Here is a 72,089-nt window from a genome sequence, read left to right on the forward strand (position 1 = left end):
GATTTTAGCCTAATTAACAGGAACAAACCCAACTTGGGGATATGGAAACTAGACCATAATTTACTTACCATGGGGAGCATCTCAGAGAAAGAGCCAAGCTTTTCTTCCAAAAAGTTTCCACAGTCCTGCATACCACAGCACTATGTGGAACCATATCCATTTTCTAATCCAAAAACCAAGTCTTGTTCTTCATTCTTAAACATTCTTTATATGCTTGTACAAACAACAGGGACAAGAAGCTATTATGTATCATGCTTTTAATACAAACTTAAAAAAATCTGGAACAATATAAACTGTACAGATTTGATCAACCTTTGTTGTTTTTAACTAAATCTTTAGACATGCCAATGTTCTGTTCCAAAATATTGCACAACATTCTGAATACAAAACGCTGATTGTATTCCTCCTTTGCTAAAGAAAAAAAGAAAAGAGAATCCCACCCCCTCTGAATCCCTACTCAGTGGCCCTCTGCCTGTAAAAAACAAAACAAAAACAAGAAAACCAAAGAGACGAACAAGAACAGCATGGACCTCTGCATTAAAAAACATACATAATTCTGTCCTCTTTGTGTTCATCCATCCACTTTAGATCACATGTTGTTGATTCACTCTTCAAAAAGGGTCAGGAAGGAGGGAAGCGAGGGGAGAAAGGAGCTTTCACTGCTGCTTTTTTAAAATTTTCCTGAAAAAATATTTTTCTCTCCTCTAAGAAAAAATTTTGAAAAGAAAAGTTTCATTTTTTACGTTAGAAATATACATATATTATATATACCTCTTACATTTTACAAATGTAGCAAATTATTCAATATAAACAGACAACAAAAAAATTAACACAAACCCATAAAAATAAAAGTTAAAAAAAATTCTTTTTCCTTCCTAAGAAACCAGGTAAATTAGTGCAGGTCTTAAAAATAAAATTGAAGCCAAACATCTAACTCTTGAGACAAGAAGACCAAAAAAGAGGCCGTGAGTTTCACTGTTGTCAGCACTGGAAATGCTTCTGAAGCACAGTTATGTGTTCATTATGTGTTCCTTTAGGAAATAGAGGTTGGTCCCTCCCCCTTTCCTCCTTGTGCATGTAGACTTTTCAAAGAGCAACGAGTAGAATGAAGCAGTGTCAAACATTGCAAATCGCAAGTGCTAGTGAGGCTTCCTCCCTCCTATTATTCTAAACCTTAGAAGGGTATGTAATCCCTAAAGATGGGGCTTGTGGCATCTTTCTCTGCTACAGGAATAAACGAAGGAGATTATGCTAGGTGGACAGTCTCTCCCAGGAAGGAAGATGTGGTTCAAGTCCAGTGTAATAGCTAGGTAGTCTGCAATACACTCCACAGGGGTAAGTGGGTGGCAGTGGTACATTTAGGGGAAAGCATGAACAAGCTGTAAACCTAACAGTTTGTAATTCTCTTGTTCAGGTTTTTAAGTTTCAGCTGCATGCAGTTTCACCCTTTCATATTACTGTGCACTTTCCCTCTTCAACCACTGAGTACATCAGAAAACAGGCAGAGTGCTGGATATACTTTTAGTGTCCTCTTTCCTCATCCTATGAAAGGGGACGGAGCAAAGAAAGGACTCAATTTAGGGGCACGTTAAGGTATCTTACACATCAATCCCCATCAATCCCACACTGTACCTAAGCAGGAAACATTTCCCATAACTACACCCATGATATCCAACACATTAAAAATAGTTACCCTTCTCTGGAGGATAGGTGCATCTGGAAGTTAAGGCTGATAGACAGTCTAGCAAGGAATCCTTAATTTAGGTTGAAGGAGGACGGGGACTTAAAAGGTCAAGCTCTAGAAGAACATATTTTAGCTTATCTATTTGACAAGACTTTGCCAGAGAATTTGCAGAAGCAAGATTTAATACAATCCAAACTGAGCTGTAGAAGAGAGCATAGAGTGGAGGATGTAAAGTCTGCCCAAACAGAATATGCAATCAGTTTTCCCTCTTTCTAACTTCACTGCTCACTCAGTTAACTCCTTAAAAGATTGCTCAGTTATTACTATAGCTAGATAAACTCTGGGACTCCATAAGGCATAGATGGGGAAGGTTTCCTATCTAAGGCAAATTTTGTCAATTGGTTTGCAAAAAATATCAACATTAGAAGGCCACTATTGTCTATTTCTTCCTGGCTATCCTCTCCTGCTGAAAAAGGGAGAAACATAGAATACAATTGGGATTCCTAGCTCACCAGCAATAAGGAGAGACTCTACATTTGTATCAGTGAACACTTTCTACACATTCAAATCACATGGATATTCGATAGCAAGCCCACTTCATCCCCCATGCAGAGCCTTGAGATGGAACAACTTCAAGCTGGAACAGGTATGCGAGGTGCTCTTCCATACAAGAATACCTGATTCCTTTCAAACGAAGAATCGTAACATTTTTGGTCAAAAGTCCTAGAAGACATGAAATTCAAAGTGCAAACCCTCTTACCATCCATTCAGAGAGTAGCTTACACAATAACTCCTTCATCCCTGTCAAAAGTAGTGCTATATAATATTTGAAAGCAGGAAAACCATCTTTTCCATGAGAACTAGTAACCAAATGGTCAGCTATCAGAAGAGCTCAAAACCTGGCAAAACCCCCAAGCTGATTAATCCAGAGGAACATCAACAGATGCTGCTCAGGCACAAAACACTAGAAAGCCAACATTCACCCTTACTCTTGAATGAGTGCAATATACGTGGATCATTCTTTTTCACAGGTCAGAAGAGTTTTCATATAGAGTTCTGTCATTATCAGCAACTGGGACTGAGCTTCCCCAAGACTCCATCACAGTCCAGGCTTTTAAGAGGACTGGGGGAGAAGAAAAAAGGCTTGTAGGAAGCACGAGGCAAAAAACTGTCCCAGATGTTACATTATCCTCTAGCACTCTTCTGAAACTAGAGGAACTTCCAGGGAAATAATATTTTCACTGCAAGACCCTGTCATCACCAGTTAGCACAAAGACAAACTTTGTTTCCTGTTCTGCTACAGGAATACAAAATCTGAGAGTTCTAAGAAATGTAATTTATCCCACCATCTATGCCACTCATATATAGGAAAACAAACCACAAGTCTCCCCTAGGAAGTGCTTGAGATATTACACAACCAGAGGTATTTAATCATTTCCCATCCCTACCCTAGGCCACCTGAAAAGCTGAGAAAATTCAAGACATCTGGGTACGAAGAACATGACAGCACCTGAACAAGGCCATCCTTACAGCAAGCATATTTGAGGACCAGTTCCAATGAGCAGCATGGGAGATTAAATAAAGTGACTCTGGTTCCAACCACTGCTGGGCTAAGGATAGCCTCTTTCATTAAACATACAACAATGGGTAGGAAAGAGCACAGGATACAAGTTTTAAAAAGAATCAGTGCTTCAGCAGCGCTCCCTGGCATGACACAACAAGTTAGGGTTCATCTCTTTCCAAGAAGTTATATTTATAAGATTTCAAATATTTCTTAATTATTTTTCTCTCAGGTTTTTTTTTTTTTTTTGGAAGTGATTTTCCCCAGAATACTCATATGGTGGTCAGTTGGCCAAAACCACTGGCTGGAACGACTGGCTGGGATACTGCATGGCATTCAGGTTGTAGCTGAGTCCTTCCACAAATGGTGTCTTCTCCAGAAAAAGGTTGTTGGTGCTTCCACCAAAAACCTGAGCCATGTCAAAGCTGCTGCCACCACTGGCACTGAACTGTGATGCAGGAGGGATGCCACCAGCCTGGTTTTCAGTGGCTACACCATCAAAGAAGAGGCTGCTGGCTCCTGGTGATCCACCATTGTAAACAAACTCCTTGGCATTGGGGGAGAGTTGAGACTGAGGCGCTGGGCTGCCCCCAATGAAGTTCAGAGAATGCATAGACAGGGAGAGGCCTTTGTGCTTCAGCAAGCTATTGGTGGGTGAACGGACCAAACGTTGCTGCTGCTGTGGAACCCCTGTACTACTGGTGCTTGCTCCAGCTCCTCCACCTTTCTTCATCTTAGTTGAGCCAAACTTTGTGGCAGCGAATGTGGCAGTGGTAAAAGTAATTGGCTGAGCAGATCGTGGGATGAATGTAGGGCTAGGTGACTGACCAAAAGATGGAGATGGAGAATTAGACAAGGAATTGTCCTGGCTTCCAATAGGTACAAACACCTGTGCATCAGGATTGAAACTGCTCTTGATCTCCTTGTCCAACTCAGCTGCGCTGCAGCCCTCACTGTCATCCAGATAGAGGACCTTGACTGAACCTTTCTCACCAATTTGGTAAGAGACCTCAAATGGATCAATCCAAACACTCAGTTCTTCAGGGACATTGGCTCGCACATCCTCTACAGCCAGTCCACTCCGCTTGGCTGCCATTTCCACTACAGGGTCCACAGTTTCTCCAATGTGAACACAACGGTAGCCAGAACCTTTCAGAGGCTTCTCTGGGTACCAGTGGCCTTCATACTTCTTTTTAAGCAGCCTCTCTAACTCTTCACCAAACAGGTCAGCTCGCCTCCGTGGAAGCTTGTTGTACAGATATGAGATGATGAAGTTCAGAGCAACTTTGATCTCTAGATGCATACTCCCTTAACAGCAAGCAAATTAGGGCAGTATATTAAAAATAGACAAAGGATACAACCATAGACGGATTTTGGCTTCAAACAATCCTGGAAAAAAGAGAAAATGAAGAGGAGGAGTGAGTATGGTATATTTAATATTGTTGCACAACAATAGTTGTGTTTTAATTAGCTAAAGCAATTGCCACGTATTAAGTGGTATGTAATTCCAGAGTGATTGTTATGGTGGACAAAATCAAATTCTTATATGGGTTGTATCACCAATAAGGTATTAAACAATTTCACTATTTTTCAATCAAATGTACAGCCTGTTTTAAATAAATTTTACAGATTTTTTGATCTGGGACAAAAAGTGATTTAGAAACCAGAAAGTAAGTACAAGTATCCTGAGTGTAATCATTGGCACTACAATTTCTTTCTTCTACAGGGCTATCTCCAAAGTCAAGCTGTTAAAAAGATTTAAGTCATACTTTCTCATGTGCCAAGTATTATTTATCTGACATTTTGAAACCAGGGCATCTGTAAAAGAATAAAATGTGTTGATTATAATATAGAATACTACCATATCCTCTATTAAAATTTTAACATGTGTGTGCACAGCATGCATAGTAAAGTTCTAGGGTGCTTGCATTTTATGTACATGCAAGTGTATATATTCACATATGCACATGTGAATATATAAAATTACTGTACTGAAGAGAGTCTTTTAAGTGATCTAGCTCAAATCCATGATCCACAGAATAATTGTTGTCCTCTTTTGTTTGTGGAATGTTGCTTTCCCATTGTCCCCTTATACTGGCTAAGCATCCTTCAACATTTTAATGACTTGTTTTCTACAACATTAATTGTATTGTTTCGCCTCATCTGAAAACATTCCAGTTTGTCTTTGTACTTCTTAAAATGCAGCTTCAAGAAGTGAATACAAGTCTTCCAGGTAAGAGCTGACTTGGACAGAAAAGATTCGAAGTTCTACTTCTCATAATCTGAAAACTATAGCTCTAGCTTCCAAGAAATAGGTACCTTAGCCTGTATCAATTTTGTCTGCATTTATTTAAAAACTGGTTTTGCATTTGTCTTAATTTCATTTTGTTAAGTTTTTACCCAATTTCTCATACTACTTTCTTCAAAATATCAAAGAAGCATCCTTTTTCAGTTTTATATAATAATAACAACAGCAGCAACATATTAAACTTGTATGCCACCTGTCACTCTATGACTGGGCTGATCCATCTGTGTCTGTCTGTCTGTCTGGTTATATGGTGCCTTCAGACATACATGGCATTTAACATTGGAGCAGTCTGTTCTGTACACATACAAATGATATAAATAAGCACATTTACTACAACCATCCGATTTATGGTATGTTGATGTAGTGAAATTACTTGTCTACTCATAATGATAGACCTGCCTTCTGGATTTCAGATACTAGCAAACAGTCATAGTACATTTAAATTTCATTTTAAGCTACTAGAGAATAGCAGTTCAATACATTCTGAAAGAGATAAACTGAGAATAAATGTTGCAATTGTGATGACTTCCATCCTTGATGTTATAATACCAAACAATAAAAGATTTGAAACAGTTTTTCCTTAACATCATTTCATATAAACAGAAAACAGTATTTTTTTCTTCCTGGTGAGGAATTAACAAGTACCTACTGGTCCCAAGAATGTTCAATCAAGTGGTCATTTTTAAAGATGCAGATAATTGTGCTTTTAATCTGTGTTTCTGTGTGGCATCCAGACCATTTTAAAGACTTTTCTTAATCCTTCTCTTCCATTTTGGGGGTTAGACTGCAAAATAATTTGCTGTGTCTTTCAATAGTACTTCAATCCACACTGTTTCACTCTACCCAATAATATTCTAAGTGCCTAGAAATGGTACAGAAGCTTATTTAAATTGAAGGTTGTATTATCACCAATTTACTTGCAATGCAACAGTTCCAGTTTTTAATTGGCACCTTAGTCAATAGACTCCTTTGAGTCCACTATAACATATATACAAAATATTCCAAAAATGAATACTAGAGTTGAATTTAATGATGCGCTACAAGATTTCTTCTGATATACTATTTGGTGCTCAGAAGCTAAGTGTCCTCTGGAAACCTGGGACTAGAACAGCATTAGAGTGAGGAACAGGAAGAAAAACTACCATCTTGTTCAGCCATAATCTCATTTTTGGAAACCTGCACCAGCATTTCTGCCAATTCTAGTTGCAACTGCATTTGTGTACCAATACCTGAAAGCATATTAAATGGTGTGGAAAAAGCACATAATACAAGGTGACGTATTTAATAAATCACCATCTCTTACGGTAAGCACACTATGAAATTTCCCACAGAATAGTAGTCTGAAACAGCACCCTTCAAAGTCAGTTCAATTCTGAGAAAAATGGGTAAGGATGCATGCTCTAGTGCCATCCCTTCCAACCTGACCTCCTAATATTTATGGAAAAAATATGCATGGGAACTGTACCTGTGATAAGCTAACCTATGTTGTATTATTTAACATCATAGGGAATGTTGCGTAATCAGGTGTATTGTTGTTTGTTGGACAGAGATAGACTGATTGGCAATATATCCTCATCTTCCAGTAATTAAAAGATTTAACACCTAGAGACTGCTAAAGGGATTAAATAAATCTATGGAGAATAAAATGATAAATGGCTATTAAATTGAGAATGTTATTTGCTATCTCCAGGTTAACATGAAGCATACCTCTGATTATCAGCTGCTGTGAACCAATGAGAAGAGGGCCGCCCTCATGTCCTGTTTGTGGACTTTCCATAGGTATCTAGTTAAGTCATTGTGGGAAATTAAGATATTAGAGAAGACAGGTCTTTGTTTCAACCCAGCAAATCTCTTACAATTAAAATATAAAGCAGAGCTTGGCATCAAAATGTAAATGGGAACATATCTACAGGATTCTAAAAATTGTATACTTCAAGTGTTACTGCAATTAATACAGAAGCTTGTTCTAAATAATTCCATCTGAATGGGGATAACCATGAAATGATTTCTGACAGCAGAGCCCAATACCTCAGAGTTTGTATTTCAGGAGCGACTAGACTATGATAAGCTATATCAAAGCTATCTGAATATGCCTGTTTAACCTGGGAGGCAAGACCAACTAACACTCCAGCTCAACAAAATGGTTGTTTCTGTGTGCTGTGAAATTATTGTTTTGAGAAACTAGAACAGGGAAGTAACTTATGATTGTAAAAGATCTTTCATTTTTAGGCCACAAGTCTATGATTTAGAACATGCATACCATAATTTATGATTAAAGAGTTATGCTGCCAATCATCCTAAAGAAGTGTACAAAAAGAAAAAATGTTACTCAGAAAATACTGTTCTGGTTTGCCAGTTTCTCAAGGACAGAAAGCAAATCACCTTGCAGCTCACTTCTGAGTAATTACGGTTAAGTCCCTCCAGATTCAAAAGGGCTTACTGCCAAGTAAATGTAATGAGAACAGCAACATTTGGATCTAAATAATCAATTTCTCTTCTAATTTAGACATGTGCCTTTTTAAAAAAATTATGTATTCTTTTAAAAACTGTAAACCACCCAGTCTTTTTACAGTCTGGTGGTCTTGAAAACCAAGAAATAAAAATTAATAAACTACACAATGATCTATTAACAGTATTAGAGCAAGTAACAGGAAGGCAGCAAGTCAGATCAGCACAAGTCACTTGGCATTATGTTTCCAGCCACAGATTCAACGGTTTTATTTTGCTTTGACTTTTTTTGAATAGAATGTTGGCTTCTCATCAGACTAAAAGTACCAAGAAATATGGTTTTTTTAAGGAACCCCCTCACAACATGATACATTTTAGAATATTCAATTATAGAATCAAAAATTTACTAAATATCAAAGAACTAAATATCTAACTAAATATCAAAGAAGATTGTGTGAAAAATAATGCCACTGCTTTATTAGCAAAGTAAGCTTTACATTCATTAGAATCTTTTAATCCTTAAGATTGTTAATTTGGTAACACATACGACAACTACAAGGACTAACACAGAATGAAATCTTTGGTTTTCTCTACAGAGCTTCATTAATAAGATCCAAATTATTTCAGAATTGCCAATTATCTTGAGAACATAAAAGGTAAGTTGCAATTTATTCTGCATGTGGCAATTATATCCATAAGACAACTAATTAAATAACAATCTCCATGACATTACCCAATGATTTTGCATATAAACACTGTTAAGCTATACTTAATTTCATTTAAGAGGAGTGTACAGTTGACCAGTCATATTGAGTAAATACTTTAAACAAAAAATATTAGACTTTTGTTTTTTTTTAATATACAGCAATTATTAAGAGTAGCTGTTAGGCTGATGATCAGGAGTACTTGAAATAAAACCTACACTGACCAATTAAAAAATATGAATTCCTGATCAATTTGTTATATATATGCTTGCAGGCGACACTCTAACAGAACAGGGGCCTTTGGTTCAAGCCACCCATCACATAAATCCGCTATTTCCAGAAACTCTGTATCTGCTTTAATGGCTACGAAGAATGGAGGGGCGAATCCTTGAAACGTTCACGACTGCACGACCTAGGGCCTCTTCTGTCAAAATCCCTTGCCCCCGTAGGCGTTGTCTGAACAAATCACCTCGTTCCCAGGCCTCCACACGCGTGCAAAGTTGATACTGTTTTCTTCGGAGGGACCTACCTTCACGATCGGTCTCCGCTGGCCTGCCCGCCCCTCCCCCTACCTAAGCGCGGTTGCCAAGATTCGCTTATAAAGCCTCCCTAATGACCCTACCTCTGCAAACATTTTCTTGGTCTCCTCCCAATTCGGGTGTCCACGAAGTTGTACTACCCCATGAGCAAAGCTTCTGTTGCAAAATGGAACGCCCGAGCAAGTGACCCACTTTGCCTTTTAACTACCCTTCTCAATTTGCTTTGCGCCAAAGCTGGCCCGGACAAGCGCCTGCTCACCGAAGCCGTGTAAAATTTTCCATGGCGCATGCGCCCTTTGCGCTCTATTGCTCAACTCCCCCCCCCTGCCATTTCGTATTTCATCTAAAATAACCGATTTCTTCTCGCCCTTTCTCCCCTGTGCGGAAAAGCATACGGGCAGGAGAAGGGCGACTGAGGAAATCTCAGGCATTTGGCAAATCACAGCAGCTCCCACACCCCCGACTCTAATCTTTCATCCCTCCTTTGCTAGAGGCCCGTAGGAAGAGGTCTGCCCAACACCCAGCGCAATCCTGTTTACCTGGAAGTAAGCCCCAGGACGAATCCTTTCCCTAACAAACCCCTCTAGGCTTTTAAACGCGGAGGCAGGGCAGAAGGACTCGAGATGTAGCCTTCCCAATGCCTTCCTTGGGGGAATAAAAGCCACTTGCCACAGAGCAAGAGAGCTTCTTCGCCGGCCCTCTCACGGAGGCTTCCGTTTCGCCCACGAAAACGTCGAGGTACGCTTGTGCCCTAAGCCCCCTCGTGCTGATTAAGGGGAGCAGTACAAGCACGCCTTTTCAAAGCCCACCGGAGGCCAAAAAAGGGTCTAACAGAGAATGTGACCGAGTGAAGGTTATTGGGACCTGACCTTTACCGCCTGGAAGAAACTGGGGACAACCCAGCTCCCCTAGGAAGGTTGGCCGAGCTTTCTTTAAAAGCCAGCCTGCTTAACCGATTACCCCCAACTCCCTTCGGGGCTTAAAGGGACGCCCCGCCTCCCTTTTTCGGGGAAAAACAGTTAAACAACCCAGGGCAGCGCGGCGTCCAAGGCGCTGCTTAGGCCCCGGGATCTCTTTGTGGCCCAAAGGGAAGTCCCGAGTCTAATTTACCTCACGAGCTGAGAATCGATGGAAGCCTGAAAGTGCACTTTTGACATCGAGAAAGTACTGTTGCAGGAACGACTACAGCTATTTCATTTCACTGACATTCCCCCTGCACCCAATTCTTAAATCACCGAGGAGAGAACAAGTTTACCCCACTTAAGCCTTCGGGCGGGGGTGGGGAACCCGCATCTTATTTTTTTTCCCTAGGTTTGTGTTTGTGACACATGAAACCATAAGGAGGCGGCGGGGAGAGAAAGCTCGAGTATAAAAGGGATGGAACCATTTTTTAGACAAAGGTGCGCTGGCTACTGAGCCGGATTAAGCTAAATAGAACGAAATAAATTCCCTTACTCGACCCCCCATTTTCCATTGTACCCCTTCGCCCCACCCCCTCCATTATTTGGCATTCACTACCATTTACATATCCTTAAAAGAAAAAGCGAAGGATACAGGTTCGTCCGCGGTATTTCTCTTTAAACTGAAAGTCTGTTTTATAGGGATTTCTTTTAATAGTCCGATCACGACTCCAATAAAATGAAAGACAAAATGGTGAACTGGAGTCTTTTCAATCGTTCAAGCCAAATGGCTTTCAGCCTTCCTCCTCTAAACCAGTAATATCAGCAATGTTGCTGGGTCTAAGAGAAACAATATTACTAGAAGGGAAGGTTTTCTTGTAAAGGCAGAGCCGTTCTCCCCTAGGGAGCCATGGAGGGGGGAGCGGGCGGAGAAGGAACCCCCGAAAGGACTTCTCAGAACCCGACTTGGAAGATCGGCGGCTTCTGAAAGACGCTCCGATTAAATCGCCCTTTAAAGGAGTCGTGGGGAGAAGCAAGCCTGAATAGGAAAGGGGGTCGGGAAAGCAACCTCGGTCAAAAGAAGCATTCTTCAAACAGAAATGTAAATAGTATGCCTATGGAGAACACTCGATTATATCCACCCTCTCCCTGTTCTAGCCATAAGCGTTCACTTACTTTTTTTCCTTTTTCCTTTTTTTTTTTTTCAGCACCAGGAAAGGTGGTTTGGTGGCTTCTTTTTCTTTCCAGGTATTTCTTGGGAGTTTCTTTTTCACAAAGCGCTGATGTGGTATATATTCGATATATATTTTTAAACTGTACGGATGCTATTTCGATAACTTCTCCCCCCTCTACAGGCCAAATCAGAAGTGGGGTGAGAGGATATTGATTGGGGAGCCCCCTTCTTCCTTCCTTTCCTCCCTCCGCAGGGAACCTGAAGCCACCCTCTCCCTGGCCCAAAGTGAGCAAAGTAAATGAAAAGTTTCACCCTTAGCAACCCTGCGCAAGGATACTCTCTTCCACACCCAGGGTGACGCGTCTTGCAAAGGACAAGGAAGGGGAGGAGAGGGAGGGCGGGCCGGAACTACTTCCCCAACGTCGGTTTCTACTTAACCCGCGACGTGCCGTGGGCTTCGCTCTTGTTGCAAATGTTTGAAAGCCGATGAAAGAGGAAAACTGATCAGTCGCTGCAGCGATTGTTTTTGTACTGTGTTATTGAATTAATCCCCTTCATTATGTAATTCTAGTGACTCATATTTTTGGCATTAATTTGTAGGTAATAAGAACAAATCAAACATTTGAAGTAGATTAGATCCCAGTAACTTGGTAGTATAATTGGGCCACCTGTAAGAGGTCTCAACCTTTTACCTTTGTTCTAAGTTACTTCATCAGAAGTAACCACCAATTGCTGGTTCTGTATAACAGTCCCAAATGAAGACTAAGACTTTACCATTCCCCTTTAATGATGACACATTTGCATCACAGAAACGTTCCTAATTTTCCACTTTAACAAGTGGACAGTTGGTAACTTAAAATTTAGTGAATGTGAGTACAGTACAGAATAGTGGTGGTAGTTCAGTCCTGGTGGGGTAGAGTTAATTTATACAGAACAACCCTACATTTGATAGGTAAATACTGTAAATGGGCCTTTGGCAGCTTCCCAATGCCTTGCATATAAAATGCAGAATCTTATGCAGGCTGATCTTATCTATACAAGTGCATTTGAATGAAAACTTATGGTTTGGTGGAGCCTGCCTCATTAATAAATTGCAGTCTTAAATCTCTTACATACAAAACAGATGCTCTATCAGCTACTCTTGTTATCCATTCAAATTTAGATCCTTGTTATTGTTAGCTCCACACCAAACTCAGGGAGTACCTGAGTTTCAAGGCAACAAAATGATGTCTCAGAAATCTAAGCACTAATATAACATCTTACAAAATGGCATGCTAGTGCTCTAAATATATTCAAGATGGAGTGGAAATTACAATGATAATGCTCATACTAGAATTAAAATTGCAAATAGAATTACTATTTGCAATTTATTCAACAACTTCTTAAAACAGGTTATTCCTAAATGCAACTTACTCATGCTAATTTCCAAAAATAGAAGGATGTTTTTCCTCCCATTTCTATAATTAGTATTGAAGAGATTATTTTAAACAGTAAAGTAAGGACTACACAGACATAAGCAAGTGGCTTAATTCAGTCATAATGGTCAGGTTGTTCTCATCTTTTCCTTTAGGTCCCAGCGCCTATTTCAATTACATTTACCCATCCAAAGGAAAACTACCTACATGTATTATTTTGAAACAGTCCAATGTTGCATTATTTATTGCCTGGGTGTTATTTCTCCAAACAACCCCCACATACACAGAGGCCATCCTGAGGTAAAACTAGCCAATGGTGATTTAAAAAAAAACACAGGAATCGCAGCTCAAGAAAGCTTATGCCTTTTAATAAAATTGTTACTCAGATTTTTTTAATTACCATAAACTACATGACTCTCTATGACGTAGCCAATAGTGAGTAGAAGACTTTCAAACTTTTCCAAAACCTTCCTCAGTTCCTCTCCGACATCTGCATGTGGCAAACATCTGTCAACGAACCCTACTTTCACCCCATTTCTGAAGAAGTTCTGCAAAAAAGGACATCTCTTTGAACAATATATATGCACCCCTAGGAGAGAAAAGAAGGACTGCTGTTCTACCCCTGCCCAAAGTCAGTCCCAACAGACCTTGCTAAATCTGCCCATTGTTAATTTCCCAAAGAGAAGGGGCACAACCCCAGTGTCCACTGGCTGTTATTTGAGAGTTTGATGGTACCACGTCCTTGAAGTCTACTATTTCGTGGAGATCTGAACTTTCTTAAGACAGACCGTAAGGCTTCCGATGTACGAAGCGGACTTTGAACCTTCCCTCAGCAGGGGTTGGGGAGGGCGTTCAGTGATAATGAAGGCGAACTGGCGGCTCCGCGGTGCTTCTTTTGCCCCCTACACGGCTGGAGGGACATCTCGCCTGGCCCTGAAAGCGGGACTGACCCTAGCTTTCTCGATGACCCATGTCCTCCAAACGGTATCGTCTCCGAAAACTGGTTACGTTTACGGAATCGGGGTGTGTGTGTGTTTCGCCTCTCGACCAGTTTAATTTTAAGCCAGTTAGTTAATCTTCATTTCTATGATCCCTCAACTTCGTCGATTGCGCTCGACTCGCTCGTGGAGCTCTCCAAAACAGTACATTGTCATAGCATAAAGGTTGCGCGTAGGCCTTCAGATCTTCTCACTTACTCCTCCGCTTAAAACACGCAGCCTGCATTTTTAACCCCAGTGCACATATTTTACTGCTTATTTTCATCTCTAAAATGCTGGAGGATATGCAAATCACCTCACATCCCCTAAACAAAACCTCACAAGACACGGCTGTCAGATGGCATTTTAACTATTCATGGAGTACATTTCCCATCGCTGAACTGTGAGTGCGAGTCCGCATGATTAGGGACTATTTCCTCATCAGTGCGCCGGCGCATCGTCCTTGTCAACGTAACTTCAGACGCAAGCAGCGAGCTCGAGAGAACAGCCTGCAAGGCGTAGAAGCGCACGCAGTTCTAAAAATAACAACAGTATGATAGCAACAGCCTTCCGATTGGCCAGAGACGTGAAGCCTTCTGCAGATTGGTCTCTTGGTTTAACCAGTGGCTAAAAGATTTTCCTATGTGTGCACGAAGAATTGGGACGGCTTGAAGGAGGTTCATGGGAAGTGTAGTTTTTGTTAAAAGGAGGCCTGTCAAATAAACAGTTAAAAGCAATACTGGACAAAAAGGTGAAGCTGCGCTGTTCAAAATGAAGGCTACACAGTATTTTATCTCTTTCTACTGACCGACGTCTATATTTTTCTTCAAAGATGTTTCCATATTAGAGCATTTTGTGAGCTGGATGTAAGAGAGACTTAATTAACTTATTTTCCAGTGCTAAAGAACATGGAGCTCACCTGGTTAATCCTATTCGTTGGCATGTTTCACAGATTAAGGCAGTTTAGTCCAACAACCTGACTGTTATGCTTGGGAGAAAACTCTTCTCAGTTATGTTGTACTACTATTTCTTTTGTGGTACTTATGAGCATGGAATGAATGACCCAGATATCCCATCTAGTATTTAATGCAAAGCTAGTTTTTTTCAACATAGGCCTAAATCAAGGAAAAAAGATATTTTTGAACATTATTTACTTTTAAATAAAACTTCAAATACTGAAAAGTAATTTCCACTGAAAAGACCCATAAGTGTACAAAAGCCCTTAATAGTTTTCCCAACTGCATTAAGAGGTGAATCTTAACTATCCTTCCTTGGAAGCCCAAATCAAAAACAGGCTAGTACAGTACTTAATTGTAAAGTGGTAATTCTAAACATAGATAGCTGAAAGTAAGTCCCAGATTAACTAGGCTGAGCTCCATGCTCTTTTGCATTGGAAAATAAGTGAGTATGTCTCTTTTGCATCCAACTTAACAAAATGCTCTAATATGGAACTATACATTGCTGTATACTGGATTATAGGTTAATTAAAATGAATTGATACATCACAACTATCTATATAGATATGGGATAGTCCTCTGTATTATTAAAATGACATTTTTAAATTTAAAACTTTAATGCAACTGGTCACTAAAAGGTATAACTTGAAGTAATGTGTGTTTTCCTGTGCTCAGCAGCTCAACTTGATGAATGGTGAAGCTCAACATTAAACAACAAGGAATTTATTCAATGAGAGATAAGAATATTTGCTTTTCTAGACATAGAGTATGCAATTTATAATTACGATCTATAGTCATAATTACAACCCATAATTTATAATTAAATAATTTATAATAACAATCCATAGTTACTCTCCTAAATTGAGACTAGATTGCATCCCATATCGTTAAAGACACATCCAAGTCCCATTTTTCAAATCTAGTTGTCATGGTATTTAAGGGTAAAATTAATTATTTATGTTTATGTGAAAAAAGCCATATATTCTCATTCCAAGGAACATAAGAATGCAGACCAAGAAGGCTTTCTTTTTTCCGAGTATATAATGCATCATTCCACCATACTTATTTATATTTATAATGGAACTAGGTAAGGATAATTAGGAAGACAGATCATAGTGGTAAATATTTTCAATTCATAAATAGTATATTAACAAATCCAGTAATTCCTTGCTTTATTGGAAGTAAACTGCTTTACATAGATAGGTAAAATTCCAATGTAATTAGCTCTGAAATTTCCAGATATTTTAGTATGTTTCTAAATAGTATGAAACAATGGGAATTACTCATAAACAAACATGTAAATCCAGACGTTAATATAGTTACTAGTATTTACCAGTAATACGGTAATACATTTTTTTTCTTAAAAATTCCAACATAAAATGGAAGTCTGATATAATTGAAAAAGCAGTTTTGAAAATTCAGTAAACATCACATCAAATGGCACCTACTGAACAATTAGAAGAAAAGGAGTAAGAAAAACAACAAACACCCTTCTATCATAGTAGTTTTAACTCCAGGAAAGATTAGTCAGTCTATAATCGGCTGTAATTAGCACTTGTTCATCATCCTTCACGTCATGTCAGCTGACATTTAAACCCAAAGGAAATGAGTTTTTTCCTGCCTGTCAAATGAAAGGTGCCAAGCAGCACTTATTAAATCACTTTGAAGTGCAAAACACAACTTATATCACAGAGGTATGGTTATTAATTGCAGGGGCTCCTGCAGTTTAGACATTTGTAGTCCTATGGCCAATTGTAACAGAAGCAGCACAAGTTGTTCTCACTGGATCAAGAAATAATTCCAATCAGTACATTAGTTTTATGTTCACCTTGTTCAGGTGATTTAGTGCTTCATGACTCACTTGCCCGTTCTCTTGTTAGAAAGATTTAATTGGTTACAGACAATTGCTCTCCTGAAATGCTTGATAGGGCAAAATTTGAGAAACAAATGAGAGACAAGGCATCTGAATTTAAGCTAACCACATAACCATTGCATATACTATTCAGAAAGATGATTAGGTGCATGTTTAAGTGATTCAGATAATCACTAATAGGCCCTTTCATGTCTGCTCTCATGATCCAGCCTCAGCTTAATAGTAATGACTCCATCCTGATCTGGACAAATACTGCAGTTTTCAGCCAGTTGTGCACACCCTTTTTATGTAGAACTACTATTTGTGCAAGGCATATATTGACAAGGGAACCCAATGTATACAAAACATATCTTGCATATTCCCATTGCAATGAATGAGAACTGTAGAAATCACTGTTTTGCAAAACATCCATTAGTTACAGTAGACACCTGACAAGATTGTCTTCAGATCACTTGTTTATTTTACCACATATTTTACCACATTCCACTTGGTAGTTCCCTTCTAGTTATGACTGAAGTCCTATGAAGAAACTCATTACCCCTTAACATGTGAAGTGCTTTATAATACCTATGTGATCTCATTGCACTAAATTCTAGCTGTCCAAAACCTGCTGCAGAATTTTCCAGTATTAGTTCATGGTGAAATCGCAACAGTTTCTGTATACCTCTACTTTAAAAAGACCATCTTTTGCCATCTGCCTGATCTAAAGCCCAAAGAAAGTAGGGGCATTTCTAAAGATAGTCCAGCTGCATAAATCAAATGATGAATGAGGTTTCCAAATTCTTTATACAGTGTGAAAACCAATGCTTCTGTTTAGTATTTTTATGTATTTCTACTTACTGCATGATCACAAAATACATGCAAGAGAAATAATAATTAAAAAATCCAGCATAGATCATCTATTTCAGAGCTGATCCCTAAAATTGTTATATTCCAATGTGACCATAAAAAGGAACCTAGGTAAACCAATATACCTGGAAGGGAAGTGGGGAGGAAAGAGAGTTAGCGGGTACAAATGGGCTTAAGTTAACATGGTTCAGGTTGTGAGGGGCAAAAATGAATTTGGCTTCCTTCATGGTGTATTCCTGCTTTCTATATTTATGTTCTACCAGAGATTACTGATGATTATTCACTCATTTGGACTGAAGTAAAACAGTCCACTAGGGAATATTGTAATAATGATAAAATCTGTCCTCTGCAAGGGAGATATACCCCTCGAGAGATTCTTGCAGTGTATGTGTTCCTCCACTTACATCCCCCATGAATAAAATGACATCCCATTATCATGTCAAACCTCTTCATAGAATTAAATAATAGTGTTAAAAATACCAGACTGGTTGCAATTTGCATATTCATTTTAAGAACCAAGAGATGATTAGGGAAAAAAAAGTATTAATGAACAGCTCCCCAATACACTCTTTACTATTTGCCATACAACTACCTTAAAATGTTTATTTTGTTTTCAGAAGGAAGCTGAAAAACAGTGAACTGATTCACTGTTACATTATGGCATAATGTGGTCTAAAACGGTAATATCTGCATTACTGAACCTAATGAAAGAAGATATGTATTATTTTGAGTGTAGGTATACACCCTTCATTCCAACACTGAAAGTAGTAGCAGATTAGATTATCTCCAACATTAGCTCAGTCACAGCTTCTTTGCGATAATTAATTAATAAAAACATGCTTTTTTAAAGTTTAGGAATACTGGACAACCAGATCAAAAAGTAACATCTTGAAACAAGTACAGAACATTCCAAAACACCATTTGAGTAACAAGTCTGCAGTATGAGTTAATATGCTTTGCTTAAGTCATTCAACACATTGGAAGTGAATAAAATCATTTGAAAATTATGTCTTTCTAAAAAGAAATGCTTGAGAACAGGATTAGGAGGATGTGAGAAGTTTGTTATTTCCTTTTCTAAAGCTGTTCTTTGGATAGGTTTTATTACCTTTGTGCTAAAAATCTCTATAGTTGCCATATCCATTTTTTTCACCTGAATTATTTTTCTACATGGATTACAACATATACAGAATCTGGCTGTAATTTGGTAGCTGGTAATCACAGATCATGATATACATGAGCCTTGTGTGGCGCAGAGTGGTAGGTGGCAGTATTGCAACCAAAAACTTTCCCCTTCTCTTTGATCCCAGCGGAAGCTGGATTCTCGGGTAGCCGGCTCAGGTCGACTCAGTCTTCCATCCTTCCGAGGTCAGTAAATGAGTACCCAGCTTGCTGGGGAAGGTGACAACTGGGGAAGGCAATGGCAAACCACCCCGCTATAGTCTGCCAAGAAAATGTTGCGAAAGTGGCGTCCCCCAAAGGGTCAGACATGACTCGGTGCTCGCACAGGGGACCTTTCACCTTTCAATCACAGATCACATTTTGGATCTGTGGATGATTTTGGAAATAGGATGATTATTGTACTATAAAAAGATGCACACCCATCTTTTTATAGCCTGTTTCTCATGGTTCACACCAGGAATTTCAGGTAATGTATTATTTCCCCATTGCTGAACTTGTTCTAGACAATAACCAAGTAAACAATCTGAGTAAGTCTTTCTCAGCAAACATTAGGGACTGTTTTATGATATAACCATATTGTACTGATGCGAGAAGCACAAGTTAGGGCAATACCAAATGCTGCTCTTATTTGTTTATTCCACTTGTATGCTGCCTCAATCACTGAGCAACTCTAAGTGACTCTCTATAGCCTTGTATTGCTATGGAAGTCAAGCTGCCACTAGCATTAATTTACGCCTGAATTTATTTCCCTGATAACTAATTAACTAATAACTAACGGCAAAACAACAATAACAACAACCAAGATCAAGAAGTGCAGAGATGAGACTTTCTATTAGAAGACTACTATAAAACTTTATTGGGGCATAATCCACCATAACATTGAAAGAACAGCTAGTCAAATTTTTGAGAAAGCCTTGGATTTGTCCTTACAGTGAAACAACTTGCTCAGAAAAAAGTTCTATGTCTATCAAGATCCATGGTTTGAATTTCTAATTTACTTACTTTCTGTGAGGCACATAAAAAATATTTAACTTCCTCAGTAACATTAGTTATCATTGAAAAATGACAAGAATAATTTTCAGTAAGCAGTATTTTTTCCATCAAATTATAAGAACTGAAACAAAATACATTTAATTGCTTTCCTATAAAACTGAAGTCCAAAAATATTTTGGGAGTACTTCCACAGAGGGGATGGGATCATCTTTTCTTGAAGCCGTATTTCTTTCGCTCATAAAAGAGATCTGTTTTTGAACTCCCCAGATTGACAATCTTGGGACAACCATCTCTCTGGAATGGTGCAAAAGACAAACAGTCATAACAAGGCTAAGCCTAATGGATTCCAAAAGGAATAATCACAGCATCTCTATATCACAATTCAAATAGGGAAATAATATGTGTGAGTGTGTGTATGTGTGAGAAAGAGATTTTCTATCCTATAGTAACCCACAAACTGCCTATGGATAATTATGATGTTCCATTATCAAATATGGGACAAATATCAATATCAAATTTAGTAGGAGATAGTACTCTACATCCATGCAATCTCATACAAGCACTTACTTGAAAGCAACCTCCCACTGAACTTGGTTGAGAGTAGCATAGAAGTATAAAAGTGCAGGCTTTGTTTCAATGCAATTTCTCCATCAAATTCTATAATTGTAATTGCAGAAAGCTGCATTATTTGAATAACATTACCCTGAATCTCAGGAATTCAGAATTTGAAACAACAACAAGCAAATAAAAATAATGAAAAAAGCATAGATTAGACAACAAAAAGGAACAAGAATCCAATGAGGCTATATGTGAATGGATATAATACCATCATACAGAGTACATCTTTTTTTTAAAAATTAGACCTAGTATGTGGTAGATGTACTAACTTTTTAAAAATCCCAATTATAATGCTTGTGGGATAATACTGTGCCTTATAAAATGCTTTGTTTCTTTGGTTTATCTGAATGATTTTGAGGAGTTTTTAAGGCAACAGGCTAGAAACCAGGAGACTGAGAGTTCTAGTCCCACTTTAGGCATGAAAGCCTGCTGGGTGACCTTGGGCCAGTCACTCTCTCTCAGCCCAACTCACCTCACAAAGTTGTTGTTGTTGGGAAAACAGGAGGAGGAAGTAGTATTAGGTATGTCCGCCACCTTCAATTATTTATAAAAATAATGAAGGCAGGATAGAAAATAAAATAAAATAAATTGAGAAAGACGTTTTGTAGATTTGTTTTCTTATCTTTCCAACTACATTTGTTCAATTCAAATCTAATTACAGTGCTACCCTAATGATCAACTATAATACTGAAAGTTTCTTTAAACAATTAGTTCTAATCTCCTATAATCTAAATCATAAATAATCTTAGCTATATGACTATGGCAAAAAATTAATTTGGGGGAATCTGAATGAGAAGCATTCTCGCTTCAAGGTAGTTTTGAATGAAAAAAGGCATATATTAATAAAAAATGAAAGGTACAGATATTTGAATTCAACTTCCCAAAGTGTACATAGTTCATTAAGCAACAGTAATTTAAGAATACATAATTAGTACATATAGTATATATTTAAAAGGATAAAAATAGGAAAATGCTTTCTAAAAAACTTACATCTTTTTCCTGAATAGTACATTCTTTACAGTAATAAGCATCAGAGACTCCAGGACCCCCACATATCACACAGCGCCCTTGATAAGAGCCATAGTTGCACTCGTCACATATGCGCACCAGTGTACAAGGCCGTACATAAGAGTCACAGATAACACACTTGCCATCACCTGAAATCAAAAGTTTACACATTTCACTTGAGAGAAGAGATATACAGATGATAACATTCCTACAAAGTGAAGATGTAGTCCATTTGATTACACGGGGAACATACTTGAAAAGTAGGTAGTCACTGGTCCTTTCTTCCCAAGGTGACATGTTTGCAGTGGACTTTTAATTTCCAAAATATAAATATATCACCTTATGTTATTTGCAGACTCCATTTAGAAATTGCAGAAGGCAACTGGCATATGAGTGACCTCCACTATAACTTTAATTGATCCACCATTTTGTGGTGTATGGGGGAAGAACCCTCTTTAACCAACTTAAACCTTTTTCTTTGTTTCTTTTAGAAAGCACTATCAAGTTTGGGCATAAACAAATTAGAATGGATCAACCCAAAATAATCTCTTGTCAATACAAGCTTACATTTTTCTCAGGATGGGAAAAGTCAGAGTTTATATATCATTTATTTACTTATGCAAAAGAAATACTAAAAATGCAAATAGCATTTAGGCAATACTACAATGGAATTTAGAGACATTATTGAAGTCGGGGGGGGGTCTTAGAATGAACAGAAATCAATGAAATATTGGCAATGAAGATACTGATGTGGTGGATAGCTTCTGTCTTTTAGGATCAACTACCAACAGTAAGGAACGAACAGTCAAGAAATACACCTCAGACTAGCACTTGGTAGAGCAGACATGAAGTCTTTGGAAAAGATATCCAAATGCAGTGATGTCTCTATAACTACAAAGATCAGAATTGTGCAAGCCATGGTATTCCCTGTGACACTCTATGGAAGTGAAAGTTGGGTTTTGAAGAAGCAGGAAAGGAAGATAATTGATGCTTCTGAACTTCGGTGTTGGAGGACGCTCCTAAGAATATCATGGACAGCCAAGAAAACAAACAAATGGATCATCGAAGAAATCAACCCAGAGTTCTCACTCAAGGCACAAATGACCAGGCTCAAATTATCTTACTTTGGACATATTATGCAAAGACCTAGCTCCTTAGAGAAGGCTCTGATGTTGAGAAAGGTGGAAGGAAGGAGAACAGCATGACCAGCAGCAAGGTGGAGAGACTCAGTTACAGTGGTGATGAGTGCAGTTGGAAGATCTGAAACACCAGGTCAGGGACAGATTGTCATGGAGGAAAATCTATCTATCTGGTGATTAGGAGTCAAAAACAAACTTGAGGGCACATAATCAATCAATGAAGTAAAATGTAGGTAAAACAATGACAAGCACTGACAATCTGAATCATATAAATAGATCTAGAAATACCTACCAATGAAGAGATTCACATTCATTATCTGTGCCCTAATTCATCTAAGCTCTATTCCTACTTCACAAAGTGAAAGAACAAGTAGCTTCTTAGTAGTTCAATTCAGTTTTTCTTGGTTGGGAAAAACTTTAATTCCTCTGCTTAAATTCTTGCTATAAACGTTCAATTTCAAGTTTCCAGAAGGAATAAAATTATTGTTTTACATTAGTGTGGCACAAAGCAATTGGCCCTGACAACGTCTACTTTTCTCTATCCATGGACAAAAATAGTATCTTTCCCCAGCCTATACTAACTTCCACTATTGCTTCTGCCTCATAACAGCAAGTATTCAGCACTCTGTATACAGCATGCAGACCTCAAATCCCTTTTTGAGGTCATTAGCCCCCCTAGAATTTCACTATCAATATTTGGCAGCAACAGCTAAAAAATAAAGATGGTTGAAATAGATGTATTGGTTTTGGGAATAGTTTAACACACCTAAAAACAAACCACTACAGAAACAGCAATCTCATCCACCAGTGTGTCATGATTATGCCTTTGGCTACCTTCTAAATAATTTTAAATAATAATGCATCCTCCTGCAAACACTGAAATGTTACTTACCCCTATTTTAGGGTCACGAAAAATAGCATATGTCACGCCACTAACAGCATTATTTAAAAAACAATTCTTCACAACATCCTTTCTATACTTTCTGGAACTAATTAAATATTTTGCTATTTCTTAATCTGTAAGGAAGCTGGCACAGAAATTTTGTGCATGTTTATAGCCTTTTTTTTGGTCAAATTTTCCTTTGTAGAGGGGTGTCTTTCCATGGCTGTCTTTCTTTCAGGTAAATACAATACATATATTCTTGCTTTCCTGAAAGGATCAGCAATATATCAGATGTAGTATATTAGGATTGATGCCTGTGGGATGATTCAGTCAAAATTTCTGAACTATCATTTGGTGCTATAAAACAGCTTTCAAGAAGCTGCAGTCCTTTTGTTACTTCTCACATTTGTAGAAATAGACTTGCTATGCTTTATCTTCTGATCATATTATTACAGTTATATATCTGCCTATCTTTGAAAAACAGTTCAGAAACATCAGCTGATTCAGGGCAGGAAGTTCATTAACTGGGAATGGCACATACATTCATTTAATGTTAATGTCTTGTCATCTACATTGTTTTCCAGTCTGTTTTCAGGCCCAATTCAAAGAGCTACTGGAGCCCTCAATATCTGGTGATAGGTTATCTGAAGAATCATCCCCCACTTCACATTCCATTCTTTCTAATATTTTATTTGCAAAACATAAAATGTTTTGGCCACCCTCATGTTTTAATTAAATATCTAGCACTTTAAAACACAATACCAAGTCAGCAAAGTCTCCTTATTTAGGTCAAAGGAGGAGCTTTTCAGGCATGTGGCAAGTCTATTCAAGGTGCAATGCTATAACCACATGATGGAATTAAGTTCCAATGAGTATTTACATATAGGACTCTACCTGCACATGAAAACAGAGCTTTAGACAACCAGACCTCTTGTAGGTGCCATATGATCCCAGAACTGCTTTAAAATTTTGCAGATAGGTTCTAACTGCACCTCTGTATGCACCAAAACAACTTTTTGGAATGAAATTCAAACGCTTAACAACACTGTTTTTATTTTAAACTATTCCAACAAATTCACTATATTCACAAATTAAAATAAAGACTAGATTTTGATATTTATTTTTAATTAATTAGTGGAAGATTTTGGCTTGCATTCACAAAAAATATCGTATGTATGAAGCTATACTTACATTTTTCACATAGTCTTCCAATAGCTGCATTAGCAAAGAAAAAGAATAAGTCATATTTAAATTCAGAGAGTTCAAAACACAACATAGTTGATTTAAAAATTATTTATCCCTTTATTATGCTAATATTCATGTGTAGGTGAAAAGAGAATGAGGTAATTATGGTTTTTAAAGACAATAGTGAAGCCTTATGTTCCATGATGTCAGAGGTTGGTAGTGACATATAGACACATAAGCTTATTGCTCAGCTTCCTAAGAAAAAGGAGAGGCTAGAATTTCACAGCTGCAGATTGGAGGCTCCTATTGCCAATGAATTTAAAAACTTTTTTTTTTTGCTACATCTACCTAAAATAGTAAATCTTGTTAAAAATATTCTCCATAACAAGCTATTGAAGAAAATCAGTAGTGAATCGTTTTTTTAAAAAAAACGTTTATATGAAAAAGAAATCACATGTTTGAAGATGCCTTACTGACACAGTTTACATATCATGCTACATTATATAGTTTATTGAATAAGTCATAAATGACCTGATGCATAAAACAGGCCAATATTTTACTACCTTCTTGCAGCCAGCGGCTAGATTTTAATTTTGCTGGATTTCTGAGGGTTGTCAGAAGTCAGGCCAGTCATCTTATGATATATGCTTTTGAGGAAGTTTAAGAAGAGATTGGGCATCTAGCCTAGGATATTAAATGATATACAAATGGCAAGGGCTTAGTCTCCACAGCACTCTACTTAGTCCAATGTCCAAACCCAGCCATTGCTTATCAAACATCCGGTCCTTTCTGAAAGAGAGAAGGAGATGGGGAAGAATCCCAAGTGCCAGTAAAAAAAGTATCTTCTGGCTGAACTCATTTCCCTCTGTCCTTGGTTCATTTCAGTGCCTGCCCTCCTCTTTCTTCACTATTCCACAGAAATCCTGGATATTTGATTGCAAAAGACCTCAAGGGGAATACTAACGTTATAATAAGTAAAGGTAAAGGTTTCCCTTGACATTAAGTCCAGTCATGTCCGACTCTAGGTGCTCATCTCCGTTTCAAAGCCGAAGAGCCAGCGTTTGTCCGTAGACACTTCCGTGGTCATGTGGCCAGCATGACTACAGGGAACGCTGTTACCTGCCTGCCGAAGCGGTACCTATTAATCTACTCACATTTGCATGTTTTCGAACTGCTAGGTTGGCAGGACCTGGGACTAGCAACGGGAGCTCACCCCATCACGCAGATTCGAACCGCCGACCTTCCGATCGGCAAGCTCAGCAGCTCAGCGGTTTAACCCGCAGCACCACCGCGTCCCTTTAACGTTATAATACTGTGCAACAATTTCGGAATGCTCTCATTTCAGGCACTCTTTATCACTATACCATAGCCCTGACCAGCCCTACAACTCTCAGGATTCTTCAGTTTGCATATTCTGGACGCTTTACTTTTACTGAAGGAGGAACTGATTCTGAAAAAGAGTGACGGTGAAGCGCTTTTAGTTATAAAACATGCCATAAAATATAGCAGATTTGGCCAACTCTCAGAATGCTCAGCATGCTGGCTAGGAACGAGTAGCTGGAATCCACTTGAATGGCTACCATGCATAGTTTATAATTACTCTCCTCCCCCCCCCCCGCCATCTTTTAAACGAAAATCTCCTTCAGGTATGGGCTGAACAGTAATACTCACCCACTCCCGCCTGTTTGCGGCAGAAAATTAAATCTGGATGATGTTTAGCCATCCCCACAGCTCTCGTCTCGCGCCGTTGTTAATGACGTTTCACCCGTGACCTCTACCCTCTAGGTCCTTGGGACGATAGAGGTCCTGCAGATTAATTAGAGGGCTGCCTCTCCCAGCTAAAGAAGATATTTCCTCTTGCTTCGAACTTTAAACTACTGTAGGACTACCCATTCTAGATAAAGGAGATAAAAAGATTTGACCTATTACTAAATTGTATGTCTCTCTTCTAGGACCCGAAAAAGCCCGCCCCTTTTATCTACCGTCATTGGTCGTATAGTTATATCGTAGATGGATACATACGAAGACTCAAAAGAGGTAGTCTGAAGAAAGAAACTGTTTTTTAATCCATAGGAAGTACAAGATGCAGATGATATTAAGTGCACGTGATTGTGCGGCTGCACATCCAAACAAGCATATATTTTTTAGTTTTTAAACATTTGAAAGGCGTAAGGACAAAGTAACGACGTGCAATTCATAGTTTTAAGGGACCGGCATGTATTTTGAATGCTAGAATGTTCCTTTATTTTATGTCGGCAATGTTCGCTTCAGCCACTGAAGAAGTAGTAAGTGACAAGATTTTCAATGTAAGCCGGTATTATCTCTGTCCAAACAGGGAGATGGGTTCCTCTAAAATTTTCAGATCGCTATGCTTTATAGTTGTCAATCGCGGATTTCTTTAAGAAAAACTTTCCTGTTGATCTTTCAACCCTCCGGAACTATGCCTGTTATAACTTCCAGGGCCAAGGAGACACTCTCGATCCTTCGAAAGGAAGTGTGATGATGGCCCTAAAGAAGCCCCGCCTATAAATCACGTTTTTACAAAACGTCAGTGCGTGACGCTATTACCAGGCGACTTCATCTTTGTCAGTGAACAAAATGGCGCCGTATTATGTCCTAGTCAATCAGTTACAGGTGAGCAAAAGGATGGTAGATCGGGTTGCTAGTAGATCCGAGGTAAAAACCGAGCGCCTCCCATCCAGGTGATGGTGAGGGTGGCAGCTCAAAGTGTGCCTTTCTGTTCTGTTCTTGGGTCTTAGCATTCTCCTTCCTCTCTGTAGGTCAGCATGTTCCTCCTGGTTGTAGCTCTCTGGAGCACGTGGAGTAATATTCGCTCGGCAGCAAGCTGGGAAACTGATTTGCCTTCCTCGCGTATGCATTAATGGGTTTTGCTCTCTAGCAGGTTTTCTACTGCTAGGCTGCCTGGCAGCTCCCTGCCCTTGCAGCCAAGGTGAGGGCAAGGTGACTGGGATCCTGCCCTGCTTTTCGAGGCAACTCAGGTCATTATGAGACAGCTTGATAGGCAGACATTCCAGACGTTATTATACTGAATACGTATTGCTTTGCTGTCATGTAGTATAATTCTGAAATGATTAGGCCACAGTTACATTCAAGAGGTTACAGTTCCTACCATATTCAAATGATTTTGCTGAACTAGCAAATTGCAATGCTTGCAGTAAAAGTGCAGGTGTTAGTCTAGCGTATTGTTTTGTTTTCTGCAAGATAATTTCCATTTTTATAGCACATTATTTTAGAGCAGGGGTCATTAGTATGACTTGGTATGTATAGAGTCACAGCCCTTCCAAACATACTTAGGATGTCTAGCAGGCATAAATTTTCTACTGAGGAGATGCGATAAGATTATACTATAACAGGATTTCCTTAAGTGGTCTAATTCATATAATCATAGAATTGGAAAGGATCATAGAGGTCATTGAGTCCATTATTTTGCTTATGCAGGCTCCATTAGACCATCAATGATCGATGATCATCCAGCTCTGTTCTGTGATTGTTTATAGAATTTAGAAAAAATTTGTACAGAATTCTTACCATTTTTTAGCATCTCCCACTAAGGCATGCTATTTAATCAACTTGGAAAGCCATTGCTTCAAAAAATTTTAATGTAAATATATAACCCTGTATACACTTATATGGGAATAAATACCACTGAATTTGGCAGAACCTACTGTGAATGGATAAACAGGATTAAAATATTAAAGGCTTTTTCATATTGGACTTGAGTTAAATGGCCTCAGAACAACAATAAATCCGTGTCACTGACATTTTTGTTCCTTATTTCCTAAGTATATAAAAAATTATCAAGTTGTACACAGCTATGAAAAAAATTGAAAAGAGCTACTATGCCATATTAATTTTACAGTAAAGGCTCAGTGTTCTTCTGTCACATGTAAAAATGATTTGAGGATGCCCCTTCCTTTCTTTCTCTTCCCTTGTGGGTTTATTTTCTTTGTCATCATTATTCTTCTGTCTTGTGCTGTTTTTGTATATTATTATATAATTATTATTATTATACATAACTGTGAAATCTCAGCTGCCAATTCTCTAGCTGGTTTTTCTTTAATGAATTGTAAGTTTTGTTTTGTTTTTATCTTTGTTCATTTCTCAGAGTGACTTTGGTATGTGAGTGGCCATATAAGTATGCTAAATAAATACATACATATATACAGTACATTGGTTTTGTTAACCTAAAATACCAACTCTGAGAGAGAAATGATTTAAAACTTCAGTTTAAAATTGCTCAACTTTGTCTTGTAGGTTATATAGTTCATTTCATTGTAATTATGGTTTCATTTTTTCAGAACAGGAGTGGAAACCCAATCCAGTACAGGAGTTAGATCCAATCTCCCAGTGCTTCTGGTGGGAAATGGATCAAGGGTGACATCAGATAACATCAAGAGTATGGATCTGATTCGAGATACTACCCTCTTGGGATATAACTTTTATCATGTGTCCTATGAGTAGCTCAGACTTTTGTTCCTGACGAGATGGGGAATTTTAACGAAGGCTGGCATTATGTTGGTGGATATTGCATAGAAAAATGAGTCACGTTAGTGAAGTGCTACAAGCACAGAAAGAAGTAACATTATAAATAAATACATTATTCAGAAAATGGTACTTCCAGCTTTCTGACCTCTTCAGAGACTGTCTTAACCCATAAAAGCTTAATATTCCGATGAAGTTTAATTGTATATTTATAAATGGAAGGTATACATTTCATTGACAGTTATATTAGCTAATTGCTCTCTTATCTGTTGTGTTTAGCAATTGTTAAGTAAAGGAGTTCGAAGATACCATGTATCTACTTTTCTGTGCCAGCGGGCCAAGGCGGCCATGAGCCAGTTTGAGCCTAATGAATACATAAATTATGAACAGCTTGAAAAAAATGTCAACATTGTCCAGAAAAGGTAAGAATGAAGAAGATGTAGCTGTTATTACACAGAAGAATGTGGTTTTTGAAGGCCTCATTATGTAGTATATCCGCTTGGCTTCGGTTCCAGAGGACTAAAACATGTTCATTATTTTCAGAGAAGATTCAGGAAAGTACAGGCCAATTTCCTTATCACCCTGTTAGGTAATTTGATGAAAAATGCTGTTAAAGATTATCATGCATATAGGATAAATCTTGTAGCAGTGGAATCAGCTTCTGCAAATGAAGATCCTACCTTGCTAAGATTTTAGAGTACTTTCAGAACATTTAGTATACCAAGTTTGTAATTAAAATTACATTTTAATTACAGTTACTAAAATTACATTTAGTATACCAAATTTGTAATTAAAACTACATTTTAGGGAAAGGTAAATGCAGTTTACAGTAAGCAATTTTAAAACGCCTCTATCTACTGAAAGGGCCTGGAAGTGATAACTGATCAGGAAAGGGATTCTGGAGTTGTGGAAAGGTCAGTGAAAATATAAGATCATTATGTAGCTGTTGTGAAACAGGGAAATTCTGTCATGGGATATTAGGAAGGGAATGTAAAGTAACACTGTCAGTATGATAATGCCATACAATTCTGTGATGTGACAGTTCTTAGAAAACAATATACTGTTCTGCTTGTTGTACCCAAAAAGGGTATTATAGAGTAGAAAGGAAGTAGGTGCAGGAAAGGCCTGAAACAGTACTCTGACAAAGAATATTTATTCAGGAAAAAAGCAACCCAATGTAGATATGATAGAAATATTTATAGTTAAGCATGATATGAAAATGGTGGATAAAATCTGAGTCATTCAGCGAAGTTGAACAGTGGAAGATTCAGGAGAAGTAGAATTCTAGAATTTGGTACTAAAAGGCTGAGTGATGGATTTAAATGACTTTTAGAATGATTTGGACATATTCATGGAAAATAAGGATACTGATTTTGATTGCTATATTACAGTATCAAAGAAATATTCCTCCCAAATATCAGCCCTGGAGATTTTTTTTTTTAATCTGTTGAATTGTGTCCAATTCTCAGACTACCTGGACAAGTCCCTGCAGTCTTCTTGGCAAGGTTTTTCAGAAGTGGTTTGCCACTGCCTGCTTCCTAGGGCTGAGAGAAAGTGACTGGCCCAAGGTCACCAAGGTGGCTTTGTACCTAAGGTGGGACTAGAACTCATGGTCTCCTGGTTTCTAGCCTGGTGCCTTCACCACTACACCAGACTGGTTCTCTGGAGAATGTTAGCAATAGACTTTTACTGGCATCCTGGTTTGAGGCTTCTTTTAGCTGTGGTGGAGGGGGAAAGAGGGAAAGCGATGGTATAAGCAACCTCCTCTCAGATCCAGCTCTGTCACACTTTGCTTCTCCCTCACAATTAATTGGCAGCCATTCCACCAAGCTACAGCACAGAGAAATGTGGAGTTCAGTAAAACATTAAGAACTGGTATCTGAGTTTTTTCATTCTTGTCCTATCCCCCTCTTTTTAATTTGTATGTGTGTTCCTCAATTGTAAGCTTGAAGACAGTCTATTTTTTTTTTTTAAAAATATGTAAGTTGCACTGGGAAACTTTCCAAGCTGAAGTACAGTGCATAAATGCTTTAAATAAATACATATTTGACAGTGTTGGAACAGAATGCTGAATTAGTTGTATCTTTGATCTGATCCACCATGGCTTTTTGAATATTCTTATTAAACTAAATAAGTTGGGGATAATTTAGGACAATTCTTTGGTTGAGATAATTTGAGGGTGTTGTAAGTTTCTTCTCTATGGATAGCTGCTTTATATTTTCCTTTAAACTAGCTGTTGTTGATAGCTAATCTGAGCATGAGGATATTTGCATTAACTGGTTCATCATTGATAAATTTGAGGGAAAGATAAAAAGGTAACTTTTGCATTTAGATATACTTTTCTTTGTGGATCCCTTAATGGAATACTTATTGACATATAATAAAAGGCTTATTTTATTCTTCAGAAATGATACTTATCATATGAGGATTAAGAAATCTGAAAGTCATATATTTTGAGGAGCCAGTATAGCATAATATGTTTAACTATGATCAGGCAAGCAGGAGTGGGGTGTAGGATTTTGACCTTCTTCTCCTGCCATTTCCCATTTGGATAACAAATATTTCTGGTTAGGTTTAATGTTCACAAGCTATTATTGTGCTGACACAGAACAGCTTAGGTGTCAGGGTGTTCATGACAACCTTCTGGTGCCCATGGCTACTTAACTAAATAAATATTAAAGCAAGTTTCAATAATAGCTGAAACCCTATGACATAGCATTGTGCTAGATTGTGGCATTCTCTCATTAAATTTCAGGCAAAAATACATAATATCTCAAGAGAAGGATCACTGAAACCAACTTGCCAGATTTTGAGTGCATGTGTTCAGAAACATTTGCCAGTTCCTTATCTATTGTTTTCTTACTAGTGTTAACTATAACCAGATAGTGAATTTCCCATTTAATCAAAGTATGAAACTAAGCAATTAGTTGTATAATGTTAACAACAGCTGAAATGAAGAAATGGGCTCAGAAATAATATTAGAGTGTATCAGTATCAGAACTGATTGTGGCCTTTGTCTCCTTTGATGATCATTTTACCAGATATTACTGTACAGATACAGGAAGGATTTTTAGAAGTCTCACTGAAATTCCTATGTTTGAAATATGTGACATGATTAATATGCATGAGGTGAATATATATGTTCCTTCTCTTTTCTTCCCAACAGACTGGACCGTCCCCTTACATTGTCAGAGAAGATTGTATATGGCCATTTAGATGATCCTGTCAAGCAGGATATTGAAAGGGGCAAGACATATCTGCGTCTGCGACCAGATCGTGTAGCTATGCAGGATGCCACTGCCCAGATGGCCATGCTGCAGTTCATCAGTAGTGGGTTGCCTAAAGTGGCAGTGCCCTCAACTATCCACTGTGATCACCTTATTGAAGCTCAGCTAGGTGGTGAGAAAGATCTTCGAAGAGCAAAGGTCAATATTTAATTATTTAGCCAACAGTGAAATAATTGGTTCAAATTTAATGTGAAATTTAGCCCACCCTGCTTTTGACTCCTGTACTACAAGGTTCTAATTACTCTTACATGAGTTGTTTTGGAGAACTGTGGCCTGAAAAGTAGACTTGTAGTCTATCCTGACTCAGGGTCTGGGTTGGAGAATTATCTTGCAGAAGGCCATAGGGAGAACAAATGCAAAATTGATCCTGTTGTGGGAGTCAGTAATGAAGTAAGTAATCCAAATCTCAGCTGGCCTTGAGACTTATTATCCTTTTTTTTTCTTAATCTCCTGTATTCCTCACACATGATTTTTTTTTGTTACAAATTGGCTTTATATTTACAGTTTTCTGTGGCAAAACAAACATCCATATGCTCTCTCCTTTGTTGCAACTGCTTCTCAATTTACCATGCACCTTGAACGTAACTGTAGGTATCTGAATGGAAGATGACCTGAATTGAAGATCACTCCATAGAATAGAAGGGGAAAAAAGCTATAAACTCCAAAATCCTGTATAGTGCTTAGTTTCCCCACTTAGAGAACCTAAGGTTACCAACTCTAATGAAACCAGTGCTAGTAATCTCTGTGATGAATGCATGCATGTATAACACTTGTGTATTAATGTACATATATATCTGCTGAAAGTCACCATTGACTTTGAAGGCCTATCATTCTGGGAACTGAATGTTTTGGAGAACTCTGAATGATTCTGTTTCTTCTCTGGATCACACTAATCTGAACTAATTTAGATTAATTTTTGGAACATCACTGGACCATTATTATTATTGCCAGTTTATTATCACTAGAGCTTGCCTTTTGATCAGAAGTTCTGAGAATTTGAAAACCCCTGATCTATCCTATCCAAAATGCTTGCCAGGGCAGCATTCCAGTATCACACCAGTCTTATTTAAGGAGTTCCAGAGTGAAACTCTTGAAGTGCTAATGAAACTGCATGTGATTGAAACTGTCACTTGGATTTTCCTGAGTAGTCAGGCTAGTCCTGCTCATATGAATATATTTAATGAACTTGCTTTAATTTTGTGCATATAAACAGGATATTAATCAAGAAGTATACAACTTCCTAGCCACAGCAGGTGCCAAGTATGGAGTGGGTTTCTGGAAACCAGGATCAGGAATTATTCACCAGGTAAACTTTTTCCTTGTTAAGGGCAAAGTAGACAAGGTTAGAGACATAGGAAGCTAATTTGTGCTAAATCAAATGCTCACTATTCTGAATAGTGACTGACAGTAACAGTTGGGGCTTCAGCCAACTGTTCAGGAATTTCTCAGCCTTACCTGGCAATGCTAGGAATTAAACCTGGCAACTTCTGCATAAAAAGCATATGCTCTGCTGTTAAAGTACTATATGCTTCTTGAGAAAACCCTTTCCTTGTAACGGTAGCTCTGTATCTTTTTAATGAGGCCTACTTGCCACTGCCCTGGATGTCTGCAGGGTGCCCTGGGTACATTCTGCAAAGTGACCAAGTGTGATGCTATGGAAAATTCCCTAACTGCTATTCAAAGTCACAGGGATCATAATGTCAGGAAAGTCACTAATTAGCTATCTAGAATTTCATTATAATTGTGTGGATGATACGAATTCATATATAGTGCTGGTTTTTACCTTTCAAATCAAATTGGCTAATCAGGGAATTTGCCTAAGCCCCTTGCACATTTTCTTCCTGTTGAGATTAATTATTGAAAGCAAGTATTTTGAAGGATTGATTGTAGATTTTTCTTCTCAACAAATTAAAATGAACTTTTTCCTGGTCAGAGCTCATTATAATAGGTGTTCCTGGATTTTCCTTGGTTTTTTGATAACTCCCTGGTTTTCCAAATGCCTCAGGGAAATGAAGTGACAGAATGGATATCCAGAGTGCTAGTGGAAGAAAACTAAAAGTAAATCTGAGCATATCTAATCTTACTCCATGGTGATAAAGCAGTAAAAGTGTAACTCCTCCTCTTCCCTTATTGTATCAGCAGATTGTGCATTGTTTATTGCCTTTTAAAGAAAATATTATTAGCATTTTTTTTAAAATCAAATTTGTTATAGCCACCCACTCTATTAGAACCTAAAGGGTAATGGGTAGATTTCTTGCCTGGCTGCGGTGACAGTGTAGCATGGCATTTTGCTGACACAATTGTTCAGGTTCACCAAAATCTTGTGTCACATGTGCTGAGTCCATTGCGGTGTCTGGAACCGTTTCTGGCCCTATCATTTGATACCAGTTTTGTCTTGTGAACTCTGATGAAATGGATAGGTGGTCTTGCAGTTTTCCATGGCCACTTGTGGGCTTGATTCCTGCCCCTCCTAGCTCTTTAGGAGGTCAGGGTGACACATTGTTTCTGGGAGATGGTCAGTGCCTCACTGTGAAAAGAGGTAATGTCAGCTCCCATTAAGGAGACCATGGTAGGTCACCTCAAGAGGTCCTTCCTGGCTACATCTACATTGGTTAAATATTGCTCTGTCTCTAATTTTCTTTTTGGAGAGAACATGATGAGATTATAGTTGGAATTCAGCTATGGCACACTCTAGAGGAAGCAGATTATCTGGACCTTTCCAGTGAGGCCAAGGCATGGGACTGCAATAATATTGGTCACTCTGATTTATTACCTCTGGTCCTACTGGACCTTTCAGCAGCCTTCAGTATCCTCAACATGGTATCATTCTGGACTGCAAGCAGGGCTTGGCACTTTGAGATGCTGTGTTGCAATAGTTCTGCTCCTTCCTCAGTGGACAAGCCCACTTCATTGTGGGGATGAGAGTTCTGCCAAGCAGCCCCTCCTTTGTAAGGTACTACAAAGCTTAGTCCTCTTTCCCCCTGACCTCTGTATGAAGTCACTGGGAGAGGTCATCCCAGTGGGGCTTGGTATCATCAATATGCTGATGCTACCCAATTGTACATCACCACCCTGAGATGTACAGGTGATACTGTCTATGTGTTGATCCAGTTTATGAAGGCTGTGAGAGTATGGGTGGGGCAGAACATAGGTTGAATGTTAACAAGATGAAGTTACTGTTTGTTCATCATGGGTTCCCAGTGTCTCTGGTGGTGTTTCATGATTGGTTGGCACTGCTGCGTAGGAACAGGTTTGTGATGGACAAAAGTATCAAGTAAGTAAATCTTGTTGGATTTCATTTTTAAATTAGTTATTTTTTTATCATATTGGTTTTTTGGGATCATTGTAATTAAAGAATAATTTAAGAGAGCAAGGAATTAGGAAAAGAAGAGTCCTTCCAATGACTGGATGCCTTCCAGATGCATGACCTTTAACTCCCAAAACTTTCATCATGCCAGCTGGGGAATTTGGAAGTTGAAGTCCCCATATCTGGAGAAAGCCCAGGTTGGAAAGGGCTGGTGTAATCTCTATGGCCATCTTATTTACTGAGGAGTCAACTTTCTCCTGTGATTAACAGTTTTAATTTTTTGAAAGATTATAACATTAAACTCTGTGGTTTTGGTCCTGCTTTCATGTTAGAAGTTTAAAACCTTTTATAGTGTTATTTTGCTCATCTTTGCTTAAATACATTGTACTGTTTGTCTCAGATTATCCTGGAGAACTACTCCTATCCTGGTGTTATGCTTATTGGCACGGATTCCCATACGCCCAATGGTGGTGGATTGGGTGGAATCTGTATTGGAGTTGGTGGTGCTGATGCAGTTGATGTCATGGCAGGAATCCCTTGGGAGCTTAAATGCCCAAAGGTAAGTTAGAGAAGAATATAAATGTTCCTTTATGCAGCAAATGGGGCTATATGAACAAGAAAGATTTTTTTTTTAAAGTGGAGATGCTACACTGCTAAAATATGCTGCTATGGTGGGCCAAATCTGAATTTTTGTCATTTCCCTATTCTTATTGACCACTGTGCTAAACATGAGAGCCTTAATAGCAATTGATCTCTTTATCCCAAGAGTATCTTATTTCTGCATTTCCAACTAGAATATTACACAAAAGATTTGAGGAACTGGATATTTACTTAAATCTAAGTGACTTAATCTATTTTCATTGATGGTCTTCAGGTAATTGGAGTAAAATTAACTGGCAAGCTATCAGGCTGGAGTTCTCCAAAAGATGTAATCCTTAAAGTGGCTGGTATACTTACTGTGAAAGGTGGTACAGGAGCCATCATAGAATATCATGGGCCTGGCGTGGATTCCATCTCTTGTACAGGTGAGGGATAACCCATTTCATATCAGTGAAAATGAATTTTTGGTGGCTAATGATGGACTGTTACGGCTGCTATTGTGTGTTATTCACTAGACTAACATACGTAGTTTGTGTTCTTTCTGTGGAGGGAAATACTTGACAGCTATTAAACCATGTGGATCAGCAGTGTTATGAAAAGTGCTGCTTTGTGCTGGTCCTTTATTATGTCTGTTAGAGGAATAAATGTGAAGCTGAGCTGCATCAAACTTGAACCAACCAAGAACAGTTCAGTAGTGTCACTGAACTACTTACTTCAGAGAATCTGGTACATTCTGAGAGTATCAGTGGTATTTTGGTTTTGTTGGTTAGAAATGAGGGGGGATGACTTTCCAGGAAAATAAATGTTTGTCCTATAATAAAATATAAACTTAGTCCTGGGGGACCGGTCATGACCAGGTAGGGTAATGGGTCCAAAGAATCAGAGTGAGGTGCTTTTCTTCCTGGAATTCAACTATTTAGGCCTTAAGAGTTACCACTTCTAATTAAAATATATAAAATGCTATTTACCATCTATCTTTATATAAAACATTTTTGTTTATTAACTGATTTGTAAATGGTATTTACCTTGGATTCCAATTTCACTTGTATGGATTTCTTTCAACTTCAGGAATGGCAACTATCTGTAATATGGGAGCAGAGATTGGTGCCACCACTTCAGTCTTCCCTTACAATCCCCGTATGAAGAAATATTTATCCAAGACTGGACGTGCTGGTAAGACCTTTGATGAGGGGTCAGATTTATGGAAGGTCCTTATTTGTTTTTTCTCCCTTCTGGGAAACAGAGGTAAAGTCAGGGTATTGTTTTCTGCTTGATTGTTTGTCTGGTGTTGGTACCCTAATCAAGGAACTACCAAGGAGAAAGCCACACCCCCACCAACACTGGCAGGGCAAACTACCATATATAAAGAGGGAGCAAACCCCACACTCAGTAGCACTGATGATGTTACCTAGTCGGGTAATGAAATGTCTGCAAGCAAACAACCAAGCTCAGGGAGCACCAAGGACTCCAGAGGACTACCTGTATTTTTGTGTATAAATGCAGAAAGACTGAAAAACATTTGAAGAGAGATTGGAAAGCTCTAAGGTAGTTTAATTTTCAGGCTTGCGTTTATTATGTGATCATCCTTTATATTAATTCAGTTTATTTAATTTGGTCAAGATTTGGATTATCTCTATTCGTGCACTCTTGTATTAGCTTGGATTTTTTGGTACAAATACATTTTGGGTAAAGCAGAGTCCTTTCTGGTAACTTTAGAAGAACTAATTGTTCTTTCTTCACAGGTGATCATAATCAGTTTTTCTCTTTTTAATCTGTCCCCTTTCTCTATTTTCAGAAATTGCTAATTTGGCAGATGAATTCCAAGAGCATTTAAAGCCTGATCCTGGCTGTTCCTATGATCAGCTAATTGAAATTAATCTCAGCGAGGTAAGTCGCTCTTGTAGTTTCTCAAGAAAGCTGGAGAAACAACAGAGGTTTAGGAGGGGGCCTGAACTCTCCTACGTGTGTTCAGTCTTCCCTTGTCTTTGTTGCTGAGATGCCTGTGTAAGAACATTTTTAAAATATGCCACATGCTGATGCAATTTATCTGTTGATACGTTACAAAAAACACTTGTGTTCTTACAATGGTCCTTAGAGTGTTCTCAAATTTTTGCTTGAATTTTTCTTTCCTAAAGCTGAAACCCCTTATCAATGGGCCTTTTACTCCAGACCTGGCACACACTGTTGAAGAGATTGGCTCTGTGGCAGAAAAAAAGGGATGGCCAGTGGATATTCGAGTTGGTGAGTAGGATTTTATCTTGGCTGACTCTTCTCTATTTTAGGATGGCTTTCTTCTCCACCTTGACAATTCTATATTTAAAAAATTTCTGCATAATGTATTTTATTCTGCCATGCCAATTTCTAGACAAAATAATATTGGCATAATATGTTGGAACCAACATTCTCACCCTATCTTGCATTGCTTATTATAGTGCTAATTGTCCTGCTGTTATGATTATTCCAAGCAATTTAATAAAGTCCTTCAACTAAACTGTTTTGAAAACAAAAGCATTCAGTGTCCCACTACAAGTCTTCATCCTACCTTTAAGGAGTGTGCTTGTGCCTTTTAATTCAAAATGGTAAGATGGAATACTAGCTGTTTTGCCCCTAATCTCACTCAAAAACGCTAGATTCATGCAAAAATTAATGGATTCAGATAACTCTTCTGGTGGAAGAAAAAATGTTTTCAGTAGGGTATATCTTAAGAGAATCTGATAGTGATATTTCTCGTCTATTCCATCTGCACAGGTCTGATTGGTAGCTGCACTAATTCAAGCTATGAGGATATGGGGCGCTCTGCAGCAGTGGCAAAACAAGCACTAACTAATGGGGTTAAATGCAAGTCTCAGTTCACCATTACACCTGGCTCAGAGCAGATCCGGGCCACAATAGAAAGGGATGGATATGTAAGTATTCTTTTTCTCCTTTGCAGTTGGAATATGCTTTTTTTAAAAATTGGGTTGGAGACCAGCACCTAGTCTTCTGCTAGCTAATGCTGTTCTCTGTCTCCTTCAGTCAAAAACCCTGCGTGATGTTGGTGGAGTGGTTCTTGCTAATGCATGTGGGCCCTGCATAGGCCAGTGGGACAGGTAAGTTGTTATATGTGTGGAAAAACTATTTTGATTTCCCATAAGAAAGAAATATTTTACTTCTGTTTTATTTTTATTAGACAAATTAAAGAAAATACATAAACAGAATTAAAAAAGAAATGTAAAAGATAAGGGATTAATACAAATGAATAACCAAGGAATTAATAAAGATTACAGGTAATCCTTGTTTAGCAACTGCCTCGTTAAATGACTGTTTGCAAATATGATGGTAATAACAGTAGTAAATGGTAGTAAAAAAATCATTTTCCAATCAGCGTGCATACTTAACACCCAGATTTCTGTGCCTGACAACGCACACTGGAATGAGAATAATGTAGGCGTTGCTGCACAATAGAACTTTATCTAAATGAGAGAGCAGTAACCAGTGATCTTTGCAGCATCTCTCTCTGTCTCCCCCCCCCTCTCTCTGTCACATGGTTTGCTTAGTGACTGTTTTGCTGGAACCAGCTGCGGTTGCTAAATGAGGACTACCTGTATAGTTTTCCAATATATCATTAGTCAATTATGAATAATCTTAAAAATTGCTATTAAGCTCTAAGCAGCTAAATATCAATATCAAGAATCGCAGTATAAATCATCAAATTAGATTATTTCCTACAGTAAATTCAATCTATGTTGTTAAGAGTCTATTCTAATTTAGATGTCCTGTAAAACTGAAATATTATAAGAATAGAGAAACCCAAATTTTGGATGTGGTGCAAATCCATGTATGAAGCTGTAGTTGAGGAATATTTTTTAGTTTGAATTCTGTATCACATTTACGTTTAAGATGTGGAATTATTCTAGATACTGGAGCATACTCTCACAACTTGGTTAGTCATTCTTCCAATGGCAGGATCAAACAACCTTTCCAGTAAAAAGCATATAATATCCATGCAGCAGTTAGCATATAACAGGCGAATTCAGTATACTTTGAAGGAACATGTAGTTTGTAAAATTCAGTAAGAATATCACAGGTTGAAATGGGAATTCAGTTTTTAAGATTTGTTTTGTTCTAATATGAATCATTTTCCAAATTGTTGGGCTTTATAACATTGCCACCAGATATGAAAGAATGATCTGACCTGCTCATTACATTTCCAGCAGTTTTTAGAGAATGAATTGTCCATTTTAGCAAAAGAAACAAATGTTTTAAACGATTGTACATTATTTAACTTCAGCAAAGGATCGTTACCTTGTCGTGGTGCTGGAGCTTGAGCACCTCAGTGATGCCATGAGCTAAACCGTGAAGGGCCACCCAAGACAGGAAGGTCATGACAGAGAGGTCAGACTAAATGCAATCCCTGGGGAAGGTAATGGCAACCCACCCCAGTATTCTTGCCGTGAAAACTAAATGAATCAGTACAACCAGAGATATGTCGGTATACCATCAGAAGATGAGACCCCCAGGTCGGAAGATGGTAAAAATGCTACTGGGGAGGAACAGAGGATGAGTTCAACCAGCCCCAGATGTGATGACGCAGCTAGCTCAAAGCCGAAAGGACGGCTAGCGGCCAACGGTCCTGGTGGTGAACGGCGAATCCAATGTTCTAAGGATCAACACACCATTGGAACCCGGAATGTAAGATCTATGAGCCAGGGCAAATTGGATGTGGTTATTGGTGAGCTGTCAAGATTAAAGATAGACATTTTGGGCATCAGTGAACTGAAATGGACTGGAATGGGCCACTTCACATCAAATGACCACCAGATCTACTACTGTGGACAAGAGGACCACAGAAGAAATGGAGTAGCCTTCATAATTAATAGTAAAGTGGCTAAAGCAGTGCTTGGATACAATCCAAAAAACGATAGAATGATCTCAATTCGAATTCAGGGCAAACCAAAAAAGGGAAACACTAAAGAATGTTTAAACTATCGAACAGTGGCACTCATTTCACATGCCAGTAAGGCAATGCTCAAGATCCTGCAAGGTAGACTTCAGCAATTCATGGAGCGAGAATTGCCAGATGTACAAGCTGGGTTTAGAAAAGGCAGAGGAACTAGGGACCAAATTGCCAATATCCGCTGGATAATGGAAAAAGCCAGGGAGTTTCAGAAAAACATCTATTTCTGTTTGATTGACTATTCTAAAGCCTTTGACTATGTGGACCATAACAAATTGTGGCAAGTTCTTAGTGGTATGGGGATACCAAGTCATCTTGTATGCCTCCTGAAGAATCTGTATAACAACCAAGTAGCAACAGTAAGAACAGACCATGGAACAACGGACTGGTTTAAGATTGGGAAAGGAGTATGGCAGGGCTGTATACTCTCACCCTACCTATTCAACTTGTATACAGAACACATCATGCGACAAGCTGGCCTTGAGGAATCCAAGGCTGAGGTTAAAATCGCTGGAAGAAACATTAACAATCTCAGATATGCAGATGATACCACTTTGATGGCTGAAAGTGAAGAGGAACTGAGGAGCCTTATGATGAAGGTGAAAGAAGAAAGTGCAAAAGCTGGCTTGCAGCTAAACCTCAAAAAAACCAAGATTATGGCAACCAGCTTGATTGATAACTGGCAAATAGAGGGAGAAAATGTAGAAGCAGTGAAAGACTTTGTATTTCTGGGTGCGAAGATTACTGCAGATGCTGACTGCAGTCAGGAAATCAGAAGACGCTTAATCCTTGGGAGAAGAGCAATGACCAATCTCGATACAATAGTTAAGAGCAGAGACATCACACTGACAACAAAGGTCTGCATAGTTAAAGCAATGGTGTTCCCCGTAGTAACATATGGCTGCGAGAGCTGGACCATAAGGAAGGCTGAGAGAAGGAAGATCGATGCTTTTGAACTATGGTGTTGGAGGAAAATTCTGAGAGTGCCTTGGACTGCAAGAAGATCAAACCAGTCTATCCTCCAGGAAATAAAGCCAGACTGCTCACTTGAGGGAATGATATTAAAGGCAAAACTGAAATACTTTGGCCACATAATGAGAAGACAGGACACCCTGGAGAAGATGCTGATGCTAGGGAGAGTGGAGGGCAAAAGGAAGAGGGGCCGACCAAGGGCAAGGTGGATGGATGATTTCTAGAGGTGACGGACTCGTCCCTGGGGGAGCTGGGGGTGTTGACGACCGACAGGAAGTTCTGGCGTGGGCTGGTCCATGAAGTCACGAAGAGTCGGAAGCAACTAAACGAATAAACAACAAAAAAAACATTATTTAAATATTTTAAAAATGCTTGTGAGGAATAACTATTATGCAGGGTTTCAGATTAGCTGGTGTGTATATCTGTCATCTTCCTGAATATAGCCTCCTTCTCAAAGTAGTTTACAACTAACTAAACTCATTATTATTTGCTATTTAATTGTAGCTGCTCTTGCTGATAATATGAGTATGGTTCTGTTAGCAATTTTGATAGGTACAACCTGTACAGATATGCTGCTTTGTCTATTGTATGAATATTTTCTTCTCACAGTTTCATGATACTGTGAGCTATAATTATGGTTGGTCTTCAAAAGGGTTTAGACTGCTAAAAAAGGATGTCATTTCTAATATAAGCTAACCTGAACAGAGGTCGGTTGATGAGACTGTAAAATCCCTTTGATTTTGGGTGTCAGGACCTTCTGTCGGTTTTGGGGGGGGGGTCTCCTTCATTTATATCACTCCATAGACAATGTTTTATTTGAGTAGGTTATTGTTCCACTCATTCAGTTTCTGTTTGTTTGTTTATTCAATTTATATGGCCGCCGATCTCAAACAAGTGACTTTGGGTGGTGAATTTTATATTAGATTTTATATCTAATAGGACTTTTTCTATGCATCTTTAGGAGCACTAGCTTGAAGTAATATATATGGTAATAAAAATTTTAGGAAGTTAACAGTGAGTTGCTCATACCATATGGCAGGATAAACTTTTAATCATGGTGACAAACTTTTTCCTTTTTCTGCCTTTGCAGAAAAGATACCAAAAAAGGTGAAAGGAATACAATTGTTACATCCTATAACAGAAATTTCACTGGTCGTAATGATGCCAACCCTGAGACACATGCATTTGTAACTTCTCCAGAGGTATAGTATATGACAGGCATATGAACATAAACACAAATCACTTAGCCTAGTTTCACACATCATACTAAGCCAAAACTATGCAAACCCATTGTATATACAGGCAGTCCTTGACTTACGATGGCAAATGGGACCAGGATTACTGTCACTAAGTGATGGAGTCGTACAGTGCGACCACAATGCTTAGTGACTGCAATCCCTGCAGTCCCAGTTACTGTTGTTAACTGAATCCCATGGTCATTAGGTGAGACAACTTCCTGCCAGCTTCCCACAACCAAAATCATGGGGAAGCCGGCAGGAAGTTTCAAGTGCCAGGCCCGCAGGCAGCTAAGTACCTGCTGCTGGGTGAGGGAGGGAACAAGGGCGTATATGGGAGTGTGAGGGGAAGGGTTGGGGAGAATGCGTGAGAAGCACTGTGTGGGTCAAGGAGGGTGTGCAGGGGTGCGAGGGGGTGCATGAGAGCTGCTGCGCAGGTCAGGTGGGTGCATGGGATGTGTGAGAGATGCTGTGCAGGTTTGGGAGGGTGCTCAAGAGGCGCCATTTGGGGCAGGGAGGGTGTGAAGGTGTATGAGCGGCTGGTGCAGCGCAAGCAGAGAGGGAGGGTGCATGGGTGGGAAAGACTTACCAGCAACTTGCAGCCTTCCCTGCTGGCTTCCCCACTGACTTTTTGGGGAAGCCAGCAGGGAAGGTATTGCAAATGGCGATCACATGATTTTGGGGTGCTTGGCAACTGGTTGTAAGTGTGAATGGGTTGCCAAGCAGACTGGTTGCAATCACATGACCAAGGGGGTGCTGGGATGGCTGGAACTCCAAGGACCGATTGTAACCACCATTAATTCAGTGGCATTGTAACTTGGAATGGTCGCTGACCGAATGGTCGTGGGTTGAGGACTACCTGCATTAGAGAAAGAATGAATTTCAGTTGCCTTCTTTTTCCAGAGGCCTCAAGTTGAAATCTTTATTTTTGTAGCTTCATTAGAGTTGTTTATTGAACAATATTCCACGTTTCTACCTATCAATACTTGAACTTCATGCTACAAGTAGCTTTCTCCAATCAGGCATTTCTCTTCATACCAATGCCAGGGCTTTAGCTGGACTAGTGGATGATGGTTATAAAAATACCTAGGGTACTATTACTTATAAGTAATAAGACAGAAGTGAGACAACCTGTTCTTACCCATAATGGATTGCCTTTTTCAGATAGTAACAGCCCTGGCACTTGCTGGGACTTTGAAATTTAATCCAGAGGTTGACTACCTGACAGGAGCAGATGGAAAGAAGTTTATACTTGAGCCACCTGATGCTGATGAATTGCCAAAATTGGTACTTACTTTTTTGTTAATCTTGGTTCCCTCTCTTCATCCCAAATTGGTAGGAACATCATTAATGAAACTGCTGGGTGAGGTTATCTGTCAGTATGGGGTCAAGTATCAGCATGATATTCAGTTATACAATTCTGCCCCAGGCTATCCAAGTGATGCTATTGAAGTACTTCGCCAGCGCAACTCAGACTTGACAAGATTGTATAGCTGTGGGTTTTAGGGCCCCCTGTATTTAGTGATCTTCCCTCATTAACTCTGGATAGGGTAACACTTCCACAGGCAATTGTTGGTGCACAGTCTGGCACTCCTAGATTTGCAGCTTCTGCTCTAAGGGCAGGTAGTAAACATGGCCAGGAGGGCCCATTTACAAATGCATCTTGGGTGCCAGTTGCACCAATTCTTAAATCGGGAGGCACTACTCAATGGTTACTTTTGCCTTGGTCATTTCCTGATTAGACTGTTGAAATGGGCTCTACATGTGACTGCCCTTGAAGAGTATTGGGGGCTTCCGCTGGTCCAGAAGCAGTGGCACATGCAGTATTGGGTGCACCATGATATACCCATGTAACACCACTGCTACACTGTTTCCCAGTAGGCTTCTGTGTTCAGTTCAAGGTGCGGGTTGTTTCCTTTAAAGCCCTGCATGGCACGGGCCCAGGTTACTTGTAGGACCACCTATCCCCAGTGTTCTCTGCTTGTCCCACGAGACCTGGGTCCCCTTGGAGAAGTAGCATCATCTGGTGGGTCCTAGGAAGCATGCCTTCTCTGTCATGGTGCCTGCCAAATAGAACAGTCTCCTTCCAGAGAGTTGGATGGTTCTGACCCTATTGACCTTCAGGAAAGCTATAAACCTGGCTTTTTCCCCAGGCACTGGGATCAGGACATTAATGGAGCTCTGTGTGTTTTCAAGGAGTTTTTTTTTAATAGTGGCCTCAACTTGGTTCTTTTTAATTTATTTTGATTGTGCATTATGTTTTTATTTTCTGGCGACCACACAGAGTTCCATTGGCTAGATGCATGGCTATATAAATTTGTTTAGAAGCTAGACAGTTAGATAGATTGAGTATGTAGCATTTGCTTAAGTACAGCTGTATAAAACATAAAATACTTCATAGATGCCTTATAGGTTATAATTCCCATGAATAATGGCATTACATTGAAGTGAAATAGAAGAAGAGTGGTAATTTAAGCTTTAAATGAAAGGATGGGAAAAGGAAGATTATTTGAGCCAAACAGTACTTGAGGATGCTAGAGCAAAATGGCTCAAGTGACTGAAGTATCATCCAGTCTTTATTTGGCCTATTGATATACACAAGTGTGCATCAAGCATTTTGTGTTTAACTTTTCCTCTCTAAATAATGTTACTTTCTTCCTTACAGTCATTTTTTCCTATTTTCTATTAGGAATTTGATCCAGGCCAGGATACCTACCAGTATCCTCCTAAGGATGGTAGTAGCCAACATGTGGATGTGAGCCCCACTAGCCAGCGTTTGCAGCTGCTTGAGCCCTTTGATAAGTGGGATGGGAAGGACCTGGAAGACATGCTGATCCTCATAAAGGTAAGAACTGGAGGCAGACAGATGAATCTGAAGAGTTTTGTTCTGTGCTGTTGGGTAACGCCTAAACTTTCTGTTTCACATAGGCTCTTATAAAGCATTTCTAGTGCAAGGAACAAAAATAACTGAAGTGTATTGGTGCAGTTATGTATACTTTATGCATATCCTGGTGGTGCCTCATAAAATAGGTTTATATGAGAAAAATATGCTAATTGTTCCAGTCAAGTGATGGTACCTTTTTTTGGTCTTTGACTGAAAATTAGTAAATAAATAATATTTGCTTCTTTTAAAAAATCTGTGTAAGTTCTTCAGTTTTACTTTATAAACATTCTGAGCCATCTACAATAGAGTTTAGCGTAGCACTGTTTATGATCTATTCTGCATGTAAGTTAAATAAAGTGACATCGTACAGCCACGGTGCACTGCTTCCCAAGTTTGAGTCATATACTTGCTCTATATTCCTGTTGCTTCTGGCTCATCACACAAATTCTTTAACAGGCAGATGAGGTGACCTAGTACACCCATGTTTTAAAAGGCTGTTCATAATTCGTTGTGGTTTACACAGTCAAAAGCCTTCATAGAATCAATGAAGCAAAGTCTTTTTTTGAAGTTTCTTGCCTTTTCCATTATCTACAGAAGGTTGGCAATGTGACCTTGAGTGCCCCTTTGTCTTCTGAATCCACCTGGTACATCTGTCAGTTCTTGTTCCAGTCTGAATTATAAAATTTGGAGCATTATCTTTCTGTAAGATAAGTGCAACTGTTTGGTAGCTGGAACATGTCTTAGCACTGCCTTTTTCTGGTACTGAAATATAAATTGATCCTTTCCAGTGCCTTGGCCGTTGCTGTATTTTCCATATCTACTTACAAACTGCAAGTAGCTCTATGATTGCAGCATCTTGCAAGGTTTTAAGCAATTCAGCTGGACATTCAGTAACTTCTGAAGTTTTGTGTTTAACTATATTTTAGAGTCATTTATCTTCATTTTCCAGGGTATCTGGCTCTAGTTAAACAAGTCTTTGCATCATCAATGTGGTTTTTTTTTTTGTACAGTTGTTCCATATATTTGTGTCATCTCTTCTTTTTCCAGTAGACTTTTGTCTTTCATAATCTTTCACCTTTGCATAAAAGGTTCCTTTGATTTCTGTAATTTTCTTAAATCTCTTGCCTTTCCATTTGATTGTTATCCTCAGTTTCTACATATTGCTTATTTAGGTATAACTTCTTGACTCTTCCTCTTTTCTGGAACTCAGCTGGACAAATTGTCCTCTGTTTCTGTTGTCTTTTACTTTCTGTCTTTCCTCAGCATTGAAGGTACTGTATGTCATGTTTTCAATATGTCAGCAGACAGCAATTTCACTTTCTTTTTATTACAGGATATTTTTGTTTGCTTCATCTTTACTGATACCACAATTTCAGTCCAGAGTTCTTCGGGCACTCTTATTTATCAAATCTAATCCATTAAATCTATTTTACCTTGACCACACAATCATATTGAATATTACTTAGGTCTTATCTCATTGGTATGATGACTGTGTTTGTTTTCATTAATTTAAGTTGTAATTTTTCAAATGGAAGCTTACAGTCTGAGACACAGTCAGCATCATACCTTATTTATACTGATTGAATATGGCTGCTCCATCTTTACTTGCAGATTACATAATCGGTTTGATGTAGGTGTTTTTCATCCAGTGATGTCCATATGTAAAGCTGTATTTCAGGTTGTGGAAAGAAGGCACTTGCTATAAATGTCTAATTGTCTTGACAGAACTCTGTTATTATGTTTCCTGCTTCATTTTGTATACGAAGACCACATTTTCCCATTATTCCAAATACTATTTCATTCCCAACTTTAGTATTCTAGTATACCTATAATCAATGTCCATTATGATGTTGTGTCAACAAGGTATTGCAAGTCACCCTAGAATCATTCAGCTTTCACTGTTTCTGCATATGTGGTTGGAATATAGATTTCATTCACTATAATATTGATTGGCTTACCTTGGACTCAGATTGATATTATTCTGTCATTTTGGGGGGTTGTATCTGAGCACTGACTTTGACAACCTTTTATTAATAACAGTGGCTGCTCCATTTCTTCTCTGATTTTTCCTTGTCCATTGTAGAAGATCTGGTGTTCTTCTAATGTGAAATGACCCATTCCCATCTACTTCAGTTTGCTGATTCCCTGAATTTCAATGTTGAATCTTGACGTTTCTGCTCTGACATCATGTTTGTCTGACTCACAATTCTGACATCCCACATACCAGTGGTATACATATATTTTCAGCAAAGAACTTTCCTTTTGTCTCTGGGCACATCAGAAGCTACATGTTCTTTTGGCTTTAATCATTGCTACTCATACTTGCCTTCTGCTCTTCTTCAGTAGCTTGTTGGATACCTTCCGATCTGGGGGGTTCATCTTCCATATCATGTTGACATTGTCTTGGTTGTGAATATCCATTTGGTTTTCTTGGCAGAATACTGGAGTGGGTTGCCATTTCCTTCTCCAGTGGATCATGTTTAGTTTGATCCCTTGTCTATGACCTGCCCGTCATGGATGAATGGATGACCCTTCTGGGAGTGTACACTCCCAATGGTATAGCTCAGAGCTTCATTGGGATGCGCAAGCCCCTTCACCACTACAAGGTAATGATCCATAGGGTAAAATAAATGTTGGGGTCCTTAAAAGTGCTTGATGTGCTTGAAATATGCATTTCATGCAAATTGAATGTCTGTGATTATCTTGCATTCAGGTCAAAGGGAAATGTACAACTGACCACATTTCAGCAGCAGGCCCCTGGCTCAAATTCCGTGGGCATCTGGACAACATTTCAAACAATCTGTTGATTGGAGCTATAAACATTGAAAACGACAAGGCCAACTCAGTGAGGAATGCGTTAACACAGGAGTTTGGACCTATTCCTGACACAGCCCGTTACTACAAGGTAAAGCTATGAAATTTAACTATATTTTAGGTGTGTTATATATATGCAGCAGCAGGTAGAGACTGTTTTTCATTAGAGCCACTAGACGCTGTGGGGAGCCAAAGACCATATGCTCAGAACTGAAGCCCAGCACTGAAAATAGTGAAAGTTCTGGACAGATACCAGACTTTTACGGCCATTGGAATTTCTCTTTTTAGGTAGCTCTCGGAAAGACTGGGAAAGATCCATGTCAGAAAACCTAGAAAAACTATCACTTAGAATAGAAGATATTAAATTAGATGAACCAATGGTCTAACTCAATATGGGATCCTTTCTGCCCCTTCTCCCAGCTGTGAATATAATGTTTATATTTCCCTTAGTTACTCTTGTGTTCACTCAACAGGGCAATTGACAGAAGAGATAACAGGCCTAAACATTTTTATGCATTAAAATGAAAATAACGTCTTTCCCTGGTGTTTACTTTAAATAAATCATTGCCACCACTTATTCTTATGATGTTTCGGAAGCTGAAAACAAAATCTGATGTGAGGGCCTCCCAAGGTGTTCTTCAGCAGGCCAGCTGTGTTAGGGAATAGTCTCAAATCCTCTGCATATGCTGCTGTCCTGGAGAGGACATGCACTGGGGGTGGAGGTGGGAGGGAAGGAGTGTTTTTCAGTGCCAGGTCTTTGCAACCTAAGTCCCTGAGAGCTTGGTCTGAGAAAGGGAAGGGGTAAAGGAAGCTCTATATCCTGTCTTTCGCTGAACACGTGGGCAGAGCTTTGCAAGAGGGGTGTGGTATTGCTGAAGTGCCAGAAGTTGCCCAATCCGTATATATAAATGACATTCTTTATAACACATAACTTCACAAAGCATTGTGGGTAATCCTATACTGATGGCTTTGTGGGACAGGAAAAACATGCAGTGGCTCAAAAGAAATATATGCTAGTGTCACTTGCTTTCCCTGACGGGGACACAAGGTTTTTTTTGAAAGAAAGCTTATGAGTTTTTGGAAGTTGGCCAGTTATTAGTACTTTGAGGAAGGAAACCCTTCTAGTGCCTCCCTCCAAAATTATACAACTTTATGTACATTTTTCCCATTCTAATAGCTCTCAAATAGGTTTTCAGCTGCCACCATTCATTGTTGTTACCATTTCTTCAGAGAACAATAGGGTAACAGATTTAGCTTCTGCTTTGCTTCCTGACATAATTTATGTATTTATGTTATTGAAAAAGTACTTTGTTTATTTCAGAAACATAATGTTAAGTGGGTTGTCGTTGGAGATGAAAACTATGGGGAAGGCTCCAGTCGGGAACATGCAGCATTGGAGCCACGGCATCTAGGAGGAAGAGCTATTATTGTCAAGAGTTTTGCCAGGATTCATGGTGAGACCTCCACTTTCTGCAGAACCTACTGCTGTATAATTCTTAAGACTGCTAGATGTCTAAGATATTATTTCCTGACCAGAATATAGAACCCATTATATGTAGATCAGCTTTCTTGTATATCTTCAAGCAATTGATGGAAACAGAGCAAAAACAATGTTAATAAAACTTAATTAATATCATAAAGGCAAAGTAAGAATCAGGTTATCTCCTTATTAGCTGCAGTGTGGTACGTAAAAACAACTTAAATATTGTGAAAAAATTGCTCAGAAGTAAATACTGTTACAAAAGATAAGTATTCACAAAAGTCCAAATGAAATATAGTCCCCAAAATTCTGAGATCTAAATTGTCTGCAACAGTTCATGAATGAAATATCCTCTGGTTAAAGTTCTGCCCTTCTATCTGAGGGTGGTAGTAGAATGTAGTGTGAAAGACATTAAATGTTGTTTCAAAATATCCTGAAGAAATTTTGACACTGAGTAGGCCAGACATGTTTCAAGTGCTTCCTTAGTGGCTTCAAATCTTAGCTTCTGACCAAAATCAAAAACAATACTGTACAGTTAATAGAACTGAAATCACAATTTAATAAAGGCCATTGAAATATGAAGTTGCAAAAAACTCCAGTGTTTACCAAACTGCCAGTTAACACATTCAGTTCTCTTAGAAATGTAAATAGAAGTGTATTAAATGAGAATATGAAAATGTATACAAAACAATTTACAAACAGTCACCAGAAATTAACAAAATAAATGATACTACAAGTGCTTGAACCACACACTATAAGGTGGATAGCAGTATGGAAGAACCAATCACAATTTGCAAAACAAGGATTCAGACAAGATGGGACTCAAGATTTTAAGTGTGTACAGTATTCTGAATAATTCCCTCCAAAGTATATTTACTCTGCTTTACCACTGACCTTCTCTATGCATCAAAACGTTATCTCTTGTCATTATGGCATTTATCCAGATAATAAGGGGCTTGTGTCCTTCCCTTCTTATTAGGACATTTTATGTATGCTTAATTTTTTTTATTTATTTATTAAACAGATTTATAAGGCCGCCCAACTCACACACAGTGACTCAGGAAAGCTTACAAAATTAAAAGCCATAAAAACACAATAGACACCCCCCGGCGGCAGCAAATACATTCATATCAGCCACTTGATTGGCTCCGAAGCAGCCTGGGGTCCTCAGGCCCGTTGACAGAACCACATCTTCAGGACCTTCCAGAAATGGAGCAAGGAGGGGGCTAGTCTTATATCTGGGAGAAATCTTATATTTTACAACTATTACTCTTAAGTAATTTTTTTTACAGTATTTAAATTGTTTTACATTTACAGCGCAGCTAACAAGGAGTTAATATGATTCAAGCAATTGATGGGGCATTCTATATATTTTGACCTGACATAGGGAATCTAAACAGAATAGAGCTAAAATGTTTTTTGCTCACAAACTTGCTTAACTGTTTACTGCAATTTATTATATATACATTGCATCCTAGTATCAAATAGCGAAGTCCCTCCCCTACCAATGTGCTGTAAAGTGCTAGTCTCCAATAGGAAAGACATATAACAGCCTATGTCCTCACTCCCAGGATATACCGTCTTCATTTGCACCATTTTTCATCAGAAACGTAAGCCTTCTCTTACTCCTGTAATCAGCTGGATCCCTCCATGAGAACTGAATTTAGTTTTTAAGACTCTAGCAACTGACTCTTCCTAGCCTATTAACATCCTCAGTTGAAGGCAAGCACTTGATAGCTCTAATGCTGGCTAAGAGGGTTGGGGAACTAGGGGCTCTCCCAGTGAGAGGGGATCTATATGTATTCTCTCAAAACAAGGTGGCGATAAGATAGGATATCTGCTTTCATGCTCAAGAATTACAAGTTCCCCCAAACACAAGAGATTATGCTCCCCAGTTTCTTCTCAGACTCCTCTCACCCCAGAGAACAAACTTGGCATAAACTAGATGTGCACAGGGCACTAAAATATACTTCAAAAATACTTTAGGGGAGTGGAGGATTACTTTATTGTGTTTACTGTTACATGTTGTTCTATTTTTCCTATTTTTTCTTTCTGGAGGCAAACTTTGTTTACGTTGAATTATGCAATAAAGAAGTTGAATAATACTCAGATTAAGTCAGTGCATACAATTGGAAGGGGTTTTCTGCACAGGAGAGGAAGAAATCTTAAGCTCTGCCATCTACAGGTAGTCCTCGCTTAACGACCATAATTGGGACCAGAATTTTGGTTGCTAAGTGAAGCAGTCATTAAGCAAATCTGACCAGATTTTATGACCTTTTTTGCGGTGGTCACAAGGCAGATAAGCATTAAGCAAATCACATGGTCATTAAGCAAATCACGCAGTTCCCCATTGACTTTGCTTGCCAGATACTGAAAGGTTGAAAATGGTGATCATATGAGCATGGGATGCTGCTGGTTGTAAATGTGAACCGGTTGCCAAGCACCCAAATCATGATCACATAACTGTGGGGATGCAGCAATGGTTGTGTGAGGACCAGTTGTCAGTTTTCCCAGCACTGTTGTAAATCCAAACCATCACTAAACAAATGGTTGTTAAGCGAGGACTACCTGTAATTAGAAGAGGTGGAGTTAACTTCCTGTCAGTTTCATCTTCAGTAACCAAAATGGTCCTTCATGGTAAGTCCAACTACCACTCCTATCAGCTCCACAAAACTAGATGCATATGCAAGGCTGAAGGAATATAGGCAGGTGATAATTGATTTCATAAATGTTTGTACTTTTGAAGATGAGATGCAAGATATGTTGCAAAATGCACAAATACCATTGAGATTTTGCTCTTTGCAATAGTCTACTGGAATGTACATGCTAACGCATTAAATTTAAATTTAAATCCTTTAACAGAAACTAATTTGAAGAAACAAGGCCTCTTGCCACTAACATTTGCTGATCCAGCTGACTATGACAAGATTCATCCTGTGGACAAGCTAAGTATTGTGGGCCTAAAAGATTTTGCCCCTGGAAAGGTAATGGTCACAGTTCTCAGCACTAGTTCTTCCCCATCTCACTTTCTTGCACCTTGTTTGTCACGAACTACTGTATTTCAGGGTTCTGATATTGTGCACTTGAGTCATACAACAATGTATTTGAAAATAATACTTTTTGCTGAACTTTACATGTTAAAAATGCAATTTATATCCTTGAATTCTCAGAGGTGTTCAAATCAACAGGAAATTAGAGGAGCATGCAAAATATTTTGAGTATAAAATTTCACTGTTTGGAATACAAAACTACTGTTTTGAGTCCAAGACAGGCTGTTCCGTGCATTTTGGAAGTGCCTCAGGATTGGAACAGAGCTTGGGACTGTTTTGAGCCTGAAATACTCAGAAGTGCCCCAATCTATTTCATACTCATGAACAGCAGTTTCACATTCAGAATGGAACATTTGGTGAAATTACATGCTTGAAACAATTCTAAATGAAGTATTTTGCATACCCCAAGCATATAAGAAACAAACAAAATGTACAGGTTGCTTTATCATATATGGTGCCCAGTGTGTCTTCACTCTAGTAGCTGCGTTTTTTCATCTCTTCTCCCTTTCTACAAAGTATTCTGTTACACATGGATTTAAAGAATGCATATTGTGTTTTGGGGAAAAATTTAAATATTTTTTCAAGTCTAGTGTTTAGAGTTGAAACTGAGTACTTGCCAATGGTTCAAGTCCTCAATAAGCTACAGCCACTTGTAAGCTTCTTCAGCCTTGATGCAGGAACATTCCAGAGCCCTGTTGAGGCTTGAAGCATTTCAGGGGAGTTAAACTGTGGGAGAGCAGCATTTCTTGGCTGGTGTGACTTAACATTATCAGGTTAAGGTAAAATGTTGCATTTAAGAGACCCACCTAGGGGAAATGCTTAAGGTCTGCCAAGCCTAGTACAGCTCCTAGATCCTTGCACATTTTGGGTTTTAACATTTGGTAAGACTTGCTAAACTATCAAATTAGGGAATAAATCATGGCATGTTTACATGGACCCCTAAATTCAGAAACTAGATGTTACCAAGCTCTTGTGGTGAATGCTTTAGAGTATGTCTTTAATTCTTACTCGAAGTTATTTTCCTTTCCATAAAAATCAAATGTCTAAAAAACATTGAAGTTAATGGCAATTTAACAAAATGCATGCTTATGATAGGAAGCCAAAAAAGAAAATGTTATTTCTCTGATTTCTCCAACAGCCCTTGAAATGCATCATTAAACATCCTAATGGGAGCCAAGAAACAATAATGTTGAACCACACCTTCAATGAGACTCAGATTGAGTGGTTCCGAGCCGGTAGTGCACTCAACAGAATGAAAGAGCTACAGAAGCACTGAACCTACGCACATAACACATCCAGAGGATGATGGCTAGTTTCCATTAAAGTGCAATTCCACAACAATTCTTGAGAATAAGTGTCTCTGATCAAATGTAACATTAGCTTCCTACTCATTTCAATATTCACTTGCCTAACGAAATAAAAGAATTCCCTTTTCTTTCTCCATTATACAGTTCTATCTTTCATAGCTGCTACTTTTCATGCATTTTGGTTGTCCCATATTGCTTCATATTTATTTTCCAATTATTTTCCTGCCCAATAATTTCAGTGATAACAAAAGAATGAAAAATTAGAAGGTAATTGTTCTTGTGGAAAATAAAATTGTAACTGACACATCTGGTTATGAGTGTTCCTAGTAGTACTTTGTTCAGGTTTGTGATGGATGGACTTAAAGACTGTGTGGAAATTGAGAGTGGGTTGTTTGGAAACTTGACATTAGCAGGAGATTTCAATATGGTGCTGGATAAACAGAAGGATAAATCTAATCCCTCTGCAGAGGAGTGCCATAATAATATCACGGATTTAACTATGATTATGAGTAGAAATGAGTTAAAGGATGTTTGGAGAATAGTATGAGGAGAAGAAAACAAATTTACTTTTTATTTGTCTGTGTGTAAGAGTTATTCAAGAATAGATTATATGTTTGTATCTAAAAATTTAGTTCCTAAAATAATGAATTGAAATAGAGGTTATTAAGGTTATGGACCATGTGTTGGTCAATATGGATATTAAAATTAAGAAAGATTATAAAGAAGCTAAGAGGTGGAGATTAGACACCAGGATTCTTAATTATAAGCATATTGTGGATAAAATTGGAAAGGAATGGCACGGAATATGGGAAATTAATGATATAGGACAATGTACACAAGCAGTATTATGGGACAATGAAAGCAGTAATGAGAGGAATTTGAATTAGGGAATCATGTACACTGAAAAGGCAACAGGAAGAGGAAGGGAAAAGATTGGAGGAAGAAAAGAGTGGAAATATATAAACGATAGAGATAAACGGATATATGCACAATTACAGGCAAAGAGGAAGGAGCTGGAGAATAAAGATATGGAGATGGTGCAGAGAAATTTGATATATTTGAAAAGGCAATTTTTTGAGCATAGTAAAATGCTGGCCAGGTCTGCACAATCAAAAAAGGCGAGGAACTTAATTGGAACAATTAAAGATAAAACGGAAAAAGCTATAATTGGATGAAGGATAAAATAAAGAGTCTTTCAAAACTTTTATCCGGAACTATATTCCTCCGGGGGTAAGCCCATGGGGAAGATTAGAGAACGTATAAGGAAACATTGGACAATAAAATTGCAGGAGGTTGATAGGGAGGTAATGGAACAACCAGTATCAGATAAAGAAATAGAAGTTATTGATAAATTAAAAGGGAGGTCCCCAGGAGTAGACGGATTGGGACCAGAATATTATAAAATATTTAAGAACTTCTTGGTACCTAAATTAACGGTATTATACAATAGAGTTATAGAAGGTGATAGGATCCTACCATCATGGGAACAATTGTTAATTGTATTAATACCAAAAGTTGATAAATAACAGATCCTGGATCATATAGACCTATCTTGCTAATAAGTCAGGATGCTAAAATAAAATATTGGAATGCAATAATTAAATATTGATTATACAGAAAAGCTCCCTTGTGGTTAAACATCTTGGTGAAGCTAGGAGCCTGCCACCTCTCACACTGCTTCCTGGCTGTGTTTAAGCGATTTTTTTTAAATTAATATTTTTATTACAGTTTTAAAATACAAAGATAAAACACAATACAAACTACAAGAAATATAAAAAGTAAAGGTAAAGAGATAGACAAAAGAAAGTGAAAAAAGGAAAAGAAAAAAGATACCTTCCCATATCTCATCCCTTATCAATAAAATTATAAAAACTAATCTTTCAATTTTAATCAGCAAAAGTCTATTAAAGAGCTACCAGAGATAGTAATGTACATATTTTTAGCTTAATGAAAAAATCCATTTGCATAAACCAACTTATCCCATACTCAAAAAAGTAAAACAAAAGAAATCTCTCCCCAATATTCAATCCTTAAGACCTCATCATTCAATCCTGATCAAAGAAAGTTCCATTAATGATTAGCAGAAACCACAACATATATATTTTAACCCTGGTCAAATAAGTTCACTTTATAAAACTTACGTTTGCTTTTAAAAAGCTTGTTTTTTAATCCTGTCAAGAAAGGACCCACATACTGATTTCTTGTCATTTTCTCTGTCTGCTTTCAGGAACAACTCCAATAGTTTATCACCTTTCAAAAATATCTTCATTGATTTTAGATCATCTCTTTGTAAATCCAGAATAGGTTTTTCAAGTCAGTTTTCAGGTTTATTATACGTCCTTTTTGATTATTAAGATATCAGCTGGTATCTTTCGTAAGTCCATTTTAGCATCTTTTTCCAACTCATTCTTGAACTCTAACATTTTAAACAACTTTTGGAACAACAACATTCAAATCAGCTTGTTTGCAAAGCCAAGTTCGCATCCTTTCCGGCATCTCTCTTGTCACCTAGTATCTTTAAACCCACTTTCAAATCCACCTTTAAACAGCCTCAGTCTCCGTTTTATTCAATAAAAACTTCTCCAGCCAGTCCTAAAAGTAAATCCTTTGTACATTGTTCCCAGACAGCTTTGAATTTTGAAGTCAAACATTTCATAATTTAAAAAATGATTAACCATTTAAATAAAATCTTCAGTTCTCTCTAGTTCCCTGTAGCCAGCCTTCGAAGTCTCTTCTTAACATATGTTTATTTCCGATCACCAGAACATTCCCACAGGAGACGTCGTTTCAAAATCTTCACATATATTTTGCAAATCTATTAAACATTCCACAGAAAATATACTTTCTAGTCCATCCGGCCCCTTAGCTTTCCACGTTTTAGTTCTCTTTTTGCAGTTTCCCAAAAGTAAAAGTTTTTCTTGTTAATCTTACATAGCAATTCTTTCATCAGGGGAAGAAGGAAAATCTCCTGGGGTAACGTAACTTGCCCTTCCGGAGGTTCTTAAAATCCAAAAACTGAATAATAGGCAATTTCCTAAAGTAATTAAGAAAGGAAGTGTCTCTTTGAGAGGCGCTGATCCACAGCATAGGCAGGATGTTTTTCCCATGGCTTCCAGAGCTCTCAAACCCGCTGGGGATCTTGTCTACGGGGCACAGAGCTGCTGTACGAAGCAAAATTAAAGACAATCCAAGATCTCTCCTTGGTCCGGAGAGAAGTTTCCGAGGAGCCAATCCCGTCCCAGCTACTCTTTCCGCTGCGATCGTCGGCTCCGCTATTTGCGGAGCCCTGCTTAGTCGGCCGTATCTTCCCCGAAAGTCATTAAGTGACTGTTCTTGCAGATATAGTGTGACATGTTTTCATGGCAAAATACCTTTCAGGGCACTATATGTAACGGTATCCCCTTGGTGTGTTTTGAATATATTTCATTTCAATTGCCATCACATTCAGCCAGGATGGTCAAGAGCTGTCTTCATGGTGGATGATGGGGATTATAATCAAATACACACAGGGATTATCAGATGACTGGTTTATAGCCAGAACTCTCTAAATTATTTCCAAAATCTCAATGGCATTGATTCAAACGATCAGCTGCTGATCCTTTTTATGTCACCTATTCCCTATAGGACAAATATTCTCAAAGGTCTGGGGATCATGCTGGAATGACCTATACTTGTCACAGTCTGAATAAAATAGCTGCCCTAGAACTATTCTATCTGCAACACTCAGTTACCAGCACCTTCCTATTTTTACATTAAAAAAAGTTTTCCGTGAATATTCCCAAATTTTTTTTTTATGCAGCATGCATTTTTATGTAATCAGAGCAGTTTATCATATTTCTCAGTATTGAGCCATGGTATGAATACTAATTAGAGTGCTGTTACAACTTCCTGAAATCAATGAGTCCTGTGATTCTGTTCACTGTGGTACCCAGTATGCTCTTGAAAATTACAAACTTTCAAATGATCAAAATTATTGAACATACGTTCATCCCCTAAGTTCCTATAGAAGCCTGGAATATTTACTATACAAGCTGATGAAGTATGGACAAACTCAATAACATTGCATTACATTTATGGGGGGAAAGATGATACCCTTACAACTGACAAATCATATGAAAAAGTCAACACCAAATTGGTAATACTTGTATCAATGTTAGAAATTAGTGCAACTTCCTGCCTCACAGATGGTATTATGCAGAGGACTTGTTTGTTTTTCCTGAAAAATGGAGCATACTGAGACTAGCACTGAACACAAATAAATTCATCTTCAAAAGAAAAATGAATGAACCCAAGTATTTTGGCATTTGTGAAACTGCTGCCCCTTTTTTTCCTTAAAAGGTACTATTGCCTCTGCTTGAAAGGTACCAGCCTTCTGTTTTTAAGTGGGATATAGGAATTGCAGGCTCTGACTATGCTTGTCAATCAGCTAAGCTCCTGCTATTGCAGCTGGACCTGCTGCATTAGCTCACGGTGATGGGATAAACTAATTCTGAGCAATGTTGAACTGCATAGTCTGGTAGCTTTAGAATCTTCATAGCCTTGCACTAATTCTGCATATGAAATATGCATTACCAAATGTGTAGTCAAGAGCTGTAATTCCACAGCATGTACATCCAATGGCACTAATTACAGATGAGTCAGCAAGACTGCAGTTATAAACAAGATTATAAACAAGATTATTTTTGTAATAAGTTTTAGTATTATGCTTCATTGCTATTTCATATTTGTTCTTTGAAGGGCAAGAAACACCATTGCCTATAGATAGATGCAATGCCAGGGAGAAACAAGACATTTCTATGTAGTCATATAGAAACAGCTGCTTCCTAATACAGAAACATGGCTGAGAAAGTTGTATTTTTTTTTCTTTATTCAACTCATGGACTCTCTGGATTCTGAACCAGACTAAACGTGTAGCTAAAAAGCGTAGCTGTTTTATCCTTCAGTAGTTTCCAGTGAAAATTGGCTTGTTCTGCACAGTAGAATACAGCCCACCCACCTAACCAAACTAAGTACAATACTGTAGTCATTTGCTGACAGCAACATAACAAAGCATGAAGGCAGGGCAGCTGAATGGATTCTACTTGAGCTGTAACTTTTCCAGCTTTCTTGCAATCTGTAGTCTGGAAACTATATTGCCAGCACAAGGCTCATTCATTTACTCAAGTTTTATGCCACTTGCACACTGATGAGACCCAGAAAGACCAGTCCAAAACAAGATTAGTAGCATTACGGAGACAGGCCAGAACTCTCTTCCCTTCATAGCTTTCGTTGTTGGCAGCCCATGACTAAAAAGCCAGCACATTGCTACCCCATCTGTTAATCCTCTGAGTGTGTGTCAGGACTGCTTTGCATGCTACTGTGAAAACAGAATAAAATGGCTGATTGCTTTCACACCGCTTGCTTCTGTATCTCTGCCCTCAAGAAATGCTTCTGTTTTCTTAAGAACAAAACAAAATGCATATGCTATGATGCCAGAAAAGAAGTACTATCACTGCCTAACCTGAGTCAACAAAACAAATCAAAGTTTTACATGATTTTTACATGCTGCTTTTCAGCCTACTTGAGTTTCCAAAAGTATTTCAGGAACAACTCCTGTGTTGCTCTCTGGACAACCTCTCACTGAGTCTCCATTATGGCACCCAGAGCGTCCTTCCCAATCCATATTTCCTTCTCCGCAGAATGTTTCCTTCCAACATCAGTGTTCTCTCCAAACATTCTGAATCCCTGCTCCTATTATGTTTTTAGCCCGCAATATTTGGTTATTGACTCCTAATGTCCCCCTTACGATAGCAGCCTCTTGGCTAATCTCCTATTTATATTTATATTGTATTTGATTATATTATATTGAATAAGTAAATAAATAAGAGCCAGTTTGGTGTAGTGGTGAAGGTGCTGGCCTAGAAACCAGGAGAGCATGAGTTCTAATCCTGCCTTAGGCATGAAAGCTGGCTGGGTGACTTTGGGCCAGTCATTCTTTCTCAGCCCAGCCCACCTCACAGGGTTGTTGTTGTGGGGAAAATAGGAGGCAGTAGTATTAGGTATATATTAAAAAAGGTGGGATAAAAATCTAATAATGATAATAATTTTCCATGTCATCCTCTGATTTCCTCCAAATATTTTCACCAATTTCCATTGTCTTTTTAGCCTACCAGAGTTCCTAGTTACTTCCTTATCAAAGCCCATGATGTATGTCAGGAACCCTTTCAACTCTTTATCCCCTCTTCCTCACCTTATTTCCTCACACTTCCTATTGTTTCCCTCATGATGCTTTGTCCCAAGCCAGCCTTTTTTAACTTTTACATTCTTTGCCTTCTTGTTAAGCCACTTCCTGCAGGAAACACTCTTTCTGTCTCCTCAGTGACAGCACTTCTCCGGCCTGGATTTCCTCAGCAGCTCTCTCTCTTCTTGCTGACTTGATTGCCCGTTGTTCATGCCAGGCTGCCCACAGAGCTATAACACTCAGAACATATTGCCATATATTTATTTTCTCCCCCTAGCCTTCACTGAAAGAATGAAAGCAGCTGTGTTTTTGAAAATTACAACACATTGGGGCAGCTTGGAGGATTCAGCTTCTCTGGCTGCCTCAGGGATCTAGGATAAATTATATACAAAGTCAACAATGGAGAGAAAATTGAGATAAAATAATTTTGATATAAAATGTGTAGTAGCTAATACAAGGATCTAAGAGAGTAGGACAGGAAACATGGGGACGGTATTGCCACCCAGAATAGATTGTTCTGAGCTCTTTCAACCCATAATGGACATGTTATGGTATTTTCATAAGTTTGTCAACATACTTTCTGCTAAGGAATTATTTCAGTTAGCCCAGATTCTTGGAGTCATTTATGTACCATTTTAATTTTCAGTTGTGATGCCAAGACAAGAGCAAAATCCACAAGTGTGATCAATGTTGTCTTAATACTAGATTTGAAAACCAACTGGAAAAGGTCTAAATAACCCATTTCCTCCAGGGCTCCCTGAAGCTGCAACCTGACCAATTTCTCAACAACCCTCCCAGAAGGAAAGTTGGAGACAGGACAAATATTATCCAGTACCACTGGGTCCAGAGATGGCTTCTTGAGGAGAGTATGGAGTACCACTTCCTTAACTGTAGGCATGACTACCTCCTCACTCATGGGTGAATTCACTACTACTTGGATCCAACCACACATCTCCTGGGAGGTCTTAATCAACCAGGAGAGATATAGATCTAATATGCTGGCTAAGCTTATAGCCCTGAGGATCCTGTCCACTTCCCCAGGACCAACAGGCTCAAATTCTAAGCCAGATCTTGCCCCGGTCAACTCCACAGGAACTGCACAGCCAGATTCCAGTGTAGGGAGGCTATCAGCAACTTTAACCATCAGATGCTTCAAATAGTCCTCTGCCCCTACTCACAGTCACTCATGCCCTGGTGACCTCCAGATTGAACATGCTCTACATGGAGCTGCCCTTGAAGAGATTTGCAAGCTTCAGCTGGTGCAGAATGTGTTAGCAGGGCTTGTTCCTCAGCACATGGGACACCAATGCTCCACTAGCTTCATTGGCTACCTGTGTGCTTCCAGGTGCAATTCAAGGTGCTGGTAGTCACCTTTAAAGCCCTTCATGGCTTGGGACCAGGCTACTTACAGGACTGTCTCTCCCTGGTTGTTTCTACCAACCCCATCCAATCTGGCAGGAGGGGCATGTCTGGGTCCTGTTGGCTAAGGAGTATCAGCTGGGGGGTCCCAGGCGGAGACCCTTTTCTATCATGATACCTGCCATCTGGAATATAATCTCTCCAGAGATTAGATTGTCCCCATCCCTGTTGGACTTCCAAAAGATCCTGAAGACGTGACTCTGTGCTTGAGCCTGGGGCCTCAGGTGTGGGATGGAGCCTGTTATTTGGATATGTTGAGTGTTGGATTGTGGCTTTTTTTTTTCAGCTGCTATGGATTTTATATTTTTCTGTATATGTTTTTATTATTTTTAATATTGCAAGCCACCCAGAGTCACGTACAAATTCACTAAATAAATAAATCTTCATCCAGCAGCATTCCAGGCATTTCTTCTGCCATTTTATTTCCCAGAATTTCTCTGAAAATCAGGAGGTTCCCTGGGATCCATGAGTAGGGAGAGACCGCACAGATACAATCCAGTCCAAGGCTGTCTTCACCCTTTCATTCCAAGTCAAGGCTAAGGCCTCCGTTAAACAGTACATCAGAGCCTCAGGAACACCCCAAGCTCCTTTGAAATCCAACAGGGTCCATCAGCTGCCTTGGATGGACCAAAATAATGAGTCCTATCTCCCTGGGGTTGGGGGGCCAGCTGTGGAGACCTCCAAAGCAGTCTAAAAGTGATCTGACTATGGCAAGGGATTGTTAACATCACCTCCCCTCCAGATCATGTTGCCACTGCTCTGAGACCAAAACAACAAAACCAGATCTCAAGTGTGATCTCTCAGTGATCTGGATTAGACTCAGGGAAGGCAGACTGAAGTCTCCCAGCACCATAAGTCTGGGAAACTCCATTGCCAAGCTGGCCATAGAATTAAGCAGCTGAGTGGGGGAAGCTTCTATGCAGCATGGAGGCTGGTACCACTAGCAGCCTTTGATCCCATCTTCACAAGTAGGGTCTGGGTAACTGTACAGCTGTGCCTCTGAAAGCCACAAGAGTCTCCCAGATGGCTATAGCCAATCCACTGTCTCTACTGCGTTGTGGCTGGTACCACACTTGAAACCCAGGTACATACATTTCTGAGAGTGACCCCCCCCCCATGCCTATCCCATTCTCAGTTACACATGATGCAAATATGTTTATTTGCCCAAACCTTTTAGATATCGCTTTTAAATCTGTTTAATCTCATTTAAATCTGGCTTTCTTTTAAATTTTTTCTTTTTTAAATATAGTTTTATATTTATCTTATATGTTTTCATTATTTTTTTACTGTTAGCCAGTTCAGGAACCCTTTAGGAATGGAACAAGGAACAAGCAAAATGGTAAACATTTTAAAAATTATTTTGTGGCACTTCCCCCCCTTTTTATTACTACGTTTATCCATTTTGAGATTGTCTTGATATTTTAATACTGCAGCATGCATTTGTATTTTTCTTTTGCTGGTAACCCTAAAAAAAAAAACACAGAATGGAGTAAAAATGGTCTAAACAATGAAGCAAAGTAGGAATTTGCTAGCCTCTCTACTAATAACAGTAGATAAGATTTTCCATGCACCCTGGATAAAAGATGGTGGGGTAGCAACTTGTTTTGATTACAATGCATAGATTTCTATGAGCATTCTTTGTTTATTCAATATTTAAATAACCATTTTGAACAAAAAATTACTTTTTCTGAGTACGTTCAGCCCTAATGTACAAGTAAGTTGTCCTCCTCATTCCTTTACTCCTTTTCACTCTATGTAGGAATGGATGCTATTTAGACAAAGCAATGTAACATTTAAATTCCAACAATGAAATAATTTGCTTATAAACTTGAACAAATATTAAAATTTATTGATTATATGTTGGTAGGGAGACTTTGAATCCTCACATGACTGATACATAATTCTCAAATATGAATAAAAATGTGGGAGTGAAGAGAAGGAGAAGCAAGTCCTCAGCCACACAAAAGGAGTAACTGCTTGATTCCTTTTGGTAGAGATTCTATCCACTGTATAAAATCCCCCCTCCTTCAATGGAAGGTATTTAGATTCAAGTCTCAGATACAATCTGTTTGAATGCAAGCATCTTGGCACACAGAATAGCCTTTTGTGTATGCAGAGCCCAGCAATCTTCTTTAGCTAAAGCCACTGAAAGAAATTTTAGTAACAGATCTGAAAAAAACACTGCTACGTACAAGCAATTGTCTAGATGTGCTGAAGCCTGGGAGATCACCAGCTTCATACAGAAAACAGTTTGTCCTTCTAAGATAATAGAGAAGTGACCCTACCTGGGATTTTAACATTCCAGTCTAGAAAATATTTCTGCAGTTTGAATGCCTCAGTGATGAACTAGAAGAGTTTCCCACAGTTCTTTCCCCCTTTATCTGCAGGGTCCATAACATACACATGCTTTGCATGCAGAAAAACCCAACTTCACTAGTATCTCCACTTAAGAGGGATGCAGAACTTGCAGTCCTTGGGCTACTTGTAGTTTGGTACCCATTTGTTGTACTCCTAGATCACCCAGGATTACCTAACTGAATTTCAGTGGCAAAACTGATACTGTTCTAAACCTTTCCCTACTTTTGGGGTAAGAGCGTGTGTGATACTATAAAAATGCAAAACAGTGCAGGTCCACTAAGCTTCTGCAAGGTTTAATCACATACTTATTTTGTATATTAACTGCTCCCTCCCAAAGCTCCTAAGAAAGGGGGGGAAAATTGGCTGAAAAAGTTTGGTATCACCCCTTGCAAAGGTCACCACCTCATTAGACTTGCCTGACCAGGCCAAAAAAAAAAAAAAAGTTGCCAATCCCTGAAAAAGACCAGGTAGTGAAAGAGAATTGCCCTATTAGCTGAATAGCTGCTGCCAAGGTAGCCAGGATCCTTTAACTTGGTATTCTACAACAGATTGCAAGTATCATCCAGTTAGCACAGCCAGAAGGGTGATGCAAATTATACTCCAAACAAACCTGGAGTGTACTGTAAGAGGTCAGACTGGGGAAGACTGCAGAAAATCATACTGGCTTAGGCAAATCCATGTGAAATCCCAATTTTAGAAGGGCCTCATCCCCAGTAAGTGAGAATGGAATTGCAGAATTGGGGGCATTATTATTTTGCTTGCTCTACGCTGAATATGCAGAATTGTAGCAAGAAATCTTAACATAGAAATAATAAGCAGACATAGCTGGAATTGGCCTATTGACCAGCCACAGAGAAGTGCAAGACCTGCATGCCTTTTTAAAACTTGTGCAGGAAAGGCAATTTCAGCAACTGGGTGGTTCTTACCTTTATATGCAGTTCCTAAAAAAGCCATCTTCTCTTCTATACAACTATTAAAGAATGCCAAGAGATCTGCCTCTGCTTCCCCACCCAATAAGAAATATTCCTAAGGCATGGACTCTGCTGGTACATACTGAATGTATTCGCTCCCCCTATCTTGTCTGGGACTCCATTGGCCAGACTGGACCCAAGGTATTTTGTTGCTTAAGGTGATGCCCACTCGCTGCTCCCCAGCTCAGGTACGTATTCAGCCAGACTGGTAGGTGAACCTCATTGCAGAAGAAAGGATGGGTGAAGCAACCTCCACCATACTAAAGCAACAGGCCTCGAGGTTCAGGGAAAGCCGCCTGCCACCCGCGGCTCCGTTTTGCAAAGCTTGCCTCCACTTCGACCCAGGCTTTCCTCCTGCAGACCCTCTACGGGTTTGACCAGCTATGCATTTTGTAAGTACTTACAAAAAAGGCTTTGTTTCCCTACGCGAATTAAAACAACTTAATACAGGAGGAGGCAACCTTTCTCTTTCTTCACGCCACCCTCCCAAGCCATGTCTCTTTAAAGCCCGGAACAGAAATCGCCATCCAAACCCCGCCCACCTCCCACTATTCTGACGTCAGGAGGGTAGAGTTGTCCGTCCCCACACCCCCTGCTTTAAATTCAGCAGAAGGTAGCCTGGGAGAGAGGAGGAAAATTATAATCATAGCGGGCGTGGAAGAGCAAAGGCGAAACCTTGAAGTAAATCGTTTTGTGAGAGGATCTCCGCTCGCCGAAGGTAATTGATCGTTTCTCTGGGAGGGAGCAAGGATGCCTTGCAATTGCAGCTAGCCAGCTTTAGGAGGAGGACCGGGAGCTGAAGAAGGTGAAAAGGAGCCACGCTGAGAGGAGCTGAGTGCGTGGATTCGTATTTATTAGCACTGCGCTGGGACTAACAATTCCGCGTGATGGAGAACAGCCGTGTGTGATTTCGGACGTGCGTGTTGGACTTCTTTCCCGGATTTGTGTGCGCGCGCGCTTGTGCACGTATTATGATGATGAACAGCCTGCTGTTTGTTGCTGGCTCTTTGAAGGCAACAATCAGCTGGGACGCCTTTTTTGCTTCTTATTCCGAACGAAAAGGCACCCCTAACCCCAAAATAAATGCGCAAGGAGGGGTTTTCGAAATATGTGATAGTCAGCTGTAGCCCCTAATAGGTTACAATTTGACAAGGAAGCAAGCAGCAAGGAGCCAGGATCTGAGGGCGGGGGGCGGAGGAAGTGATGCGGAAACCGTAATTGGAGGTTTGTGTGTTTGTCTTAGAAAAAAACATAAAGGCGGTCTGTAGGATTTGTGAAATGCTCACTTCCCCACCCCTTTTGGTCTTGATCGCTTCTCCGTCGCCTGCCTCCTAATGCCTGGTTTCCTAGTACTAAGGTTGGGTCTGTATTCAGATCATAAAGATGGCATTCATCTCGTTCGATTAAACAGCGGTTGCAAATGTGCCTGTTTAACTATGGCTGCTCCGTAACGCTGCGACTGATTGTTCTATGCAGGGGAGTGGTAGCCTTTGAAGAAAACCCAGTTATGGGTGGGAGGGTTTTTAAAACTCTTTAGGTTCAGAAATACCTTTTGTATAGAGGTTCCCTTTTTTTGAAGGAGTGCTAGGTCCTGCTACAGACTTATAATATGGAAGTGAAAGTGGTTATGTTTTCCCTTGTACCAGTCTTCCCAGGAAAGGAATAAAAGGACTTAATCTGTACCAGTGGCATTTATATAGTTTTGAGCCTTTAAAGAAGGAAGTGTGAGAGAGGGAGTAAAAGTGATCCATAAAACAGCAAAATAAGTGTGATATTTAATTCCATAATCAAAGATATATAACTACATTTTATGGCAAGGTTTTAGAACAGGTTGGAGATTAAGAGGTGAAATCTAACATACCTGAGGCTCTAGACTTGGGGTTTTGTGGCATTAGTAAATGCCACATATATCTGTCTACATCTGCATTAAAAATAGGCCACCCGAAGGGTAACTGTTGCAGCAAAAATAAGCTGTGTCATTTTAAGACAATGTCGTTTTAACATTGATTATGGCTCATACTCCTGTGGACCAAAGGTAATTTTAGCTGATTATGCATAGAACGTTGCCCTGAACTGGATTTGTATCTGTCTTTTAGTCAGTTTGCTACACCAGCTCTATGGCTGTAGTTTAAATTATTGGTCTGCCTGAAGAGGGGCCTTGCTGTTTTTATCAAAGCAACATTGTATGGCTAGATACAGTTGAGGTCAATCTATTTCTGGAAGCTAAAAGGCCAAAAAAGATTTATTTTCTAATTCTTTCTTGGCTTCTCTAGGATGAATTGGGGTATGTGTGGGAAGGCACTATATGTAAGTGTGTATTTTTAATTGATGGAGCCATTTGGCAAAAGAACTGGTTTGCTTGCTAGCATTGCATGAATTAAAAACTTTTTTTTGTCTTCATAAAACTACTAGTGTTTCTCTTTTCTGAACTATGTGTATATGATGCTTTGCTTAAAAAACTAAGAATCTACTGAGAGGGCCAGACAGTGGAAACCAGTTACCATTTGGAAATCCAATTAAGAATGAGTAATTTTGTCTCTGGGGTGAAAGTTTCCATTTAGTATAGTATCTGCATGCTTTCTGCATTGGAAGAACCAATGCAATAATATACTTACCTTGTATATTTGTTCAGATGGGGAGACTGCGTGGAGAAAACAAATGTTAGTGAATTTTCTGGGCAATTCATTTCCTTTTAGTGGGATAAAACTTACGATACATGGAAGGGTGATAGGATTTAGAAATGAAGAGATTGTTTTGTGGGACTGGTTATGGTTGTATGCGTGCACAAAATGCTACTGAGGAATTTATTTTACCAGCTCAAATGGTGGCAGGGGTAAAGACTCTTTGAGACTACAAGGGTTTTCTCATTATTCAAAGGCTTCTAAGAAACAAAGCTTGTTCATTATAGCCTCTGCTCAACAACTGTGATTTTTACAAGATTTATTATAAGAAAAGTAGAAAAAAAACCTTATTAAATTAATATCACCCAAGCAATTCATCCAGATAAAAACAGTATGACACCAGGAAATTAGAATGAAAAGTTGATGTGCCACAATCTAACTTTGGTTTTACATAAAGTGTGAACAAGGCATGTGCATAAATTGAATTCTGCCTTCTGGTCCAAATTCCATTTACTGATTGTGTTCTGTGAACAGATCCTTGTGCATTCAAGGTTACTCATTCTGTCTGGCATAAAACCTATATTTCTTTGGTATTGATATACAGCTCAAAATGAGTCTGAACAATCCAACTACACACACACAGTATGTTAGATCCTTTGTGTGCTCTTGTATCATCTGTAGGGTTCATATTAAGTTTTTTGCAATGGACATTGATGTTACAAAAGATTTCAAGGTTTTTCAGTGTACTTATTTTGTCTGCTATGCACTTTTACACAAGGAATATTTTTTTATATGGTCTGTGTCATTAAGCTCAGCCAGGCAATCATTTTATCATACATCCTTGCACACACAGGCAATTGCCTTTACTACAAAGGAGTAATCCAATACAGTTAACCAAACTGTTCTAAGCAAGCTTACTTGGAACAGTTTGGCTAACTGTATTTGTAGACACCTCACTCTGAATGGACATTCCTTAATTGAGAACTTTTCATTGGTCTCAATGAAATAACCTTTTAAACACACTATTAACAACTTGTATGTGGGTCTTTTCTCATACTCTGTTTTCCCACCAAGTATTCTCTAGAGCTGTTGGATTTCAACTTTGTAACTTTCAGCTAGTATATAGCAAAAGCAAGAGCCAGTTTGGTGTAGTGGTTAAGGTAGTAGGCTAGAAACCAGGAGACTGTGAGATCTAGTGCTGCCTTGAGCACAAAGCCAGCTGGGTGACTTTGGACCAGTTACTTTCTTTCAGCTTAGGAAGAAGGTAATAGAAAACTACTTCAGAAAAAAATCTTGCCAATGAAACTGCGGGGACTAGTCAGCTCAAAGGCACAAATATGTATAGCAAAAGGCCATGCTGGTTGAGAATTCTGAGAGTTGTAATTTATTTAGATGGATGATGCCCAGCTGGACATTGCTACTTTGAATTCTGTTCTCTTTTACCCATTGATAATCTCTGTGCACTTTACAATGAAGTGAAATACTTGGGCTCATTAAATTACACTGAAGAATAAGCTTGAAATGATGCAAGTACTATCAATGTCATTCAGTAAATTGGGAGGAATACTGAGGATACTGCAATCCATTGCATTCTTGGGAACATCTAAATTCTTAGACGTTGTCTCTGGACCAGTTCTACCATTAGGCAAAGCATGACAGTAGATATTGGGGATTTGGAGTGGTGATGAGGTATTGTGAGAACAGAACTGTGTGTGTATGCCACAGAACTTGCTGTCTGTGATGCAATAGCACATACTAGTTTCTTACTAACACCAAATAAAAATTCCACCACAAATGGTAGTGTCTGATGTGAAACTGAGTGAATTTAATTTCTGAAGTTCATTTTATTTAGGGAGTGGAGGAGCATTCTAACTGCAATTGAAGTGAACAGATCTTAGCAAGTATTTTAACACCATTTTAATTAATTTGAAAGTTGCCTTGCTTATTCAGTTGCTTATCAGTCCTCTTGAAGCTCCTGAAGCAATGAACAATCAACTGAGTCTGAAGTGGACATTTTTTTCCCACAGAGCACAGATATTGTCTTAGGGATGTGCATAACATTTGGAATTGAGACTTCCCAACTCCCTCCTGTTTTGAATGTAAAACACCTGTAAAACAGTCTGAAATATTTCTCAAATTCTAAAAACAAACTTAAAACAGATGTTTTGAGCTTACAGCACTTTAGAAATATTTGTAAGAGCTGTTTAACACATAAAGTAGAGCATTTTATGTTCAGAACAATGTGTTTCAAGTTCAAAATAGTTCAAAGCATTTTGCACATATTGTATATATGAACAAGGTTAGTAAAGCATGGAGTGCATGTGGCCCACAGACATCTTCCATCACAGAATAGATATATTAAATAAATGGATCCTATTAAAAGTAAAAAGAGCAAAAAATGCTGGTGCTTTTGATGATATGTATCGCCAACATGCTCCTGTGGTTCTTGGCTGCTGAAAAAAATAAATTACAAAATTTAGGTCCTGAATGCAGAAAGACTGTGTAGAATTAGGTACCTCTGTCTTGCCTTCAGTAGGCAAAGCAAATCACAAATGTTCTTATAGCCCTCCATAACTTCATTAATGAAGGCCCCAAGAGGGTTATGGTGTTGACAGTGTCATCTTTCCTTGGCTGTGTGGTGAGTAGTGAACTAGAGACCTGTTTCTTAGTTGCTGGTGCCATCTTAATATGTGATGTCATTTTCTGCATCTTCTATGACCATAGAAGACCATGAACTGTGATATCTAAAAAAAAAAAAAAAACCAAACAGTCTTGCATGGGAAGTAGAATCTGAGTCTGAAGAGGGACTGGTTCTGTCACAATGGATTTTGAGTCTCTAGCAGCAGTGATAATATACTCCCATTAATTATTTTCATTTTTATCTCAACAAAACTCAAGGCATCTTACAGTAAAGCACCAAGGCTACCAAATCTGGGCTATGAAAATCCAGGCGACCATTAGATGGCAGCCAGAAGTGTTTTCAGCATCATTTTGCTGCCATCTACCAGTTCAGGGTTTTGCAGCCCAAAGATGGTACCCTAAATCACCAAACAGAGCAGGCTTAATTATAACTCCTTGGAAACTCTGTCCTCCATAAGTCCACTGCCTTGTAGGTGAATTTTGGAGGATCTCATTTGGGGTAAATGTTTGAATGTCTGGCTTGATATGATCTGCATACAGTAGCAGGATGACCTGCATCTTTTGCAGCTGGGATTTGGATGACTAGCAGCAAATGAATACAAGAAACTGACAAAAGCTTGAAAGGGCACTCAGATGAGGCAAAGGACATGAATATTTATACTGCATTCTCCAATATCTAGCAATGTTAGCCCATAATATCACATTAGCAAATATTCTTTTCTGTATTGCTCTGGGCAGCTAATTATTATTTCTAGCCTACTAGTATCTAGTGATAAATTGGAAATCTGGGTGAATGAATAAGAAACTACATTATCTTAAAATACTATAGTTTTGAAGGCATCCAATAAAAATTTATTGGCAGTAGGTTTGGGGGATATCAAAGAAATATTTAATGCTGGGAATTAATTTCAGCATCATGCAGTGATAGTCCTGTTCTTTACCACAAATACATTTGTAAGGATTGACACATGTATGAAAAATTGATCTATGATTATTTATCCTGATGACTAAAACCAGAACATCTTTATTCAGAGGTAGAAGGCTGTAACTGGCAGATAGCTGCTTCTTGCAGGCAATCATGATAATGCCCTCA

General features: G+C 38.8%; 4 protein-coding genes across 5 annotated transcripts in view; 2 read left to right on the forward strand and 2 right to left on the reverse strand.

The window, feature by feature from the left end:
• Positions 1 to 240: 240 nt before the first annotated feature.
• On the reverse strand, positions 241 to 11,631 carry TOB2 (transducer of ERBB2, 2). Its single transcript, XM_063308288.1, has 3 exons — positions 11,320 to 11,631; positions 7,261 to 7,336; positions 241 to 4,634 (listed from the first exon to the last, which is right to left on the reverse strand). Exon 3 carries the CDS (start codon positions 4,546 to 4,548, stop codon positions 3,529 to 3,531), a length of 1,020 nt encoding a protein of 339 aa, XP_063164358.1. The 5' UTR covers positions 4,549 to 4,634; positions 7,261 to 7,336; positions 11,320 to 11,631; the 3' UTR covers positions 241 to 3,528.
• Positions 11,632 to 19,403: 7,772 nt separating this feature from the next.
• PHF5A (PHD finger protein 5A) lies at positions 19,404 to 26,307 on the reverse strand. Of its 2 annotated transcripts, XM_063308581.1 has the most exons (4): positions 26,064 to 26,305; positions 24,399 to 24,422; positions 21,168 to 21,334; positions 19,404 to 19,853 (listed from the first exon to the last, which is right to left on the reverse strand). In XM_063308581.1, exons 1-4 carry the CDS (start codon positions 26,113 to 26,115, stop codon positions 19,764 to 19,766), a joined length of 333 nt encoding a protein of 110 aa, XP_063164651.1. In that variant the 5' UTR covers positions 26,116 to 26,305; the 3' UTR covers positions 19,404 to 19,763. The 2 variants fall into 2 exon arrangements, with proteins under 2 accessions (XP_063164651.1, XP_063164652.1); XM_063308582.1 differs by lacking the exon at positions 24,399 to 24,422 and having other exon boundaries at positions 26,064 to 26,307.
• A 617-nt stretch (positions 26,308 to 26,924) lies between these two features.
• On the forward strand, positions 26,925 to 55,079 carry ACO2 (aconitase 2). The gene is made up of 18 exons (XM_063308292.1): positions 26,925 to 27,026; positions 29,175 to 29,317; positions 32,062 to 32,320; positions 33,396 to 33,488; positions 35,890 to 36,048; positions 36,364 to 36,514; positions 37,158 to 37,262; positions 37,885 to 37,976; positions 38,225 to 38,330; positions 38,838 to 38,995; positions 39,105 to 39,178; positions 43,088 to 43,199; positions 44,397 to 44,519; positions 45,922 to 46,077; positions 48,830 to 49,021; positions 50,252 to 50,384; positions 53,273 to 53,394; positions 54,599 to 55,079. The coding sequence occupies exons 1-18, from the start codon at positions 26,991 to 26,993 to the stop codon at positions 54,734 to 54,736; spliced, it is 2,352 nt and encodes a 783-aa protein (XP_063164362.1). The 5' UTR covers positions 26,925 to 26,990; the 3' UTR covers positions 54,737 to 55,079.
• Positions 55,080 to 66,346: 11,267 nt separating this feature from the next.
• The window catches only part of CSDC2 (cold shock domain containing C2), a 20,100-nt gene continuing 14,357 nt past the window's right edge, over positions 66,347 to 72,089 (forward strand). Inside the window, exon 1 of the mRNA XM_063308300.1 lies at positions 66,347 to 66,453. The gene's annotated coding sequence lies outside the window, so the exon portion shown is untranslated. The remainder of the gene's footprint in view (positions 66,454 to 72,089) is intronic.

This window comes from Candoia aspera, chromosome 7 (genome assembly GCF_035149785.1).
Source record: "Candoia aspera isolate rCanAsp1 chromosome 7, rCanAsp1.hap2, whole genome shotgun sequence".
Lineage (NCBI taxonomy): Eukaryota > Metazoa > Chordata > Lepidosauria > Squamata > Boidae > Candoia > Candoia aspera.

What these genes read in the sequence shown, in the direction of transcription:
- TOB2 (XM_063308288.1), bottom strand. Translation starts at nt 4,548, where the DNA reads ATGCATCTAGAGATCAAAGTTGCTCTGAACTTCATCATCTCATATCTG.
- PHF5A (XM_063308581.1), bottom strand. Translation starts at nt 26,115, where the DNA reads ATGGCTAAACATCATCCAGATTTAATTTTCTGCCGCAAACAGGCGGGA. An exon ending in CCGCAAACAGGCGGGAGTGG is followed by an intron (nt 24,423 to 26,063) that starts GTGAGTATTACT and finishes TTGCTAATGCAG; the next exon opens with CTATTGGAAGACTATGTGAA. An exon ending in TGGAAGACTATGTGAAAAAT is followed by an intron (nt 21,335 to 24,398) that starts GTAAGTATAGCT and finishes TTTTGATTTCAG; the next exon opens with GTGATGGCAAGTGTGTTATC.
- ACO2 (XM_063308292.1), top strand. Translation starts at nt 26,991, where the DNA reads ATGGCGCCGTATTATGTCCTAGTCAATCAGTTACAG. An exon ending in GATCAGGAATTATTCACCAG is followed by an intron (nt 33,489 to 35,889) that starts GTAAACTTTTTC and finishes TGTTTGTCTCAG; the next exon opens with ATTATCCTGGAGAACTACTC. An exon ending in TTGAAATTAATCTCAGCGAG is followed by an intron (nt 37,977 to 38,224) that starts GTAAGTCGCTCT and finishes TCTTTCCTAAAG; the next exon opens with CTGAAACCCCTTATCAATGG.